Raw genomic sequence first — 70321 nt, 5'->3', positions numbered from 1 at the left:
CTCCAGCCCGGGCAACAGAATGAGACCTTATCTCTAAAAAAAATTAAGTAAAATAAATTTAATTAATTAATTAAAATACATGAACCTAAACTGTCTCCATCCTCATCATCTGCAGCTTCTAAACTATTGTCTTATGTCTTAACCCTGTTTCTGGGTAAGAAGCCCCCGCAGCCTGACAGAACCAGGCTGAAACTGAGCCCGGCACCTCCCAGACACGGGGCTACAGCACAGCCCCTGCTGAGTGTGCCAAAGGTGTAACGGAAGGCAGCTGTGCGAAAAGACCATCACACAGGTGTGCGCTGGGTTATGGGAACCAGCAGAGGGTAGTGAAACATTTAGGGCCGGCAACGCTGGGAAGATGTCATCACCCCTGGGCCTGAGGGGGTCAGGGAAGGGAGCAGTCTTTCTGGAGTCCTGCGAGGACTGGGGTTGTGGGAGAGGGACCCCTCAACGCGAGCTGTGGCCTTAAGCAGAAGGAGGCTTCCAGGTGCAGAAGCAGGCTCTGGAGTTTACAATCCTGCCTGGACAGGCTCCCTGCTTTGGTGTCCTCATCTATAAAGAGTGGGTAATAATACTACCAGTGTCACGGGGCTAAGGATTAAAATTTATGTGGTCCCTGACTTACAATGGTTTGACTTACAATTTTTGACTTTATAATGCTGTGAAAGAGATAGGCCTTCAGCAGAAACCGTACTTTGAGTACCCGTACAACCATTCTGTTTCTCACTTTCAGTACAGTATTCGGTAGATTACATAAGATAGTCAACACTTTATTACGAAATAGGCTTTGTGTTAAATGATTTTGCCCAACTGTGCGCTCACGTAAGTGTTGTGAGCGTGTTTAAGGTAAGCTACCTGAGCTGTGACGCTCAGCAGGTTAGGTGTATTAAATGCATTTAGTCCCCAGGTCACACAAGGCAGGAATGAAGAGTGGGGTGTGGGGGAGAGAGAGCATGAGAGAGTGGCAACTATCAGTATCTATAAGGGAATAAGTAGGGTATGGGTCACTTTAAGTTCGCAGGCAAAGGCCTGAACGGCCCATTTGGAGGAAGCAAGGAAAGAAAGCGGGTGCCCAGTCTGCTAGACGGGAGCTTTGCCTCTAACATCTTGTGTCTGGCCAGTGGCTTGCATGTGGTGTTCTAGCACCCAGGCAGCACCCTTTGCTGTGTTGCTCGCACTACAGGGCGTCAGTCTGTAACATCTATGGAATAGACATACAAGGATAGTAATTACAGTTGCAGACATAAACATTAGAAAAACTAGGAAACGGCATAAAGTGACTGAGAGGGGAAGATCAAGAGGCAGGGGACTGTTTCCATTATAAGCAATTTTCTATTGTTTTTAACCATGTGCACAAATGGATAAAACAACTTTAATTTTTCACTGAAGATCATTTCACAACATCTCAACATATCTTTGCTAATATTCAACAGGTGGGTTTGCCACTTTAAAAAGGCCTGATGAGCACAAGGGAGAGGGTGACAGAGAGATTGAGAGACTCGCATCTCTGTCCGTCACAGTGCACGGACCGTACCCAGAAACCGATGACAACACACAAGCTACAAAGCACTCAGGTCGTCTGAGCACTCACGGATTAGATGTTTCATAATAAGGAATTGCAGGGAGAAGGAGGCTGATAGCATAATGATTCTGTGGATTTTTTTTACTATTAACAGTTCTTATTTTTTAGAAATGCATACTGAAATATTTACAGATGAGATGGTACGATGTCTGGGATTGCTTCCAGATCTGCCGGTGGGAGGAGGGTATGGATGAAACCAAACTGGCTGTAAGTTGATAAAGTGGAGTTCATCATGCTGTTTGCTCAACTGGCATGTGTGTGTGAAACTCCCTATATTAAAGACAGAGAAGAGGAATGTGTATACCAAGTGGCAACAGCATACATTTTGACATCTCATTTTTAAAAATTAAATATACACTGTTCAGTTTTAAAATATAAAGTCCTAATTTGGGCAGGTCGTCCCCTTCGAAGGGATTTGAACATAAATTTCCGAACCACAGGACCGGAGTGTGGGTGCTGCTGGTGATGCTCCAGCTCTCAAGCGATGGAGAACAGAGAGAAACCGGCAGTGCTTGAAAGGGAGGCATTCATCATGCTCCCCAAAGTCTGAGGACCCACTGAAATAGCCCTGCGTCCCTCTCACTCCAGTGTAGCACCCGATTCACTTGGCGCGCTGGTTTGCCGTGCCAGGCCAAGGTGCCACTTTGGCGGCGAGGCGGGAGACGATGAAGTAGGAGGGGAAGGTGTGGGCCAAGGTTTGAGAGAGAAAACCAGACTGCTGGAACAGTGCATACAGTAGGTACCTGATAAACGTTTGCCTGGATGGATGGAAACCAAAGCACAAGCACTGAAGAAAGGGGGGAGAGAAGAGGTCTGTTGATAAAGGCTGTAATATTATACAAATCTACATGATTTTTGCTATGGTCTGAATGTTTGTGTCCCCTTCCAAATTCATAAATTGAAATCCTAATCCCCAAAGTGATGGTATTCAAAGGAGGGCTTTGGAGAGTAAGTATTTTTTTTTTTTTTAAGATTTGGGTTTTTTTTATTTCAGCGTATTACAAATGTTTAGGTAACATATATTGCCTTTGCCCCAACCGAGTCAGAGCTTTAAGCATGCCCATCTTTCAGATAGTGCGCACCACACCCATTAGGGGTGAATATACCCATCCCCTCCCCCCACCTGCCCAGCACTCGATGAATGTTATTACTATATGTGCACATAAGTGTTGATCAGTTAATACCAGTTTGATGGTGAGTACATGTGGAGCTTGTTTTTCCATTCTTTGGATACTTCACTTAGTAGAATGGGCTCCAGCTCCATCCAGGATAATACAGGAGGTGCTAGATCACCATTTTTTTTTGTGGCTGAGTAGTACTCCATGGTATACATATACCACCCATTTTATTAATCCACTCACGTATTGATGGGCACTTGGGTTGTTTCCACATCTTTGTAATTGTGAATTGTGCTGCTATAAACATTCTAGTGCAGATGTCTTTATTATAGAATGTCTTTTTTTCCTTTGGGTAGATGCCCAGTAATGGAATTGCTGGATCAAATGGTATTAGATCATGAGTGCAGAGGCTGCTTGAAATGGGGCTCTGAACAGTAAGTTTTTCAGAGTTGGGGTTAGTGTCCTTAGACAAGAGACCACAGAGGTCTAGCAAGCCTCTTCCACAACTCGAGGCATAGCAGGAAGGCGCCACCTCTGAGGAAGCAGGCACTCACCAGACACTGAGTCTGCTAGCGCCGTGGTCTTTGACTTCCCAGCCTCCCAAACTCTGAGAAATTTCAGTTGTTTATGGTGTCCAGTGTATGGTATTTTTTTATAACAGCCTGAATAGACTAAGACAGTTTTCAACAAAAAGTCAAGAATTTCCTAACAGGAAGGAGTACCAATGCTCCAAATATTCCAGTGCTCCTCTGAGGGTCATTCTTGTCAAAGAAGCCCGAGGAGGTTCTTGTGATTCTTGACTAAGCTCATTTCGAACCCTCCATTGTTTACCTTCTTGGATTTTCATACTCATTTTCTACTGTGTTTATTTATTGACTTGCATAGTGTGGCCACAGCAACCTACCCAGTGTCGTAAATATGCAAAAGGCAGCCATAGGCCTAAATCAAATTTCGAATTTATGAAACAAAACATTTTTCAAACGTGACTTAGAAGTAAGTGGAAAAGGCATTGCAGACCTGGCAAGATTCCATATAAATTGCTTCAGCTGAATTTAGACACTCAATTAGGCACTTAATTATCCTGAAGTCTTATTGATGCCCTATTAGAAGTGGCCCCACCCCCGAGAATCCAATGGAGATACAGGTCGGCTCCCTGGAGGGGCCTGGAGGCAAGTCTGATGCAGGAAGCCTTCAATCCACAGTGCCCCAGCCCCCTCCCTTCCTGTTGTCCTGGTCCCTCCACTCAGGGCACAAGCATTTTCCTCCCGAGATCCTCTCAAATCTGAAATTTAAATGTGGGTTTTCCTTCAGGACTGCAAGCAGACAGCCACGTCGCCTGGCCCTACTGTAAGGATGTCAACCTCTAGCGACAGCTCAGACCTTCAAGGGGTCATCATCCGAGCCACTCTGATAAGCTGCCTGGAGTTGGGCTCTGACTGATGGAGTCAGTTAATGGTCCCTGGCCCTCTCATTAATAACTTACCTCCACAGGCGGCCAGCTCCAGGTCCCTGCCCCTGGTATCACATTATATGGTAATTATACTCAGATTAGTTTTTCATACCCTTTGGACAGAGACATGCTAATTTGGATTAGTAGACATTAAAATCTTATAAAGTTCTCTAGTGATTTTAGGTCCAGTTTCTTCAATTGGGTACTCTATTGGAGAGAAAAGATACGGTACTTCCTGGGTAGGTAGGCAAGTGAAGCCCCTCTGCAGGCGGGGAAGTTACATCTCATGCCAGACTCGACACCTGATTTTAAAGTGGCTGTCAGAGAAAGACAAATACTGTATGATCTCAGTTATATGTGGAATCTAAAAAAGTCAAACTCATAGAAACAGGGAGTAGAATGGTGGTTTCCAAGGGCTGGGGGTGGGGGAAACGGGGAGATGTCAAGGGTGCAAACTTTTGCAGTTATAAGAAGACATTCTGGAGATCTGTTGTGCAGCGTGGTGACTATAGTTCACAAAAATGTATACTTGAAATTTGCTAAGAGTGTAGATCTTGGATGTCCTCATCACGAAAGAAAAGATAACTAGGTAAGGTTATAGATGCGTTAACTAACTTGATTGCGGTAATCACTTCACAGTATGGTTGATGCTGGAACAACATGGGTTTGAACTACCCGGATCCACTCATAAACAGGTTTTCCTCTGCCTCTGCCACCTCTGGGACAGCAAGACCAACCCCTCGCCTTCCTCCTCCTCAGCCTTTCCAACGTGAAGACAACAAAAATGAAGACCCTTATACGATCCACTTCCACCTAGTGAAAGGTAAATACATTTTCTCTGCCTTACAACTTTCTTAATAACATTTTCTTTTCTCTACCTTACTGTATTGGAAGAATACAAGATATAATACATATATAAAATATGTGTTCGTCAATGGTTTATGTTACCAGTAAGGCTTCTGGGCAACAGTAGGATATTAGTAGTTACATTTTTGGGGATTCAAAAGTTATACGTGAATTCTCAATTGCACGGAGGGTCAGTGCCCCTCGCTCCCATGTTGTTCAAGGGTCAGCTGCATATATGCATATCAAATCATCACACTGTACACCTGCAATTGACACGATGTCATGTGTCCATCATACCTCAATAAAACTGGAAGGGAAATGTCTGTGACCTCTTCACTGGCCTCCTTACCACTTGCCCAACAGTCCTCATCTTCCCCACCCCAGACACCCACAACATGGGCAGCAACAGGAACCAGAGATGTGGACCGGGAAGAGCTATAAATGAACATAGACTCTTGATGACAAGCCGGACCTTCGGGCCTCTCAGAATGTAAAAACTTTATAATCGTCATCCTCTGAATCAACCGGAGGGACCCTGTAGCTCTGTCCATGGTGTTGTTACGAGTTTGGCTCCTGTGAGACACAAGGCTGTTGACCAAGAATAAATCCCTGATAAAAATATATTTTATTTTCTTGTATCTGAATTGTCCCCTGAGGGACTGAAGAAAAGAGTCTCCTGCTGTTGGGTGGAGTATCACCTGGACTGCTACAGAGGGACAGTTGACGGACGCTGCCAGGCTTCTGCCCCACGCCCTTCTGAGTAGACGAATGCCGTATGGCCATGAGTCCAGATGTTCCGTTGGGTTTAAGAAGAGCCCCCTTGTGTGTGTCCCTCCCCGCCAGGGTGTGCTGTGCTCTCAATAGATGACAATATGTGGCGCTGGGTAGCAGGTGCTGTTTATGCCCCTCCGGGATCCCCTTCCTGGGCTGCTGGGAGTGTTGACTGCAAATGGCTCCCCGCTGCCCCTTCTCCAAAGAATGGCCTCAACCCGGCAGGCTCTTCCTCACCTAGGAGGTCATATCTGGCTCTCCCAACACCCCTGCTCCAGGGGCAGCCAGTGGCCAATGACTCAGTGACGCAGGGGTACAAGAGGCTGGCCTCCTTGCCTCTAAGTATGTCCGACTCTGCGGTACACTTTGAGCTCCTGAGCATCCTGTGCAGCCAGACTGAAGACAGATACCACACTCAACCTTCGCTTTCTTCCCTGCCCTGGGCCCTCATTCCCATAGCCCTGGAGTCAAGGGTTCCTCTCGCCATTACTCCTAGGCTCTGCTATCACATTATTTGCTCCTGTCTCTGCCACTGTGCCTCGGCTGGTTTGGAGGTCTCGGGCCCCAGGGGAGGAGTGCTTCCACCAGGGGTCACAGCAACGGTTCCCTTGACCTGGACACCGAGACTGCCCCTCACCCTTTTGGGATCCTCATGGCACTGAACCAACAGGAAAAGAAGAGGGCTGCTCTCCTGACCGCAGTGGTTGAGCCCGACGGTCAACAGGAAGCGGGTTGCTACCACACGGTAGACACGGGGAGGAGTAAGTCTGGCACCCAGGCAAATCTCCAAAGTACCTCTTGGTGTGCCAGCGTTCGTGGTAAAGTTAATGAGAACTACACGATCTATTAAAATGAGGAAAACTACAAAACTTGAATGAATGACATCAAAGAACTAAATAAATGTCCATGGATGGCAAGACTCAGAATTATCAAGATGTCAGTTCTTCCCTGCTCGACCTATAAACTTTATGCAATCCTGGTCAAAACCCCAGCAAGTTATTTTGGGGTGGTCAATAAACTAACCCTAAAGTTTATATGAAGAGGCAAAAGACTGAGAGTAGCCAACACAATACTGAAGGAGAAGAACAGAGGTAGAGGACTGACACCACTCGACCTCAAGGCTCGCTGTAAAGCTGCCGTGCGGGATGTGCAAATAGATGAAGGGAACATGACAGGGAGCCCAGAGAGAGACTCACGCGAATACAGTCACTGATCTTTGGCAAAGGAGCAAAGGCGAAGAGAGTCTTTCCAACAAACAGCACTGGAGCAACTGCACAGCCACATTCAGAACATTAATCTAGACGCAGACCTTACCCCCTTCACAAAAATGTGTGCAGAATGGATCCTACACCAAAATATAAAACACAAAGCAATGAAACTCCTGGAAGAGAACAGAAGAAAACCTAGATGACCTTGAGTATGGAGGTGACTTTTTAGAGACACCAAAGCCACATTCCATGAAAGGAATAAATGAAAAGCTGGACTTCATTAAAATTAAAACCTGCTCTGTGAAAGACAATGTTACAAGAATGAGAAGACAAGCCGGAGACTGGGAGAAAATATTTGCCAAAAACACGTCTGACAAAGGAGTGTTCCCCACATTATACAGAGAACTCTTGAAATGCAACACTAAGAACATAAAAACATGATGAAATAATAGGCCCAACACCCTAACATACTCCTCACCAAAGAAGTCAGAGAGATGGCAAAAAGTATATGAAGAGATATTTTATGTCATCGGTCATCAGTGAAATGCGACTTAAAACAACGAGGTACCACTACACACCTGTTAGAAGGGCCAAAATCCAGAACCCGGCCCCTCAGGACTCTGCAGCTGCAGGGAGCAGGGGATGCCCAGTCCTCGCCGCTTCCAGCAGGGCTGAGCAGGGCTTCGGGCGAGGGTCCCAGGGGGAGCACGTGAATACTTTATAACCCACATTTTAACTGACACAGTTAAGCCTCTAAAGGAGTTGGGTGGGGCCGTCTGGGCTGTGACCGTCCCGCCCGGCCTGTGCCTGGCCCCACGGCAGGAGCAGCCAGGCGGAGGGCAGGGAAGGCCCAGGAAGCAACCTAGAAGTGAGGGTTTGTCTGGAAGGATGTCAGCTCCGTGCGTCCGGGTCCCCAGCCCTGTCCCTGCCCAGAGCCGGGGCTGCCGCGCCGGGACGGATCGGGGTAGCACCCACAGAGCCCAGCCCCGGACTTGGGGGGCTGGGGGTTCCCGCCGCAGGGAGGGGCGGTGGCCGAGCTCCCTCATCTGCCCGCACCGGGCCAGGAGGGGGCCGAGCTGAGCAGGGCGCGTCTCCACGTCCCCTGCAGAGAGCGCGGGAGGCGAGCGGCCTCCTTTAGCCGCCCAGCCGTCGGTCGGGCACTGAGAGCGGACGGTGCCGCGTAAAACCCAACGCGGTCTCTGTTCTGCCAATGTCTCTGATGCAAAATTAATCCCATAAATGGTAAAGGGAAGTCAGCGCTGGGCACGTTCCGCGTTAAGTGGCGACCGCGAGGACCCGCGACCGCCCGTGCCCAGCCCGCATCCCGGCCTCCCTTCATCGGGGCGCATCAGGGGCCTGGACTGTGGCGAGCAGAGCCACCTGCGCTGGGAGTGACCATCGTGCGTGACGTGTCACTGCTGAGGGGTGAGGAGAGGGACCTTGCCACAAAGGGAAAGGCTGACCCCCAGCGCAGTCTCGAGCCCGCACACTCTGGGCTCTGCTGTCCAGTGCCTGAAACCGAGGAAGAGCCATGGATCTGAGAACTTCTGTTTCTCATCCAGCCCATCCATGCCCTAAGGGGGTGGGGGGGGGGAAGAGGGGGGGTCTTCAGCCAGAGGGAAAGACCACCCTTGGGAGTCTGGCTGTGCAGCCCACTTCCTCCCTCTGTGACCCCCCCAGGCGTCTCCCCCTGACCCTGGAGAGGGGGCAGGCAGAGGACGCATACCAGAGGCCCCCACTGCAGGGCCAGACCAAGTACAGGGGCACCTGGACAGGGCTGATAAGTAAGCACCGCTCCAAACTGATACTCTTTGATTTTCAAATAAAAAATAAAATAAAAATATTAAAATACAGAAATAAGTTCATGCCTATTTCTAAACCACATAACTCCTTCAGAGGCTTAATTGTATCAGTTAAAATGTAGATTATAAATTATTCATTTGTTTCCAGGGAAGCAGGCACAGGACCCGGCAGAATCCCAGCTGAGCGTAAACACAGCTGGCCTCAGTGGGCTGCTTGTATTATGCCCGAGACACCCCTGAGATGGGTCAGCAAAGAGAGGGTTTTATATTTTTACTCCCGCTCCCGTCTACCCCACTTTCTACCCAACTTTTGGGTGGGCATTTACCCTGATGCAACGACAGGCTCCCAGTTCACTGCCTGGCAGCCTATCCCGGAGGTGATGGGAGAGAAAGGCTCCCAGACCAGATTAAGATGCTCCAATCATACTGTTTATTGAAACACCGGAAAACAGAGCTAGCGGCAGGGGAAAGTCAGCACACTTAGAACAGGGTACAGAAGGTGAGTGGAAGGGCCACGCTCCCTGAACCCAGGGTTATGCCACCTTCAAGTGTCTTGCCCCACTCGGTAGCATCGGCCTTCCCCGCTGAGGAGGACCAGAGTTGAGAGTGAGCAAGCAGGTGGACAGCAGGTGCCTGGGGGCCTGTGCACACTTGCTCCATCTGGAGTTACGGCGGTGGGGACGCCTGGCCCGAACTGCAGCTAGCCAAGAACCCACTGAGCAGCTGCGGCTTTTACTGCATGTCATGAGCAGAGGACTTCTGTGGCCAGAATGAGTGTCACCAAGATGGGGAAGTGGGAAGATGAACCCAATTTACAGAAACATCGTGTCTCTAAGAAAAGACAATGCATCCAACACAAACCACAGGAGATCATTAAACCCGCTGGCACCAAAGAGGAACTTTGGCTTGAAAAGAAAGTTAGCACCAAAGGAAAAGAAACACGATGCCTGGAACCACACAGTCTTGTGGCTGAAGATACCAAACACAAGTCTCACCAGGGACTGAAGGGACCCCTGCTTTGTGCGTTGACTGTGAACCGTAATCAGAATGACTGACAGCCTTCAACTTATCTGGAAGATGCGTTACAGCCAGAGCATTGAATACCGTGAGTGGATTGTAATGGGTGTGGCTATATCATTGAGAATGCTCAGTTCTGACGTGTAGAACAAGACAACCAAACAGTGGAGCAGTAGGAAAACTCGTAAGGTGTATTCAGTGTAGAAAGTGACCCGTGAGATGTGGCACAGGAATGAACAGAGCATGTGTGCAGGGAACGTCAGGGGAAAGGATGGAACAGACCAAAGCGGTACCTTGAGATAGGGATGGAAGGTCCAGGTGAACCGTACTTATTCATGAGGCACAGATTACGTCAGGAATCTGGGTCCTGATATTATGACGTCATGCCTAGCCTTAATAGTGAGCCCAAAAGGATTTGGAAAAAATGCCATTCTGTGTATTGCGTGCAACTGTATGTAAAACAGGCTTGCTCTGAGCAAAGAAGCATCAATATCTATTACTTAGAAATAGATGAGAAGGCAAATCGGCAGCTGCTAGACAACAATCAGACACAACCCCACTCCGTTGTGTGTTGTGCCTCCAGAATTTTTTTTAATGGGCCAAACTCTCCTCCTGCCTCTTGTATCTCGTAATTGTCAGTGAGTGTAACGGTACCTTTCCATGGCATAACGACTGACTGACTGCAGAATCATGGCTAATAAACTGATATAAAACAACTTATGAAGACTTAACCTTTAAGTGTGTGAGGGAACACTCCGCAATTCAACATGCAGCACAAACAGCTATGAAGCCCAAGCTCACGGCCAAGCTCACTGTGGCTTTCTCCGAGTGAATCGGGCATATGGTGCCAGGATGGAGCATAAATTCACAGCAACAGAGATGTACGAGGGAGATTAAAGCTTCATCTGTAAGGACATACTGCGTGGCAAAAAACAACAATTATTGTATTTTCTGCTTTATATTATAATGAGAAACTCAGTCCCTTTCGGTAGAGTGTGGGCTCCCTCTGCTGCTGGCAGGAGACACCAGAACTCCAGGCATTTGAGGCTCCTTGGAGACCTGAGTAGAGAAGGTGGCCTGTCCTGGGGCCGAACGTGGCAGAGGGACCGACTTATTCTGTAGGCCCTGCCCTGCGGGCTTCTGAGACTATTTGTGCTGCTGCTTCACTAGGAAGCAAGAAGTGGAAGTGATGGAAAATGCAGAGAAACCATAAGATGTATCGTCCAGACCACCTGTGTTCATACTTAGGTGCATCGCAGAGGTGAGGCTGAAAAGCTTCCCACCCAAAGTGGCTTCTCTTTCCTCCCTTTCTTCTTTCCTTCCTTTCCTCCCTCCCTCTTTCCTTCCTTCTTTCCTTCCTTTCCTTCCCCGTCCCTCCCTCCCTTCCTTCTCTTCCTTCCACGCAGCCACTGGAGAAGCTCCTTTGGCTCCATTTCAGAAGGCTGCCAACAGTTTGCTAGTGCTCTGGGCTCTGCCTTGTCCAGGGACTCCCTGCTGGCTCGTGTGGTGCATCCCCCAGGTCTATCACCTTCCCCACATCAGAAGGCAATGCCTCTCAAACCCGGCCGCACCCCACCCACCACCAGTTCCACTTCGAAGTTGCTTCTTCTCCGCAGCAGGACGTTTTACTATAGCCATCCTGAGAGCAGAAACATTTTAATGCCACAACTTTGATGTTGCATTTCAGCCAAACCAAAAACTAAACCCTTAAACTCCAGCTGTTTCTATTCCCAAGATGTAGATGAGAGATCATAAACTCCAACCCCTGGAGATGGGCTGGGGCTTGGGGAGTGCACGAGGTTCAGGGTTGGGTCAGACACCATAGTCTTTGAAACTAGGACCACACTTGCTCCTCTCGGAGGGCACCATCATCCATCATCCTAAGCAAAACATGCAGCTCACTCACTGATAATTTTGTTCTTTCTATGATCAGTATCTTAAATTCTCTGATTTCTCTCTTAAAGTTCTCAGGGCCATACTTTCAATTAATCAGTAGAGATTGTGTGTGTGTGTGTGTGTGTGAGAGAGAGAGAGACAGAGAGAGAGAGAGAGACTTCCTGGTGATGCCAGCTAGCCTTATTTTACTGGGCATACATGAGATACTAAGAGGGAGCAGGGTTACTTGCCAGCTCTCTAGTAATGTTATATATGCTGATGTGTGATCACCTATTCTTACCTGCAGCGTGCTTAGAAAAATGTTCAGTTGCATCTCCGATGGTGCTCTTGGTAATATGCACAAGACTATTCAATAGGAAAAGGACAATCTTTTCAACAAACAGTGCTTGGAAAATTGGATACCCACATACAAAAAAATGAAGCTGGACCCTTGCCTGACACCATATACCAAAATTAACTCAAAATGGACCAAAGACCTGAATATAAAGAGCTAAAACTATGGAACCTCTAGAAGAAAATATAGGAAAAATCTTCATGACGTTGGATTTGGCAATTATTTCTTGGATATGACACCAAAAGCACAGGCAACAAAAGAAAAAGACACATTGGACCTCATGAGAATTTAAACATTTTGTGCAGCAAAGGGCACAGTCAGCAGACTGAAAAGGCAACCCATGGAACGGGAGAAAATATTTGCAAATCACATATCTGATAAGGGATTGCTGTCTAGAATATGTAAAGAACTCCTACAACTCAACAACAAAAAAGAAAAGCAAATTTTAAAATGAGCAAAGGACTTGAGTAGACATTTTTTCCAAAGAAGATAAGCAAACAGCCAACAATCATATGAAACAATGCTCAGCATCACTAATCACTAGAGAAATGCAAATCAAAACCACTATCAAAAACTATCAAAAACAAAAACAGAAAATAACAAGTGTTGGTGAGGAGATGGTAAAATTGGAAACTTTGTGCACTGCTGTCAGAAATGTAAAATAGTGCAGCCTCTGTGGAAAGTGGTATGGCCATTCCTCAAAAATTAAACGTAGAATTACCATATGATAGTCAGCAATTTCTCTTCTGGGTATAGACCCAAAAGTGAAAACTCAGAGCTGGACAGGCATTTGCACACCCATGTTCACAGCTGCTTTATTCACAGTAGCCACAAGGTAGCAACAACCCACATGTTCACGACTGACGGATGGATTTTAAAAATGTTGCACAAGGATGGATGCAGTGGCTCACTCCCGTCATCTCAGCACTTTTGGGAGGCCAAGGCAGGAGGATTACTTGAGCCCAGGAGTTCAAGACAAGCCTGGGCCACATACCGAGATCCCGTCTCTACAAAAAACTTTTTTAATAAAAAATTAGGTAGGCATGGTGCCACACACTTGTAGTCCCAGCTACTCAGGAGGCTGAAGTAGGAGGATAACTTGAGCTCACAAGTTCAAGGCTATAGTGAGCTATGATCATGCCACTCCACTCCAGCTTGGGCAACACAGCAAGACCTTTACTTTTAAAAATATGTGGCCTCAGGCCGGGCGCGGTGGCTCACGCCTGTAATCCTAGCACTGTGGGAGGCTGAGGCGGGTGGATGGTTTGAGCTCAGGAGTTCCAGACCAGCCTGAGCAAGAGCAAGACCCCGTCTCTACCAAAACTAGAAAGAAATTAACTGGACAGCTAAAAATATATAGAAAAAAAAAAATTGGCCAGGTATGGTGGCACATGCCTGTAGTCCCAGCTACCCTGGAGGCTGAGGCAGTAGGATTGCTCGAGCCCAGGAGTTTGAGGTTGCTGTGAGCTAGGACGCCATGGTACTCTAGCCCAGGCAACAAAGTGAGACTCGGTCTCAAAAAAAAAAAAAAAAAAAAAAATGTGGCCTCTATACCCAGTGGAATACATCCAGGCTTAAAAAGGAAGGAAATTCTGACACGTGCTACAGCATGGATGAACCCTGAAGACGCTGAAGTGAAATAAACCAGTCACAAAAGGACAGATACTGTATAATTCCACTTACACGAGGTGCCTAGAATAGGCAAATTCATAGAAAGTAGAATGGTGCTTACTAGGGAATAGGGGGAGAGGCGCAGGGGAATTATTAGTAATATTTTTAGTGGGTAGAGTGTCAGTTTGGGATGAAAGGTGGTAGGTAGACGGTGGTGTCGGCTGCACAACAATGTGAATGTGTTTAATGCCACCGAACTATCCAGTTGAGAATGGTAAATTTTATGCTATCTATATTTTGCCACAATTACAACCTCCCACCCCGCCAGGCGGAGGGCGTGTGCACATTTAAGAGCTGTGCAATCATCGCCACGATCCAGCTTTTGGGCATTCCATCACCCTACTCTCCTCTATAAAGAGCAATAATGTGAGCCTAGCACGTTATAGGCCGGCAACACACTGTACTCGTAATTATTACACTTGTCGGTGCCCTATTCGTGCGTCGTTCTTTGCTAAAACGCAGCCCAGTCCTCGCACAGCCGCGTCTACACGCGCAGGGCGCGGATTGCGGGCGCCGCGGCGAATCCCGACGGCCCCTCCCCACCAGCCCGCCCGGAGACCGCCCACGCCCCTGCGATCGGGGAATCGGCCCTCTCCCCGACGCCCTGGCAGCACAGGGGGCGTGGCTCCGGGCTGGATTGGTGACGCCTGGGCGCGGCGGGCGCCTGCGCAGTGCCGAGGGCTGGGGGAGAGCCCCCTGAGAGACGGCGGCCGCTCGACCCCTCACGGCCGCGCCATGGCGGACGAGGAGCTGGAGGCGCTGAGGAAGCAGAGGCTGGCCGAGCTGCAGGCGAAGCACGGGGTGAGCGCGCCCACCCCTCCCGGGCCCGTCCCCTGCGGGCCCCGCCTTCGCCCGGGCGCCTCCCCGCGGGCCGAGGACCCGCCGACGCCCCGTCGGCCTCGTGGCCGGGCCCGGCCTGACCGCGGCCCTTCCCCGTCGCGAGGGGCCTGGGCGGCCCGGCCGGGGGCGCCGACCACGCGCGGGACCTGCCCCGGGGCGTCTGCGGGCGGCGGGGTCGCCTCGCCCCGCGCCGGGCGCTCGTCTGAGGCGGAATCTCAGCGCGCCGCTCCGCACCCTTGGCGTTCGCCGCTGGCCGCCGTCCACTGCGGCTCCGGCCGTGCAGAATCCGGGTTTTCTAGGGCTCAGGTGTCCTGACCCAAGTAGAGACGGCGTTTGCGGGTCCGCTGCGTTCCAGGTGCGGGGGCACAGCGGGGACAGGTGCGCGCACGCCCCGACGGGTTGGCAGGGGAGGGGCCGGACGGTGAGCGCTGCTCCGTGGGTGAAATGCTCAAGTCGTGCCCGCACCGTGAAAGAATAAATAACGGGGCAGGGGCGGCCTGGGGCAAGCGCCCTTTGAGTCACCAGCGTCCCTGATACCGAGGCCCCTTTCCTTTTCCAGAAATTATGTTTATACATAAAACACGGTTTCGTAGTACAGGGATTGCCCTCCCAAGGGTGGTTTGTATTCTAAAACGTTCTATCAGAGTGTGGCTTTAGAAGCTCGTGGAAACATTGTGCTAAGTGGAAACTGTCGCCCTGATTTCTGCGAGGCCAGTTTTTGATTATTTGGTAAGTGGTGTCTTCCACTGCAGGACAGTGTTAGGCTTGAGAAACAAAATAGAGTAGTTCCTTCCTCCCCCCCTTGTGAAATGAGGCTATTAAAAGGTTTAATTGTTTTTTTCAGGATCCTGGCGATGCAGCGCAACAGGAAGCAAAGCACAGGTATGGGCTGGAAACCTGAACTTTTTGAACGGTGGTTTCACCAAATGGATTTTTTTTTTTTTTTTTTTTTTTTGAGACAGAGTCTCACTGTGTTGCCTGGGCTAGAGTGCCCTGGAGTCATCATAATCTTTGTTATTGTTAGTTAAATACATCCATGCAGAGCCCCACTTAATACCCGTATTTCAATTACTGGTTGTTTGTCTGCTGAACTGTGATTACCTTAAAATGAGCATCATAATAGAAATACCTCATAGGGATATTGTAGGGATAATGTAAGTATAGTGCCTGGCACTTAGTAAGTGCTCAATAAATACTAGCTTATACTATTGTGTTATTTCATCCCAGCATATGGCAGAGCACCTCACATAGTTGCAGATATTCATTCAATGGCAGGCTTATTGAATATCTGATTACCCCATTACGCTACCATTTTTTAAATTGTGGTAAAAAAAATATATATATATATAAAATTTACCATCTTGACCATTTTTAAGTGTACCGCTGTTCACTATATTCATATTGTTGTGCAACAGCCCTAGAATTTTTTCATTTTGCAAAATGAAATCCTGTGCCTATTGAACAATTCCCCATTTCCCCTTCCTCCTCTCATGCTACCTTTTGTTGTTGTTTTTTTTAATAGAGACAGGGTCTTACTCTGTCACCCAGGCTGGGGTGCAGTGGTGCAATCACAGCTCACTGCAGCCTCAGACTCCTGGGCTCAAGGAATCCTCCTGCTTTAGCCTTCTCGGTATCTAGGACTACAGGTGTGCGCCACCATGCTCAGCTGAGTTTTACATTTTTTGTAGAGACGGGGCCTCACTGTGTTGCCTGCCCAGGCTGGTCTCAAACTCCTGGCCTCAAGCAATCCTTCTGCCTTGGCCTGCCAAAGTGCTGGGATTACAGGCCTGAGCCACCGTGCCCAGCCCCCTTATGCTGCCTTCTAACGCCTTCATTCCTTCAGCAAATATTTATTGAGCATCTGCTCTGGATCAGGCACTGTGCTGGGTCTACAGAAATAGGCAAGGCAGAGAAGGTTCAGGAGAAGATGGTAAGCACCTAGGGTAGTGATGCAAAGAAAGTAAAGCTACATAAATTTCATTGATTCTAAGATGTGCACTTTTTCATATTTTAACATATCTGAAATTGGGACGCATTTAGTAATGGATCACTCTTACCCTGGATTCTTCCAGAGAGGAGTTACTTTTATTTCTGCCATCACTTGGGTACATTCCTAATCCAAGACCACTTAAATTCTCTGCTTGAGGGTTTCCCCTTCCTCCTCCCTGGTAGTGTGAATTCAGACAGCAACCCTGCAAGACTAAAGCTTGCAGTTCATATTCTCAGAGGAATTTTTTTTCTTTTACCTTCTTCCAATCAGGGCCAGATGCATGCAGGCTTCTTGGCTTTGCTGTCCTTTTCTGCACAGTAGGTTTATTTCTTGTTTACCTGGTACTGAGGATGTTGCTCTTTGATACCCCAGCTTTGAGTGGAAGTCTCTTATTAGAACTCTTATCTAGGGTGTTTTTTCATTCTTAGAGAAACATAAAACTATGGTGCATATTACAATTGATGACATCTTACATTCAGTGAAATATAATGGAGTTTTTGGCAGGGTTGAAGTATTCAGGCGCTTTAAGAAAACGGCCTATGGAAGTGAGGTTTAAGCTATATTCCGTGAACCCTGGGGCTGAGCTAGGGGCAGATGGCAGGTACAACCAGCCGGCTCTCTCCCTCTAATTCAGCGAGAACATCTCTGCTTTTGTTTGTTTTGTGTATTGGGTTCCTTGAAGGATTTCATTTGAAAAAAACAAAACTTATGCCACTTAAGAAAAAAGTTTATAGGACCACTGTCTTATTAACATGAATTAGTTTCTACTTGGGCAGGTTGGAAGAAGTGAGGAGAGTTGCAAAGTTTTAATTTCACTCACAAATCTGGTTCTAGCTTGACCATGGTACCTGTGTCCCCTTAACATAGCCTCCCTGGGTCTTAGCTTCATCATGAAGGAAATTATGCATACTAGTCACTTGGTCCTTTTAATTGCCTGAAATCCTACTACTAAACTCTAGCACCTGTCACACAATAGGTATTTATAAATGTTGGTAACGGTGGTTGAACTGAAACTCCACCCTGAATTATGAAACTGTAAAGCTTACCTGCCAACCTGGTAGGTTTATACCAACATAAAGCTGGCTCCTTGAGGACTAAAGTGGATTCTTCTACTTTTAACATAGCTGCTGCCATCTGCATAGCACCTCCCGTGGCGCTATCTTGAGAAACATACTGAATGAGTTACCTTTTTGTATGTTCCATAGAAATGTTGACAGCTTAGTTCTAATTTTGCTTGACCTGTGTTTTTGTTGTAGGGAAGCAGAAATGAGAAACAGTATCTTGGCCCAAGTTCTGGATCAGTCAGCCCGGGCCAGGTGTAAGCATCTTTGATTTCCTTTCTTTCCATAAAATTGGCTTGAGTTAGTTGAATGGGGATATATATGTGAAGTCGTTGCTGTCTCCAGATTAAATATTTAGCCAAAAAACATTTGAGATTTGTAAATAGTGTGAAGTTTATAAACCTAGAGAACTGTACTTTAATCACTATTAAAAGTACTAGCTCACTTCTCTCTTATCAAGATGTTCTCCAAGTGCAACGAGGTAAAATTTATAGTGAACAACTCTTAGTCACAAAATGTTGTTGGTAGTTGATGTGGGTGATGGGGATTTAGGGATCTATTGTATGTATTCTCGGTTTTAGTGTTTGTATGGAGTTTCATAAAAACCAAAGAGAAAACCATGTAGAAAGAAAAAATGAGCCAATCAGAACGAACCAGTATCTTCTGTATATAATTCGAAGTGTCTACTTTTGAGTTTAGAAGAGGCAGCCATAGATGGATCACCACTATTATGTATGTACAATAAATTCCTTTTTAGGGGGCAAATATTTTAAAAACCGGGAAAGCGTGGGGTTTAGAATCTGAGAACCCAAGTTTAATATTGGCTCTACCACTACCTGTGTGTGGCCTTGACTGAGATTGACGTGGCTGAACTTTAGTTTTCTCAGTTTTAACAATACCATCCTGTATATTTCACTGGTTGAGAGACATAAACAAGCTTGTGAAGTGCTTTGGAAATGTCAGTGCATAGTTCTAAGGTCTAATATTTACAAGTGGCATTTAGTTTTGACACCTTTTTGTGTATGTATTTTTTCTTTTTAGTAAGTAACTTAGCACTTGTAAAGCCTGAAAAAACTAAAGCAGTAGAGAATTACCTCATACAGATGGCAAGATACGGACAACTAAGTGGGAAGGTAAGCTTGGACTGTACTGAGGGAACTTTACCTACTGTTACCTGCTTTATCAAAACACGGCTTCCAAAGGTCATTTTCATCTTCATCTGATTATGGAATTCTTGACTCTTTCTATGAGGAAATTTTTAAAGGAGAGAATAGTTGTGCCTACTATAAAAGATAATTGCCTTCTCTCCTTTCCTGACATTGCCATGGAACCTTGTTGGTATCTGTGTGACCCAGTGACTTAGAGTCAGCTAGCTTAAATTGCTTCTGTGCTGCAGACAAGGTTTGTCAGTAATACCAGTTGAAATACTACCAATGTAGACAGAAATTAGGCTTGTTTTACAAATGAGAAGGTGCTAAAATCCCTAAGTTACTATGTATGTTGCCATAACACCATGAGGGGTATATTCTGGCAGGCCTGACATTTAAGAGACAGATGAGACCAGGCTTTGACTCATGCCTATAATCCCAGCACTTTGGGAGGCCAAGGCAGGAGGATCACTTGAGGCCAGGAGTTTGAGACCAGCCTGGGCAACATGGTGAGACTCCATCTCTATAAATTTTTTTTTTTAAAGCCAGGCATGGTGGTGAGCACCTGTAGGCCTAGGTGCTTGGGAGGCTAAGGCAAGAGGATCGCTTGAGCCCAGGAGTTAGAGGTTGTAGTGAGCTATGATTAAGTCACTGCACTCTAGCCTGGGTGAGAGAGACTTCGTCTCTTTTTTTTTTTTTTTTTGAGACAGAGTCTCACTTTGTTGCCCGGGCTAGAGTGAGTGCCATGGCGTCACCCTAGCTCACAGCAACCTCACACTCCTGGGCTCAAGCAATCCTTCTGCCTCAGCCTCCCGAGTAGCTGGGATTACAGGCATGCGCTACCATGCCTGGCTAATTTTTCTATATATTTTTAGTTGTCTGATTAATTTCTTTCTATTTTTAGTAGAGACGGGGTCTCGCTCTTGCTCAGGCTGGTCTCGAACTCCTGAGCTCAAACAATCCGCCCGCCTCGGCCTCCCAGAGTGCTAGGATTACAGGCATGAGCCACTGCGCCCGGCTGAGACTTCGTCTCTTTAAAAAAAAAAAAAAAATTTAGACACAGCCATCTGCCGCTACTGCATCCTATCCAGACCAGTCCTCTCCCCTAAGTCCCTCATATTAAGAACCACTTATGTGTGGGAGAGAGAACCAGTTGATGTTTCCTGAGTGTGACTTATCTCTTTCAGAGTGGTGTTTAAGGTTCTCAACGGCAGAAGTGGAGTGTCTGTATCCCTGATGCTTATTAACACAGTGGTGTATGTTGTTAACATTGCCTGCTAATTCCCCCACCCCCCAGAATGATTGTAAAATGATTGAGTCTGCTGAAGTAAATCCTTTGTCTGAAAACGTACTGTTTTTCTTTCTGGTTATCCTAGGTGTCAGAACAAGGTTTAATAGAAATCCTTGAAAAAGTAAGCCAACAAACAGAAAAGAAAACAACAGTTAAAGTAAGTGTTCCCAAATGCACATGGCAACAAAAAGATTGACACTTTAAATGTCAGGTGTGGAATATATATCTACCTTATCAAAATAGCTTTTAGCCCATAGACATTTTTGTTTTGTAAAGTTGAAGTTCGGGGAGAAAGGCCAAATATATTGAGAGGGATCTAATTTTTAAAGTTCTTGCCCCCCTACCCTTTTAGATCACTAAGTTGTTTTAAATATACACAAAAATATCTTGCTAAAATAGGAAGAAATTTTTCTTCCTAGGAAGTCTGAGTTATGCTTTATTAAAAATGTTAACTCCTTTAATTTTCCCCCCAGTTTAACAGAAGAAAAGTAATGGATTCTGATGAAGATGATGATTATTGAACAAAAATGTTTAGAGACTAGAACTTAATGGAACAATTCTAGGACAGAAGTTAAGATTTGTTTAAATGTTTACTTTGTTTATTGTCTATATGCCTTTTAAAAGAAAATAAACTTGTTATGCAAAACAAAACAATTTGGGCGAGTTGTTTTAGTACCATAGCCAAGTGACCGGAAGATCTGCATTTTTTAATTTTTTCCCTTCTACCAAAAGCTTTTAAACATGCAGCAGCATGAATGTATCCTTTGCAATTGTGACATTAGTACTAGGTAGGGAAAATGTCCTTAGCAGAAACAGCTGTTCCAGCACTCTTCAGTAAGAAGAAAATAGCAGTAGCAGCAACATTGTGGGAATTAAAATCGATATATTAAACTCAATCAGCTTTAACATCTGAGCACATCTTAAATTTCTAAGACATAGTTTCTAAAAGCAGGTAAACTGTTTCTCTTCCTGCAGGTAGTACTTCCATTTAATGTAAGAAAAGTCTGAGCTTTGATTTCAAAGGTGTTGAGATTAAATTATCTAACAAATATCATTCCCATTGAAAAAAACTAGAGCGATAATGCCATTGGAAAAAAATGACCAAAATAATTAGGACATACTGATAGTGATACTTCAACAATAATAAACATGATTGTAAGAGAAATTTGTGATTAAAATCCAGTTGGGACAGTTCAGTAGTTAAATGTTTTGGTAGAAATGTTCTAGGTTCTTCACTGATAAAGTTGCAGGTGAGTTAAAGCAAATGTTATCTTTTATATTGTGTTTTACTTCCCCTAGGTTATGAAACCTTCACTGGTACATTTTTTTTTTTTTTTTAAAGACAGAGTCTCACTATGTTGCCCAGGCTGGCCTCAAACTCCTGAGTGCAAGTGATTCTCCCGCCTCAGCTCCCAAGTAGCTGAGACTACAGGCATGTGCCACAGTGTCCAATGCTTAAATTTAAATCATAAACCTAACCGTCAAGTAAGTTGTTTATTGTAACCTTTTTAATAAGTCCTGTGAGACCCAGCTGAGGAGTAAGATTGTAACATTTAGTAGGATGGATGGGATTAATAGCAGAAAAGTGATGGGAAATGTTACAAATCTGTCTCTGCTCTAGCCAGCATACTGCTGATACATATCGAAACTATATTTGAGATTTATAACTATGGCCAGTGAAGAAAGTCAGTGTTGGAGTAAGTGTCTAACATTCTGAATAAACGAATGAGTAGAACCATTAAGAACATCGAAATGTTTTTAAAGGAACATAATGATTATAAATAGTCAAAATAAAATTTAGAAGTTTTGGAAAAAAAATCCTAATTATAGGGAAATTTTGCTTTTGGCCTCACATAAAAAAAATCTGAGGGGACATTGGACAATTCTCAGTAAATTTTGTTACATGCTTTCTCTTGCAGAATAACCACTATCCTAATTGCAACTACTGATAAGAATGTGTTTAAAGATTGTCAAACTCCTGTCTTCCAAAGACAAGAGTGAAAAATGGTTCTGTATGCAAGGATAGGGGAATGCGCTTTAGTCGAGTGGGGAGTGGTTATTCTGAACTTTCTAACTTAAATCAGTGAATTGGCACTACTTTGATTCAAAAACTTTTTTTCACAAAATGGGAATTCAGGCACTACCAATTTCTAAATTGTCAAATCAAGTTTGGTTTTTCAAGTAGGGAAAGAAATTATTTATAATCGAGGTAATCCCTTACAACGGCTGGTACTGAATACCAGACTAGCTCACAAGGAAACTTTTCCCCATCTGATAGTCCCATTTACGACATTTATTATCTCCTGATGAAGGGCACGCCAAGCCTGAAACTGCCAGTTGGATGCCACTGCCCAGCTGGGCCTTGACCCTCGCTCTAAGATCTCCAGCAAATTAAACTCCTTAGTTTTCCTATCCTATCTTATTTGAGCGTTCTACCATCCAGGGCAATTGTTGGAATTAAACAGGAGTATATATGAAAATTTTCAAAATTATATTGCAGCACTCAAAAAATTAGGTATCAAATGTACATATTTGTATCTCGAGAATACCTGTGCTGATAAACTTTATAGGATATAGTTTCTTAATTAGGATGGTAGAGAATCACAGCAACTTAAGTCCATAAAGCTATGTTGTTTAAAAGTGGAGAAAAGGGGGAAAAATAAACCAGAACAAAGAAATCAGCAGAGCCAACAGTGCTTATTTCCACTTTTAGACTAGAAAACTATTCATTTTATTCTGATTTTAAAAGACATTAAAATATGTTTGTGGGCCCTGAGCACTGTGCCTACTGGCTGAAGTCAGCCCTCATTAGGTAGATGCATGATGATCTGAACAATCAAGTTTGGCCGGGCACGGTGGCTCACGCCTGTAATCCTAGCACTCTGGGAGGCCGAGGCGGGTGGATTGCTCAAGGTCAGGAGTTTGAGACCAGCCTGAGCAAGAGCGAGACCCCTGTCTCTACTAAAAATAGAAAGAAATTAGCTGGACAATTAAAAATACATAGAAAAAATTAGCCGGGCATGGTGGCGCATGCCTGTAGTCCCAGCTACTCAGGAGGCTGAGGCAGAAGGATTCCTTGAGCCTTGGAGTTTGAGGTTGCTGTGAGCTAGGCTGACACCATGGCACTCTACTCAGGGCAGTAGAGTGAGACTCTCGTCTCAAAAACAAAACAGAAGATGTAAAAAAAAGGAATGAAGGATCAAGTTTACATGTTTCAATCACACACCCATAACTAAAACAGAAAATGTACATCCATCCAGTGGGGCCACTGTTCCACACACAAAGCCTGTGTTTGTAGCTGAGAGGCTCAGAAACGGGTATCTCCATAGCGAAATAACTAAAAAAGCATGACACAGTCAAGAATCAAAGTTTACTGTTTCTTTTCCATCATTTGGCACAAATCCAAGGCACATTAGAAAATTAGAAATCATAAATTACTTTGTAGAAAAATAATTGATCCCTCCCTTCTATACATACACAATATTTCCAGGAACATGCACAAAACCACTTCCCTATTACAAAGTTATTTGAAAATGTACTCAGGACAAATTCATATTTGCGGCTCTAGACCAGTAACATAAAAAAATAACAGTATAATTTATAGAAATTTATAAAAAGGAATAAATGGCAATAAATTCTAACTCAAAGTAATTTTGACCTGGTTTGTGCTGTAAGTGTGAATCTGAATCAAAAGACTAAGAAAAGATGTGCCAAATCTACTCTAGTCCAGTAACCATCCATCAGATGTGACATTTAAGGGAGGTTCTTAACAGAAAGGGATGTTTCTAGAAACACTGCTACAGGTGCATATGTAGTAACCAAATATCTGTACTTAATTTGTTAGAAGGAAAATTATACCCAACTTTTCCCATATGCATGGTATAGAACAGGTCTAATATGTCCTTTGACTAAAATGAACATCAAAATGGCATTTAGGCATCTTTTGGTTCGAGTGTTGCTTTGCAAAGAAACATCATCCAGGTTCTGCTTGCTTCATTCAGAACTGACGCTTCTGCCTGGCCTCCACGGTACCATGAAACCTAACTAGCTTCTCTTCACCTTATCCCCGATGGAGGAATTCTTTTAGCTTGTGGTTTGCTAATTTATACACATGGCAGAGGTTTAGCACCTTTCAGTAGGAGGAGGTCAGAATCTGGTGGTAAAACCTCTGCCTATAGCCAAGGAACGCTAATACGTAGAAACAGTATCTTGGACTTAAGGATCCGGACACTAGGAATTTTGTCCGTTCCTTTTCAAGTGTATTCAGTAGCTTTGAAGAGGAGAGAAATCGTGATAAGTTTTTTGTTGCATTCTTTGCCTCAGCCACAGAAAAGCTCTCAGGAACTTTCTACCAATGACTTTTCTTTTCTCAAGCTAGTTATCTGAAAGTACATTTAGTTCTAAGATGTATTCATGCTCAGCATCTTCTTGCATATGTACTTCTTGGCAGCAAATTTAACAATTCCTTATTACTGTTAAGACTGGGAAAGGCTAGCCTCTTGGGCAGTGGTTAGGTTGCCAGCAGTCTCTTGGCCCTTGGATACAGCCGCATCCTCCACCGTGTGTCTGCGCAGCATCCGCCTGTGTCCAGGGGCAGCTGCTTTCAGTCCGGGCCTCTCCGGCCGATCACTGTTTGCTTTGTCAGCAGTATGCGATCTGCTCTGGTCTGGTGGGTCATTCTGTTTCAGTGTGACACTCTGCCTCACTGGCTGAAGAAAAAGTACATTTCAAATAGTTTACGTCTGTACGCTAAACAGCCACCACGACAACGGCAGCTACGTTGAGTGCTTACTGTGTCAGACAGTGTGCTCAGTACTTTACGATTTCAATTCTAACATGCTTGTGGACGACATGTGCATACTCCACATGTGCCAGACATGAAGAAAACGCTTTACATATATTCACATTTAATCTTTATGATGCCCAGGAGTACGTACTATTGTCATCCCCCATTTTATACCTGAGGAAATGGGATCAGCAAAGCTAAGCAATCTGCCTAAAGTCCCACAGCTAGCAAGGGAAAAGCTAGCACCTGACTGAACTCAGGCAGATTTCAGAGTTTGTGGGTTTCCCACCAAGCAGCAGGTCTATTAGCAAAGCTATGGAAGATTAAATATGAAGTCAAAATTAGTCACATTAACAAAAATCATTTTAATTCTCTAAAACAACGATTTAGAATTTCTATGCCACATACACTATAAATTCCTTCTCATCAGCAATAAATGTCATGTTTCCAAGAAAAGTCACTTTGTAGTATCACAGATTGTAAATCAGGCTTTTTTTTAATAACTGAGTGATTTAAAATGCAGTAGGAAGATGGCCACAGAAAGAATTATCCATATGAATTTTATATCATATTTGGAAACACTGTGAACCCATCTATAGTCATCGTCTACCTACTTTAGTGACTGAAACCATAATGAAATTTGACATGTCACCTACTATGCACACTGTGAACTACAGCTTCCCACGCACGCAACTAGTTTCCACTTTCCTTTCTCTGCTCAAAATGTATTTTTAAATACAACAGTCAATGAAGTGTGTACTCCTGACTGTCCCACTAAAGAGTTCCAGTTTTAACTGTGGCTAACTGTCACAGAGAAGGCAATAATGACATGAAGATGACTATCCAGGAGGGATGTGTTTGCCATCGATTACTTCCGAAAAGGCCGGGCTTTAAAAAATACGATCATATGCCAGTGTTTAATAACTTACCTCACGTGCAGAACCTTCAGTAAGATTAGGGACACTTCTATCTCTTGGCATAATCTCCCTTGAAGTCTTTCCTCTGAAACTCAAAATAAACTAAATATTAAAGTGAACCAAGATAAATAGCTGGGACATTGGCATGAAATACTCTGGCCACAAGGAGGCAGCACTTGATGGCATCCGTGCAGGTTTGTTGGTAACCAGTTAGAGGTAAACACAACCTGCTTCGGTTGTGAGTAAAGTGCAGGGTCAGAAGCAGATATCAACTCGAATTTTATACTCACTTAAACTGACCAACTGAGTTGACAAAGTAAAACTGTCTTGTAAAAGGTTCATCTGGTAGATCATACATTTTTGAGTTCCCTGTAGATAAAAGGATAAACGTCGGAACACTTCAAAAGTAGTTTAAAGACCGTTTTAAAATTACAACATCGATGCAATTTTTCAATTATCTTAGTTTTACAAAATTTAGAAAACTAAGCCCTGAATTTGCTTAAAGAAACGTCGCATATGCCTATTTATTACAGGTTGAGTATCCCTAATCCAAAAATGTGAAATCCAAAATGCTCCAAAATCTGAAACTTTCTGATCTCTTTGACATGATGCTCAAAGGATATCTCACTGGAGCATTTCTCATTTCCTGATTAGGGATGCTCAGCTGGTAAGGATAATGCAAACATTCCAACATCTGAAAAAGTCCAAAATCCGAAACCTTTCTGGTCCCAAGTGTTTCTGATAAGGAACACCCAACCCGTACTCTGCGAACCCCCATGAAACAGAAAGATCAATCCTCAATACACTGATGGTCCCCAGCTACAGCCAATTACGTGAGACAGTCTCAGGATTATCCAGATGTGTGAGTGGGTTTATTCACATTATTGCATTGCAATATCATAATTTTTTTAAAAAAAGTACAACTCCTAAACCTTTAAAAAAGAAGAAAATACTTCAGTCTCACTGCTGTTCTAATTACCATCAACATCTGTACACCTGCAAATTAAAAAAAAATCTTTTAAGGTAGCATTTACCCTCGATGTCCAGGAAATGCTCGGAAGAACACCTGTCTTTGGAACATGAAGCATGAAAGAAACCACCAGAGGTTGCTCCTCTCCAGTTCTAAGCGGAGGCCTGAACCTTCAAGGTAATGTTGAGAGCTTCTACCTTACTTGCTTAGGAAACATCATTACCATCAACCAGAAAACTAGGATCAAAAAAAAGCTCACCCCTAATCTGATAAATTAGGATGTAACATGTATTTCTTTGGTGCCTGTATCCCCCCCCCATCATGATTATATTTTACATTTATAATTACATGAAAACCAACAACTGCCCATGAATTTCTAATGAACCCAAGTTCAGAGTGATAAAAAGAATGTGAGTTCTTACATTTTTTCCTGATCTCAACAGTGACGCAATCCTTGTGGTCTGTTCCGGCAACGTCATCTAATGAGGCAACACAGCTCGGTACTACCTGAAGTAATTCCATTATTTTCGAATTCTGCAATTTGAAAGGGAAAAGGTAACAGTAATAGTTTTTATTCTTTCTTTGCAGGTTTTTACTTGTTTTCGATCTAAATGTCAATATTGGTGTGGCTGGGCAGAAAGACTCAGAAACAACTATTGACACAACTTTGAGGCCACAAAGCGTGGTGGCGAAAGCGTATCTGCATTTGCAGCCTGTCTCTGCCTTCGACTCCGGGCTGGGTATTCAACCACTGTCTGCAGTTGGGTTGACGCTACGATCTATTACTGTAGGGTTATCATGAGGTTGTCAAGGGCTCACCACATAATAAGTTCTCAATAAAACACATTGATCATCATCTGAAATAATACTAAAATGAAAGTTTATAATGTTTCAATTCTGTCACTGAAAATTAAAAATTAATATAATAAAGCTATGAGTAGGGTGGATTGATGGTGAGTGTAATTTAACAGCCTGTTAGCTATCCCTCCTGAGTAGAAAACTAGATAAAGATTCACCATGAAAATGCGACCAGAAAACAGGTATTTTATCCCCAGGAGAAAAGGACTTTTTCCTCCCCGTTCTCCACAGCAAACATCCACAGCACTGGAGAAGGTGGTTAAACTGGTTGTCACCATTCTTACAGAACTCAAGGAGTTTTAAATCCGCAAACTAAACGAACTTTCTACATTGTGCTGCTCAAGCAACACAGGGCTTTCACACGCAGGGCTGGCGAAGCCGGAACAACGTCTGAACTTGCTCCTTGCCCTGGGTACCTGACGGCACGCAAGCGTGCCAGACGGGGAGGAGCGCTCCGCTCGCGCCTCTGAAAACCACCTGTGAAAGAGCGATCCCTCCTGGCTTGCCGAGCAGGCCCCCTGTGACCGGGTGACCAAGAGGCAGGTATCCAGCCAGGCACACTGGCAGACTTCTGGCACACCACCTCAGCCAGCACAGCGATCCAAGGTCTGGCAGTTGCTAGTTCAGATCGACCTTAGACACGAGGCATCCAGGGAGAGCTGTAAGGGAGCCTGGGATTCCCCGGGCTCTGCGGCTCTCTCCACTCGCCTGCTCGGCACAGTCGACGGCCGTGCGCTGCCTCTTGTTCAGCACGTGCACCGACGCTCCGTGGAGCAGGAGCAGCTCCACCACGAAGACGCGCTTTCCTGCCACAGCCTCGTGCAGGGCTGTGTTGCCCTTGTTGTTGGAAGCGTTGATGGAGGCCCCGTGCTGGAAGAGGAACGAAGAGGAACAGCTGTGTCAGGAGCGCTGGGAATGTTAACATGGAGCCCCGGTGCTGGGCGTGTGGCGCTCACTGTGACATGCATTCTGGAGGTCTGAATTTCTCAAAATGCTGGGGGTAAAAGTCATATTCAGAAAAAAGATTTATGGGCAAAGATATTCACTGCAGCACTTGTCATTACAGCAGGAGAAAACAGAAGCCACTTAACTGTACGGAGCAAAAACAGTTTAAAAATTATGGTTTTTAAAAACCATTAAAAATTATGGTTTTAAGAAACGATTTTCTACATTAAATGAAAAACGGCAAGATAGAAAACAACTGATCAAAACTATACACATTTTTTAAAAGTCCACCAAAATGAGTTGCCTTTGTGTTAGGGAGGGGTTGGTTTTTCCCTGCTGCTTTAAATTCTCTTCTACAGTCAATTCGTATAACCTTTATCAAGATGGAAAAAAGCAACAGTGACACAGAAGGCCACTCAGTTCATGCTCAGGTAACAGCTCAACATACCCCTAAGTGAGGTGAGATCCCACACCTCAGCAAAAGTGGCGCCCTGGTCCTTGTCACCACATCCTGGCTGTAGGACAGATGCTGAGGCACCACCCCACACCCATGAGAGTACCCCGTGTGGGAATGTGGGTGCCAAGCTCCTTGCCCCAGAGGCCTATGTATGACTGACGGGTGGGCCAGCTTACGGCACAGGGGGAGAAGTCTTCTCCGTCTCCGGCGCCAGGGGTTTCACTGGGTAAAGGTGCCGCACTGACTAGAGCAGGTGTGACAGCCGGCAGGGCTACGAAGGACCCTCACCTGGAGCAACAGAGCTGCAACTTCGTGATGGCCACCGGAACAGGCGTAAATGAGGGGTGTGTTTCCACTTACATCCTTCTTATTGGGCTTTGCATTACAATCTAACAGATACTTCACCACCTAGTCCAGAGAAGAAAAATTTTCGACCTTGAACTTTGCAGGGAGAAATCCTCTAATTTGATATTCTTTAGACTTTGCTCTAAGCGCACTGAGAAGACTCTTCAGACACATGTCTGACCCCAGGAGGAAGGAGACCAGCTGAAGAGGGGAGGAGTTAACATTTGCCGAGGGTCTGCCTCTGTGCCAGGCGTGTGCTAGGCACTCGTGTGTTCATTTACTCTTTACACGTATCCTCGGGAGAGTCGGAATCATTACCCAATTTTATAGATTAGGAAACCAACGCTTGAAGCACTATACTAGGCATTTAGGAGAGAGCCGGAAGACCTGGAATATGCTGACTGTAGAACTGATAAAGAAAAGTGAAAAAATATGCACATAAATAATTTTCCAAAAGAAAAAAAGGATTTTTACGAAGTTAATTATTCTAGAATTATCTCCTGAACCCCTTCTATAGGGCCATGACTGCACTTTATAAAGTACTGAACTATTTAGCACAGACCGAAGGCTTTGGGAACATGCAGGTGGCAAGATGACGAATAAATACCCACGCACAAGAGACGGCTCCTGCTGGGGTCAGAACCAGAACAGCCTCGGCAGCACCCAGATGTGAATGGCCGGGGGTGCGGGGTGGGGAGGAGCCGGCTCCCCCAAGGAGCGCCAGCATTCTACGTTCCGAGGCTGAGTGGTCCTGCCGTGTGCACGGCAGAACCTCTGGGCTGGGGGAGGGCAGTGGCCCCTGCTAGCCACCAAACCCTTCCCTTCTGCAACGTTCCCACCAGGGGGGGCTCTAGCCAAAGGCGGGCCCCCGCTACACTGCCCAAGAGACGCAGCCTGTACCTGAAAGTGGCCCTGCTGGCAGGCCAGGTGGAGCGGGACAGCTTGGTTTGCATTCCTGGCACCTGCGTTGGCACCATGCTTCAGCAGGAGAGGGACGAGGTCCGCCCGGCCATGCAGGGCAGCCACATGCAGAGGGGAGGAGCCATCCTGGCTGGTCACATTCACACCGAGCCCATTGGCAGGAATCTTTGCTAGCTTCTGTTGAGTGTAGAAGACGGAAGCAAAGTCATTAGTATTCAAGAAATCAGGCCAAAGAAACTGAAGCCATCTGCCCCCAACAGCTCCTGTGCAAATTTGGGATTACAGGAGGATTCAGAATCACATCGCCCACAGGGGAATCCCTATTACACTAGCAAGGTATGATAGACCAAAAGATTAACTTCTGTTTATAATAAATGAAGCCCCCTAAAATGATGCCCTGTTTTGCCAGGCAATTCAGTGGGGAAAGGAAAGTCTAAATGGTGCTGGAACAATTGGATATCTACATACAGAAACACTGCACATCAACCTTCATTTCACACCTGACACAAAAACTAAAATGCATCACAGCCTTCAGTGTAAAAGCTACAACTATAAAACTTCTTGAGGGAACACTGAAGAAAATCTTTGCAACACTGAGATAAACAAGGATTTCTTAGATAAGACACAAAAAGGAAAAAACATAAAAAAGTTTCATAAACTGGGCTTAATAATTTTAAATGTTTGCTCTTTGAAAGACACAATTAAGAAAATGAAAAGGCAAATCACAGGATGGGAAAAAATGTTTGCAATACATATATCTCAAAGGACTTGTATCAACAAGAATTTAAAATTTCTTGAATTTTTTTTATTTTATCTCCCCACCATGGCTCAGGGGATACCTATTCGTAGCCACTGAGCACGGAAATTATCCGGCTGAGAAGCAGAGAACTTTCCTAAGGGGAAGAAGAATTGCCCCCCTACCCCCGCCCCACCAACAGAAGCAGGGCCAAACCTTTTGAGCTGGAGCACATCTGGGGCACTGGCACAAGGGGTGACAGAATTCGAGGTCCGCTGCACTGACAGTATCCTCCACTTCATCCAGGTCCTCTTCTGTCCACTCCAAGAGGTAACGCACCTGGTGATGGAAAGTAGGAGAAACCGGAGCTCGAGACTCATCCTGTGCCAGCTACAGAATCTTGCACACACTCACCATTAACTGTTCCCAAATCCATAAATGCCCGCTGCTCCCTCAGGAAGGCGCCAGGGTCACCTGTGCCTCTAAATCCCTCCAGTGGTGACAGAGGGAGGTTAAGCTACCGTTTGCAGGTATATCAGAGAGACTTTTCTTCTGTCCTAAGAGGGGGCAGCCTGGCGCTGCCTCAGGGTGACAGCTTTGAAACCCTGGTCCGAGGGCCTCGGGGAGCACCTCCTCCTCCATCATCTAATCGTACCCGTTCATCGACCCGCCAGGCAGCGCCAGACACCTCCTTTCTCGCTCGACAGAAAACTCATCCTGAGGAGTCAACAGCTTGTTCAAAGGCACACACCTCAGCCTCCCCGGCTGCAAGCCAGCGTTCCGTTCTTGCAACTAGAATGCACCAGCCCCCAGGAGGAAGTCGTTAGTATTTTTAAGACACGGTCTCCCTAAGTTGCCTGGGCTGGATGGAGGCAGTGGCTGCTCACAGGTCCCAGTGCACTGCAGCCTCGAACCCTCGGCTCAAGGAATCCTCCTGCCTCAGGCTCCCAGTGAAAGTATTGAAAAGACCCCCAAACAGGTCAAATCTACGTTCCAATAAAGACTAGTTTCCAGTATACCAAACGTGAGAAAAGAAAATGACGTAAGTACATCTCTAGGCCCGCTTCTAAGCGCTAAGGAAGTCGGCACGTGCCTGCAAGGAGGGGCAGAGGGCTCCAGGAAGACCCCTCCGGCTCCAACCTCCTCTCCTTCAGGTCCCTCCCAGACCCCGAGCACAGACACTTTGGGGCTGGAAACACCACAGGCTCTGTTCAGGGGCCTCACCCGACAGCCCAGCTGGGGCAGACCACGCGGTTCCTCTTGGTGGGAAGAGGGGACCAAGGTGGGAGTGGGGACTGCTGAGCAGGTGGGCTCAGATGGGGCTTGGGAGGCTCTGCAGATTCGTTCGGATGGTGACCCCACTGGGCACGGGGCAGTCTGTCTCTGCTCACCCATCTCAGCCCCTGCCCGCCCACAGCAGGAGGAAGAGCAGGCATGTGACACGGGGTGGTCATTGCTGTGTCTCCACAGGCTGTGCTGCTGGCTCACACCACGGTGCTAGGGTACCCCAAGATGCCTCCTTTGCTTCCTCCAAAGAATGCTGGGCCCCCAGGGCTGGTCTCAGGAGAGGAGAGCTGTGGTTCGGATGTGTGTGCCCCTGAGCCTCAGGTTGAAATCTGATCCCCAGTGCTGGAGGTGGGGCCTAGTGGGAGGTGCAGACTCCTAATGAACAGCTGGGACCATCCTCACTGCAGTGAGTGGCTCTGGCTCTCTCAGTTCCCCTGAGAGCTGGTGGTTAGAAAGAGCCCGACACGTTCCCCCTCCCCACGCCCCACCTTCTCTCTAGCCAGGTGATCTCTGCACATGCTGGTTCCACCTCGCCTTCCCACACGAGCGGACGAAGCCCGCAGCCCTCGGCAGAGGCAGATGCCGGTGCCACGCTTCTTGTACAGCCCGTAGAACCGGGAGCCAAGGAAGCCTCTTTTCTTCATAAACTACCGCGTCTCAGGTATTCTTTTATAGCAGCACAAACACACTAAGACGAGGAGCGACCCAACATCAGCCAGACACAGACACCCCTGTCCCGCTCAGAACCGCGTGTCACTCTGATGGATCAACAGCGGCCTCTGGGCAAAGGCTAAAGGCGAACACACCGATAACGCCGTTCAGACTCTTAGTGTCCCAGAGGCTGTTACAATCAGATCCCAGCAGTTTGTGTTCACCACCTCAAACTCAATCATCAGCAGAGAGCACTTTAGAAACACACATCGCTGTAAAGCTCTCTCGTGGTGTGATTCATTCAGAGCTGCTAATTTGGTAAGCGCCTAATTTACTACTCCATTAACAGCAGAAGACACATTCCTTTCAGGAACTGAAGACAAACCAGGGAAACTGCTCACAGGAACCTAACGAAGGCTGCTCTGCCGTCCACTGATCTCACTGTCGGAGGTGCCCTGTCACCCGACGGTGACTTCCTTTGAGCCACGATACCCTCCCCAGGTGCCAGTCCAGGGAGCCCACACCATCTCCTGACTCCCTGGAGCCCCCGGCCTCAGACCTCAGCCTCCTGGCCCAGGAGTCACGGCGTCCACAGCGTCTACAGAGCCTCACGAACACCTCTGGGCTCTGCCCTCACCGCTGCCACCGCCTCCTCTCCCCATGACCCTGCACTCTCTTAAAACCAAGTTGGCCGGGCGCGGTAGCTCACGCCTGTAATCCTAGCACTCTGGGAGGCCGAGGCGGGCGGATTGTTTGAGCTCAGGAGTTCGAGACCAGCCTGAGCAAGAGCGAGACCCCATCTCTACTAAAAATAGAAAGAAATTAGTTGGACAACTAAAAATATATAGAAAAAATTAGCCGGGCATGGTGGCGCATGCCTGTAGTCCCAGCTACTCGGGAGGCTGAGGCAGAAGGATTGCTTGAGCCTAGGAGTTTGAGGTTGCTGTGAGCTAGACCGATGCCACGGCACTCTAGCCCGGGCAACAGAGTGAGACTCTGTCTCAAAAAAAAAAGAAAAAAAAAACAAGCCCAAGCTTTGCTCTGAGCCCACACGCTGTGCCCTGGACATGGTCTGCTCTCCTTGCAAACGTCTCGCCGCAATCCTGGAATGTGAATGTCCAAAAGGCAGGGACCAGCCTCACTGTGTGCCCGTATGCCAGCCTGCCTCATCGCTTGTTGGAAAAACACATCACTGTTATCAAATACTCATTAATATACCACCTTCTATGTGGAACTGAACGAAGGAGCCACGCGGCTTGAAAATGAACCGGAGACAAGAAACACAGGTGGGTAGCTGTCTTAAACCAAGAGCAGGCTTTTTAAAATGCACTTCTAAAAACTCACCATTTCTAGATCTCCATCAGCAACTGCTCTTAAAAGTTTTTCTACCTTAATAAAAGGAAAAAGAAAGTTAGAAAAATGATTTTAATAATAAGATGATGATAGAAATAATATAAACATTCTAAAAGCTAGTAGCTTTCATTTGTCTCTTAATCTGTGGAGTTTTAACGACTCATTTAGTATCTTTCAAACGTATCCCTAGAACTGTTCAGATAGGACATCCTAGGAAGTTGCTGGTGTGCACAGAACCCACTGCCATTTAAGGTATATAAAATGTAACTGTCATTTATGTGGAAAGGTGAGATGATAGTCACCTTGAATCACAGGTGCTTCCTAAGAAGCTGCCACTCCTGTGATTTAGAACTACACGTACTGAACTCAGCTCTGTCTGCTAGCTGAGGATACCATGAGGGTGGACACCCCCTCCCAGGAGAGACTGCAGGTCTCTGTTAGTTTTGACCACGTATCTTGGCTTTCTCTGCTGTGGTCTGCATTGAGCTGACAGCCCTCCAAGAGCAGGTCATATCTTGGGGGTGGTGGGCACTAGGGTAGCATCAGTGAGGGGGCCCCCATCCATGGGGAGCTGTCAGCGGAACTGTGGTACGTCCATACAGTGGTCCCCCTTCAGTTAGAGTGAGGCAGATCCACTGGGCTGACACTGAACAAGCTCTAAGATAAATTAAACAGAAAAAAATATATAAATCAGCTTTTCCAAAACGCAGTGTGTGTGTGCAGGTGTCTATGTAAACTTTTTTGTTTTGTTTTTTTTTGTTTTTTTTTTTGAGACACAGTCTCACTGTGTTGCCCGGGCTAGAGTGCCGTGGCGTCAGCCTAGCTCACAGCAACCTCAAACTCCTGAGCTCAAGCGATCTTCCTGCCTCAGCCTCCCGAGTAGCTGGGACTACAGGCATGTGCCACCATGCCCGGCTAATTTTTTCTATATATTTTTAGTTGTCCAGCTAATTTCTTTCTATTTTTAGTAGAGACGCGGTCTCGCTCTTGCTCAGGCTGGTTTCGAACTCCTGAGCTCAAACGATCCGCCTGCCTCGGCCTCCCAGAGTGCTAGGATTACAGGCGTGAGCTGCCACACCCAGCCTGGGCTATGGGTCTTTAACTGGCCACCATAACCTCAGGGCCGCCATGTCCTCTTCTCTGCCACCCAGTCTGGAAGCCTCACCTCTCTATAGTCCTTGGTGGTGTCCTCTGGCTTGGAGCTCGCTGACACGGAGGAGAAGCTGGAGGTGGAGGAGCCCTGGCTGATGGAATCCACAGAGCGCTGAGGGGACTTCACGGGGACCTGCAGCCAGGGAGCCCAGATGAGAGAAAAGACGTGGGCATGTGGACAGCTGAGGGCCGGGGAGAGGCCCCTGGTCTCTACTGCAAACAGCTGGCACAGCGCTGACTTACCTCAGAGGACTTCTGCCTCCTTTCGAAGGACAGATGGCAGGTTTCCATGACAGAGAGAATCTAGGAGGACGAGGGGGGTGAACAGTACCAATCGAGATGAGTATCACCTCAACAAAGGGCCATCACCTACACGCCCGCTGCCTGCCTTTCTCCTTGGAACGTGGCGCAGCAGAGTCTTGGGTCTTGCAGCCCAGCCACACCCTTGCACAGACAGAACCAAGACCCAAAGCAGGTGGGAACTTATGCAAGATCACGCCCAGCAAAGCCTGGACGTCCTCCCATACCGTGCTCCTCCTGTCCGACGGGAGCGGTCAGTGCTTCCCACAAACAGGCTCCAAGGATGAGAGGCGCCCAGACACAGGAGGGGCCTCGAAGGCTACCTCGCCCAGCCCCCAGGCCTGTCTGTGCACAGGCACAAAGCGTGGCCTTTCCGTCGGCACCCACGGGTCTCAAGCAGGAACGGCTCAGAGCCACGCCTGGGCGGCAGCCTGCCCCTCTGCTCTGCAGATCCCCCCCTGAAGGGCCTCGGGTAGAGCTCCAGTGGCAGAAGCACCCCCCTCGCGAGGCGTCTCGGCACCTCCGGCCCAGGCAGCACCGCCCAGTCCCGTCCGCTCTGGCTGCTACCAAGCTGCCGCCTTGTGAGTGGGTGGGCAGTCCGGCTAAGGACCCCGGAGCCGGGAGCAGGGATTTAACCTTCAAAACCTGCGCTACTTACATCTTATGCCGCGTGCTCTTGCCACTCACAGAAACGATAATAATGAGGAGGGTGTGAGGAAACCTTGGAGGGGATGGGTGTGTCATGGCACAGATTGTGGAGATGGTTTCACGGGTGCAGCTTTTTGCACACCAGTCATACTGCAATACAGTGGTTCCCAAAAAAACAAAAACGGTGCTACTCCCAGGATGAGATGCGAACACGCTGAAAGAGCCCCCAAGAAGGGAGCTGGAAGCCGTGAGAGGGAGCCGGTAACACACCAAAAGGCAGAAAGTCGGGCCGTGCAAAGGGGGCCACGCGCAGACCTGCCTGAAAACATAATCATTTACGGGAGCCGCAGCCCGAGGGTGTCCTGGACGCCCCCCGGAGCCTCATGTCACAGGGCCCGCTCCCTCAGGGGCGTCTGCCTACACGCTTCCCTCCAGGCGTCCCTCACCAACGCTGCCGCCCCCACGGGCACCCGCACCCCCCTTCACTCACGACAGCGGAGAACTTTCCCAGCGTGTTGCCAAAGCTTTGTTTCCAGAAATTACTACCAGCAAGAGGCAAGTGAGCCCAATTATCAAATCATTTATGAAAGAAAAGTGACGGTCAACACCGGCCAAATGAGAATGTGGTTTCCAGGCACTGAAGGGAAAGTAGCGGGAAAACGGCCCCGCCCCGGCCTGCTCTGCCTTCGTCCCGTTTTCACCCACTGTGCTCACACATACATCAGCCACTCTGCTGGGAGCAGCTCTTGGAACAACACTGAGGAAAAACTGCTAGTAAAACTGAAAATCATATGAATAAGTAAAATCCATTAACAGCGAGGTCCCAAATGCAGCAGAGAGCATACAGCCAAGTCCTGCCCTCAGGACTAATGCACAATTCGTCCACCAAGGCCAAGACCTAATCTATGGACATCGATTTTGTTTTAAGTCACACTGCCACTCGGAGAGGAAAAGAGCTACCTTGGAGTTTAATGCACACTTGAGTGGCGTCTCTTTCAGCCTGTTCTGGATCTCAGTGGACGCCCCGTTTTGCAGCAACGTCTCTATGATGCCTTGGTACCCCCAGCGTGCAGCGATGTGCAGGGGGGTGTCTCCCTTCTCGTTGCCAATATCTAGTCTGCACGACTGCACGTCATAGTAGACCAGAGCCTTCACACACTGCGGAGAAATGAGAAAGGACACCATTAACTAAACGCCAGGCCTCGGGCACCATCCGTGCTCTCCTTAACTCCAGCCCACGTCCCAGTTCGACGGAGGCTCCGCTCACCAAGCAAGTGCACAGCCACAGACAGAACCCCAGGTTCCACGGTACCTGATCAGGACACCGCACGCCTTCACGAGGACGCAACGGCCAATCAGTAAGAAAAGGCGGGATAAACGTGTGATGTCCCCATGTGCAGAACAGAGTTAGCACGGCAGGCCTGAGACTGCGACCCCTTGGAGGCCTGCCAGCAAGACTGTCCCCGGGCTCCAGCATCCCATGGCACTTGGATTTGGGGAGTGTTCCCGCAGTTCCCTGGCTGATAAGGTAGCTCACTGGACCTAACCTCTTTTGGACAACATTGTGGTTTATGCTGAACACCAGCTCTCCTTCTAGGAGTCTGGGATTTTGTTCTGTGCTTGCCGGAGGCTGCTTCGTGACCAGCCTTCAGTAAAAATCCCAGGCCCTGAGTCCCTGATGCGCTTGCCTGGTAGATGACACCTCACGTATGTTACACTTCCTGCGACTCGATGGAGAGAGAACCATGTGAGGCTCACCCCAGTTTCCTCTGGATTCATCCAGGTGCCTTTTCCCTTTGCCGCCTGTGCTGTGTCCCTTCACTGTGACGAAAGGACACTGTATGCTGAGTTCCCTGAGTCCCCCTAGCAAAGCACCGAACCAGGGGTGGTCTTGGAGATCTCTGACACGACACATGACAGATCATCGTGCAGCTAGTAAGGAATGGCCTAGACCTACACTGAGTGACCTAGAGGATCTCCGTAGCGTAGTGTTAAGTTAGGAAAGCAAGTTGCACAAAACATACAGAGTGTGACGCCATTTTTGTACATCAACGACCTGACCCAGCCTAGACCCTACCTGAGTATAAATCTAGCTGTATATCCCTATGGAGAGAAGGGGAAGGAGCGTAGGAAGGGGGAGGGGGGTAGAAAAATTAATACACTCATAGCAAATAGTAAGTGAAAATGGAAATTATAAAATTCCTCGATGTCACTGTAAAAACTGAATATGAATAAAAGTAAGAACCAGATGGTAGCAGGGACAGATGAAAATGATTTAATTTCAGGATAAGATAATGGGAAATTAAGTTTTAGATTTCTCTTACTTCAATATAGCATCTGTAATGCATTGAAAATTCTTTTAAATTAAAAAAAGTACACACTCAATGTTCCAGTCATTATCAACACAAAATGCAACAACGAACTAATCAGAAATTCACATGCGCAAGAGTGAGGACCAGCAAGCGGCACTCACGTCTTCGTGGCCGTAGGTGCAGGCCAGGTGGAGCGCGGTGTTGCCGTTGTTGTCCTGCACGTCGGTGCTGGCCTTGTAGTGCAGCAGCAGCAGCTTCGGGGAGAAAAGGAAGCGGATGAACACAGGAGAAAGCCCCCCTCTGGCCCCACCGGCGCAGCGGCCTCGGGAAGCTCGGCCTGCAGTCTTGGAAGGGGGAGGTCACCTGTTCCCGTCTTAAATCTCATTTCCGTACACCACTGTTAAAATCATACCATTGCGCTCATCCTTCCTGACGGAGTTTAGCGGTTGAAGAAACAAGTCTACAACCCCACCCCTTCTTCTCTCAGAAGATCGAGAAGTTTCAAATCTAAGCCTAACGATTTTGTCCAGTGGACCCGGGAAGGTGCCTCGGATTCCCCATCCTCACTGCTGCTGCCGCAGAGCCGGTGCAGGACAGAGTGGGTACAACACAGGGAGCCAGGGACACAACCACCACCATACAGTGGACACACAGAGCCCGGCTCGTCCGAGCACCGGACAGCACCGCCACTCACCGTCACGCTCTGATAGCCCTTCTGACACGCCAGGTGAAGCGGAGTGGACCCGTGATAGTCCATGGCGTTCACCACAGCACCCTTGGACACCAGGAGGTCGATGAGGGATGCCTGCCCTGCAGAACAGACAACTTCACGACGGGGAAGGAGGGGGCTCTCCATCCCCAGCTGCGAAACAGCCATTTCGCCCTCTCGGTCGCTGGCATGAAACACGCCAGGAGGTGTTTTTTTCTCCTCGAGAGGAACCAGGGCTACCATCAAGTCAGGCTCTGCAGACTCAGAGCACACTGGGGGGGGCCTTGGAGGGGACCCGGGTGAAGTCCCCTCTCAGCAATAAAAGGTAACGGGAAAGAGCCTTAGACATCCACAGAAGAGCGCGTGGTTTGTCGATTCACAGGATGGATTATGCAGCCGTTTAAAAAACAGTGACAAGGAGAGATGTTCTCACATATCGCCGAGAGAAAAACAGCCCAGCACGAACAGCGCGAGCCCTTCAATATTACATATTTATACACACACACGTACACACAAGCGTGCAGACACTCCAGACACTCATAAATCAAAGTCATCGCTGGGAGACGGGAGGATGGCCAGTGACTCTGGAGGAGTTTGCGTTTCCTACCTTCAATGTTCATTTTTCAAGACAATAAAATTATCTTTCAGGGGCAGAGCACCAAGAACCCCAAGCTGATGATTCGGAGACTATTCTTGCCACCGGGACCCAGGCCTCCCTTGCTGCGGAGTCACGCGGTGTCTCCACACGGTGAGAACCACCTCTGTGTGCTCGGCCAGCCCAGGGACAGCACGTTGGCCGTCAAGGCCTGTGGGACATTTGCTTCTCTTCCCTTTCCAGCCCTTGGGCGGGGAGCCCATGACGTAGGCCCTTCCACCACCCCAACCGCCCTTGCTCTAGCAGCCAGGCCTCTGCTGGCCGCCCTGGGCCATCCCTTTGCCCTGATGACCGCAGAGGCCAGCCCGAGACCACCTACCACAGAGAGCAGCCACGTGGAGAGGTGTATGACCTCTGTCATCTCTGGAGAACGGAGTGACAACTGAGGGATCATTCAACCTCCTAAAGTGGAAGAGACAGGAGGATACACTGTGAGGACGGCACGGCACGGCCTCTCCCTGACCAGGCTGGACAAGCAGGCACCCTGAGGCTAGGAGACAGGTCACAGGCTGTGATCCCACACGTGTCTCTTCTGCCCTGTCCCAGGAATCCCAGCCCCTGCTCAGCGTCCTGCACCGTGAGGGCTGAGGCATCTCGCCCGCCACCCCTTTAGCCCTCAATACCCAGCCAAACAGCCCGACGAGGGTAACGGGAAACCAGAAATGTTCCTGGGAGAAACTGACGCTCCTCTGTCCTAAACCCACTTTCTGAGGCTGGGGCAGGCCTGGCGTGCAGCCCACCAGCGTGCGAAGTGTTTTACAGCCTCCGTTCCGCCCGAGTCTCTAAAGAGCAAGATGCTGTCGTCTCCACTTGACAGCAGAGGCGACTGAGGCGTGGTGAGGTGTGTCCTTATTCACAGCCACACAGCAAGTGCTGGAAAGTTCCACCAGACCTCGCGCTCCCGCTTCCTGGTACACGCGGCCCCCACGACACCCTCTTACCCAGAGACGAGTTTCTCGCAGTCATCGCAGAAGCACAGCGGGTGACACATCTTCTGGACGGCATCTTTGTCACGGTCGTCTTGGCTCAGAAGTCTCTCCACTTCTTTCTGGTCACCTGACGCGATGTGCTAAAAAGTGGCATCCCAGATACTATCAATATTAAGGAAAGATTCGTTTTTGAAGGTGTGAAAGTTTTGAGAGTGCTTGCAGAAACACATCTCTATGTGTTTAGGGATGAAATACTTTGCTCTCTGCGATTTCCTTCAAAGTAATCTGGCAGTAGGTAAAGTGGCTGGGGGCACAGATGAAACTAGACTGCATAATGGCTATCCTATTTATATAAATGTTAAAAATTTCCCATAATTAAAAAAAACAGGAGCTTCTAGACAGCTGAACACGGGGAGGTCTGTGGAGGTTCCTGGTGGGTGGTGCACCCTAGAGACATGGAAGCTCTGTAGCTCTTCCCTCTGTATCCTTTGCAATGTCCTTTGTAATAAGCCGTAAACAGTCTTGACAGCACAGATCGCCACAGATGGTGCGAATGCTTTGTGTATCGAGGGCCGATCAGGTTGGGTTATGTGAAAATCTGCCGTGTTGAACTGGGCGATTCTGAAATTCATTTTTTTTTTTCTATTTTTTTTTCTACTGCTGGTGATTCTGGAATTCAGATGGCCAAATTGAGGATCCCTGGTGACCCCACTAATTATAGACACAACCAGAAAGTGGTCAGAAACCACAGAAAAGTTCCCCAGAAAATTCATTTCAACCCCAGATTTGGATCCTACAAAAGAAGAACATAATTATGAAAACAACCATCATTTTCATATGAATACTACCAAGCACTTTTTATGAAATATTTAAAACAAGAAGTTACTGACTGGGCAAATCTAAGGAAAAAAGTACATAAGATAAAAAAGGAGATTAACGAAAGTGGAAAATGCACACGAAGAACCTCAATTTTTAAAAAGCGTGGTATGTACGCAGTGGGACGTTTCGTAATTCACCAGTCTATAAAAACGTTGCTTAATAAAAGCATTTCTCAAAAAAAAACAAAAACAAAAACAAAAACAAGAACAGCAACATGACAACATCCCCAAAGCAAGAGGAATGCGGGGAGGAGCAACTCCTCTCTGAACTCCGTGTGGATTTTGACACCTCACTGGAAAAAGCCTCAGCCCTCCCCTTCTTGATTCTACCATAACAGGGCTTCCTCTTGGGGAGAGGAGAATGGCTGGGATTAGCAAGAGACCCTATCAGTGCACAAACCCACAGGGCTCACCCCCAAGATTCCTGGATGTGCTCCTGCCATAGAACCCCCCTGGTTCCAGGTAGCCTAGAGGCACCAGCAGGCTCCCCCAGGAGGCCGCGCTCACGGGCTGCCTAGCGGGGGCCCCACCAGCCTCCCAGCGGTCGGTCAGTATCTGGGCGGGGAGCTGCCCCACGTGCCAGGTGATCACACCACACAGCCAGGCGCTGCACGCCCAGCCCGGCGCACACGCTCACAAACGCAACAGGGGCTCCTGGAGCCCAGAGAGGCATCGACTCTATCGGGGCTACCAGTGGAGGTGCCACTGACCCAGCCTTGAGGAACCTGTATATTCTGCTAAACTGAGAAAGGAGGACAGCCTAGGTGGAGGGTTCCGAGGCCCAGCGCCTGCCGTGTGCCACCCAGCGCAGCACACGTCGGGGGAGAAAGGGAGATGAGCTGATTCCAAATTTCAAACCTGGGCATGTCTACCACCCCTCTGACTGAGCACAAAATGAGCTTCAGTATTTATGCAGACGACCCTGATGCCCAGAGACAAAGAGACAAAGCATTCCTCACACATCTCTCTCCATGAAGACATCCCGGAGTCTTACCTTAAACAGGCAGTCGATGGGAGTGGAAGTCATCTGAGACAGTAAGCTCATTCTCTGCTTAAGAAACAGTCTGTCACCGAAGCCCTCAGACTCCTGCAGGAAAAACCAAACCACCTGTTTTATCACACATCACGAGATGCTGGTGCAAGATTCTCACAATGTAATCGCCTCCCCTGGCCAGAGCTCAACCAACCAAGGGAACAATGACGAAGCCACTGAGTCCTAAAATTACACGTTAATAATCTCATTTCTTGCCTGTGAAGGTCAAGAAATCCAAATGCACCATTTCTGTCTTCCTTTTGCACCCACACGCCTTTGAAGATGACAGGGATTAATGAAGCACGATATGAACACCGTGAGTCCCAATGATAGCCCGTCAACTGTCACCACCGACTGGGGCTTAGTGCTCTGTCTGAGTGGTTCCAAGACTCACAGTCCTCAAACAGCTGAGACCCCGTTCTTGGGAGATGACTTAAGAATCCCCCTCCCTACACGCCAACCCCAGAACCCTATCAAGGGTACCGTGGTGCCCGCAAAGAAAGGCGAGGGCAGGAGCGAGACCTTACAGGTGGTTTGACGGAGAGGCTTCCTTGCCGAATGTATTCAATCGCAGCTTCGACTGAGGTCAGGCAGTATCCCAGCTCATCTTTCGCCGAGCTGCTAAATCTGAAGTTTTTGATATAACTCAAATTTGCCATCCTAACAAAAGGAAAAAAAAAAAGTTTTAGCATTTTTATGCCCCATTAACACCTCTGCAAAAACAATGCTATTGGCTTGGGTGACTCATCAAATAGCTAAAGTCAAGTGGGACAGTGCAGGAAGCTACAGCCACTGTCCCCTTGATCTCTCTGTAGAGTGTGTGCCATTAGAAAAACAAGTAAAGCTACTTGTTACTTCCCTGAAATAGGGTAGTGTTTGGAAAGCTGATTATCATCAAGTGAGCTGTGGGTTCTAGCAGCAAGAAGACGAGCTCTGGGGCCAGAAAGAACCAGAATCGGCTTCCTGCCCAGCCACTGACTAGCCACGTGTTCCAGAACAAGAAACACAAGCTCTCTGGGCCTCAGTTTCCTCAACTGTAAGTGGAAGGACAGCCACCCCCTGCAGGAGGAAGGGAGCGGAGCCCGGCACCTGGCTCACAGGAGGTGAGCGAAGAAAGGCGCCGTTTCCCAGAGTTACACAGAAACCAGCGCAGTGCCGCGCTGCCATTTTCCACAGTATCGTAACAAAAACTGTTACCAGTTGGGGATCTCCGTTTTCACAAGCAGATACAACAGGACTGATAGCAGGTCGTCAGCACACATGGTCTCCAAGTTGACTGCAAGTGGGAAATACAAACGGACAGACGCGTGCATCAGCTCCCCACCGCCCTCCAACCGCGAAACGCACCCCAGTGAGATTCCGCGTCAGGGAGAAACGTAACCGCACAATCTCCTCTGCAGTGGCCTCAACAGATGGCAGAGTTGGGGGGGGAAAGAACACCCCTCGTTTTCAGAACACGCACGAAAGGCGGTAACTGCAAGCAGACCACACGCTGACGCCCTCCTGGACGGCTGAAGAGCCCGGCAGCAGTGGCGGCGGACACTGAGGACGTGCCCGGGGCCGTCCCCACAGCCTCGTTCTCCTCCCGAGGTGATTCCCATTTTACACGCGTGGAGTCTAACGCCCACGTGTAGCTTCGCTTTATTTTTTTCATTTTGAAATTTTAAGTCATCCATCCACATTTAAAAATTCACAGTATGGAAGAGCAAACCGCGACTGTCCCTCCCGTGCCTGCTGCCACCCAGGACACTGTTGCTGCTGCCTGCGCACCCCCCAGAGACGGTCTACGAAGGCACCGCCACACGCAGGGACGCGCGGCCGTCCCGCCCTTCCTTCGCTGCTGTTGCAAGCGCACCGCGTACGCTCTGCCGTTCCACGCAGCACGCTCTGAAGAGCAGCCCCTGTCTGCGCAAAGATCTCCCTCCTCCTCCTTATTCGTTTCTTCTTAGCTTGCTTTTACTTTCCATACCGTAGATGTTCAAACATATATAAAGTCAGGGAGAACACTCTAACAAACTGCTGAACCCCCACGCGACCATCGCCGGCTCAGCTCACTGCTGAGGACACTGCTTCTCCATCCCTGTTTTCTCGCCCTGTGTCTAACCTACTCTCCACACGAAGCACCCACCCTCAGAACAGACTCCGAGACGCTCACGCCGCTGAGCGTCAGCCCCATCCGTGTGACCCCGTGGCGCAGCGCCACCTCTTAGCAGACCTTCTTGTCTGGATGGGTGCGCCGACCCCTCGCCAGGCCCCTCCTCAAGCACGAACCTCTCTGGCTAGGAGACTGCGTGATGAGCTGCACCACCTTTCGCAAGCAGACCAGTTTCTGCTGCGGGGAGGTGCATTTGTTCAGCCGCGCCAGCTCTCTCTTCGCACGAGGTATGTTGAAGCTGTGAAGTAATTTGGCAAGCGACAACCTCAGCCCTTCTTCCTTGATCCAGTAATATGGCTCAGGTTGTGCATGTCTCCCAGCAAACATAAGTGATGGGGAAAAAAAGATAGTGAGAAGTAATCTGACTCAAGTTGGTGGCAAAACACAATGGCTTTAAATGCCACTGAGGCTGTCAGGTGACAGAGAGCTGGGGAGCTCACCGGGAAAAAAAAAGAGAGAGCTACAGCAGAAATTTGGGGAAAAGATAAAAACTCTTAGCCCCAGAAGGAAATAGCCCAAAGGTAGGGGGAGTTTAAACACAAACACTTTAGACATTTTTGTACCCCGATGAAACTTAAATTAACTCAAAAGGGAGTGCCTCTACGGCCGGGTTCCCTCAGGTGGGCAGGGGAGGAGGGGCACGCAGCACGCAGAACACACCTGGGCAAGTCGTGTGCCCACCTGGAGCCAGGTGCACAGAACCCCGTCCCTGGTAGCTCCTGTCCGGCCCGCACGCTAGTGCGTAGGTGAGGGCGGGGGCCGGGGGTGAGCGTGAAGGGGGTTACTGAACAGTCACCTGCCAACTTCAGCCCTGTTAGGTCGCAAGTAACTTCACTGCTCCTCAACCCGCCAAATCAGTGTGCCCCTCTACCGCCGAGAGGCCCCGCTTCAGGGAGAAAGCAGCACCCCGGCCGCCGAGGACGCGGCACAAACCCTTACCTGAACTCGGGTTTCACACCGATATCCTTCTGCTGAAGATCCTGAAGGCTTCTTGTGATTTTGTTAAAGGCAGCATCCTAACAACAGACGTTAACGAAGCTTCGAATTTCTTAAAAAGCACGAAACAGGGCTTCCATGCTGGGTGACGAGGGCGGAGAACCTACCTCACTGGCCTCCACGGTCCCCACGTATTTAAAGATCAGGTCGTAAACTTCGTGGTGGACGTACATCTGCGAAATCAACGGACCCCAGTTCAGGGTGTGCGCCGGGCGACAGGGAGAGCCCCCCAGCCACTGCCCCGCCCTAACCTCCACTGCCTGCTTCATCAGGCTCATCTGGGCCTCCTGCTTGGCGAGAATTTTCTGGAGGACGGAGGAGGACAGTTAAAGAGCTTGGATCTGCACGTGGCAAGCTGCAATCCTCCCTCTCGGAAGTCCTGCTGCTTACCAGGTGCGAGTCCCGCAGAAGCTGCTGGAGGCATTTGGTGTAGAGCGCGTTCACCGAGTCCTGCAGAGACAGACGTGGGGCTCTCACCGCCGGAGGCTGCGACACACGACCCTGAACGCGGGGGCAGCCCAGAGCTTCACGAGCTAACGCAAGCTTTACCAAAGCAATTAGAGGATGGACTTTTCCAACTTTTTTTTAGGTGTATATGCGTTAAAAGTAGGAAAAACTTCCCTTTGGGGTTAACATAGATGATAACAATACCCGTTTTTATACTTTATCATGATTGCCAAGTTCTCTACAGTAGCTTATATTATGCTTTTTTTTTTTTTTAAGAGAGACAAGTGTCTTGCCATATTCCCAGGCTGGCCTCGAACTCCTGGGCTCAATGGATCCTCCCACCTCAGCCTCCCACGTAGCTGGGACTACAGGTGTGCGCCACCGCACCGGCTATACTACTTTCATAGTTAGAAACAACTACACAGATCTTGCAGCAGCGGCCAAAGTTCCAGGGTCGACAGAGGGACCCGGTGCCCTGGGTGGGCTGAGACGGGGCACGCCGGGCAGGACACCAATGGCTACTGACTATGTGCTGGCGGAGGCTCTTCCTTTCGCATTCTCGGAACGTTCGGTGGAAAGAGGCAATGCTCCTGTCGAATCTCTCGGAGTGTCTCCCCAGAAATTCCCTCACATCCTCGATGGTTTTCAGGGAAAAGGGATCTGAGGGTGCCGAAGGCTCTTCTGGAAAAGAGACAGGGGTCAGGCTGGCTGAAGCCTCGGCTGTTTCCCGAGGGGAGAAGTTCCACATCCTCTTCCCTACTCCGACGGGCCCAGGGCCCCGACTTCCAGGGCACGGGGACGGACGTGCAGGGGGAATGTCCTTGTTTCAAAATATTGCAGAAGAACCACCCAGCTCCAGAACAGCCTGGGGTTCAAAAGCCTGCTCCTCTCACAGCCTCTTCCTGGGGCCAGACCCAGACTCGCCGGGGCTGCGGGCAGGACAGTGAGACTCGGCCCATTCCTGACGGGAGCCTCAGAGTGCCTTTGGCACATTGTTATCTCAATCTCCTGGGGCAAATGAAGAATTATTATTCATTACAAATAACGAGATCTCGAAGAGGCACGATGGCCGGGCTGGCTGGGTAATAATGCTGTAAGAGCAAACCCTAAAGCTGAGACCCAGAGACAAAGCCAGGACTACTGCTTTGCACAACTTGGGGGGTGCGGGTGGGGACATTTGCATCACAGGCGTACCACAGTACACTGAGGTCTGCGTGAATGGTGCCTCCTGGAATTGTGCAGTATCCAACCTGTGCAACCATACACGGCCGCGCCAATCCACATCTCCTGAGCTCGAGATGACCGATTAAATTCTAGGGAGAATTACTGCAAACAGTTATGCTGGTTTCTAGTGGGCTCTTGAATATTTTCTGGGATATTTAACCTTTACACAGCTGTGTCAGGAAGAAGTTCAACAAACATATTTCTCCAAATCAGGAGAAAAGGGTTTTTTTCCCAGAATACCTGAACTCTCTCTCTTTTCCAAAGGATGGGCTATACACAGGATGCTGAAACTTTCTTCTTTTTCATTGTAGAAAGTTTCTTCAAACAAAATGGGCACTGAGAGAAGACAGGCAAAACCAGCTCCTAATTTAATCCTGTTTCCTTGAATAAAGACATCCTGGAACAAGAAAGCCATCACTGCACCAGCGGCCGGTGGCAACCACTGTCCCGCTCTCAGCGGACCCCCCAATATGGCACTTAACCAGACCCTGCCTACCTTCACCCCAATTTGGGTTTGCTGGGACATAAACACTCTTGCTTTGGTCTTTTTAAAAAATATGCATATTTTTAGAGATGGGGGTCTCACTATGTTGCCCAGGCTGGAGTGCAATGGCTATTCACAGGCACGATCATAGCTCACCACAGCCCCAAACTCCCAAGCCCCCTGTCCCAGCTTCCTGAGTAGCTGGGACTACAGGTGCACCATGCCCAACCGTTTTGTTCTATTTGATACTAAAATTTTTTCTTTCCTCTTGGCTCACTTCAGTAGCTGTGGCTACAAAGTGCCCAGATCCTTTTTAAATGGTGCAACAGCACAGTGAGACCCTGTCTCTAAAAAAAATAAAGTAAAAGTTGCAATACAAAAAGTATTAAGCTACTTCTTGAGGAGAAGAAATCCTGTATCCTCTGAGAAAAGCAGAAGTAAAAGGGCTCTCCTGCCTAAGAGACCACAGCGATCCGGCACCGCAACGGGCACGGGCTGAAGAACGCACGGTACTGTCCCTCCACGGCCCACTCTGCCGTGGCCAGGTGCACGGGGAAGACCCGCCAAGATAAGCCCGGCTCCTCTGTCCTCTTTGTAGACTTGGGTACCAAAGAGAACAAATAAATTAACAAGGGACTGACAGCTACAGCGAGGAGAACCTTGGCAGGAAAACAGCAGTGTGTCTCGTGAGCACCAGGCTGCTGGCCCGGAGCAGACCTGCTGCAACCCTGTCCCTCCTGTCACCGTCACAGTGCCCTCGAGCCTCGGCTGCCCTGACCGTGGCAGGGCTGGGAAACACAGCCAGTCCTGGCTGGGATTAAAACTTCCCCCTCTCAGAACCTACCTGCTTCCACTTAAGAAAAAGCCAAACAAAACCCGCACAGCCCAAAGTTAACATCCACAGTGAGCCTAACTGACATCACGCGCCTCCTGACAGGAAACGCCGAGAGAGATAAAACGCCCTTTTGCGGCATCCCCTCCGAAAACGCGTGACTGTGATCTAACCCTGGGGACGCGTCAGACAAACCCACACCCAGAACAGTTTGCACGAGAAAACAAAAATGTGAATGTCATGAAAGACAAAGAAATAGTGAGGATCTGTTCCAAATTAAGGAAACTAAAAAAGATTAATGACCGAATGCATTGTGTGACCCTAGATCTAAAAAGAAAAAAGAGTATTTTTTGTTATAAAAAGATACTATTAGTGTAACTAGCACAACTTGCATAAGGACAGTATGTTGGAGAACATTCTATCGGTGCTGAATTCACGGAATGTGATCATTGCATCATAGTTACGTAAGAGAACACCTGTTTTTAGGAAACACAAGCTGACCCGTCTTGGGGTAAAGGGCACAGAGTCTGCGCCTCACTCTCGAACAGTTTAGAAAAGTACTAATAATGTGTGTGGAGAGGGTAAGTGATTAAACAAATGTGGCAAAGACGTTAACAGTTAACCAGCCTTGGGGCAACGCTGTAGGAGAGTTCTTTGTACTTTACTGCAACTCTCCGTAGGTTTGAAACTATTTAAAAAAAAAAATTTTCAAAAAAATAAAATACTCATCCCTGAAGTCCAATCTGTGGCCAAGAACCTACGTGCTTTCAAGGGCACTGGGATAAAATGCTCCCCCGACGCGGAGGAGGGGGCGTGCCGGCGACTCACCCACTCCTGGCGGAGACCCCGACCCCGCTGTGGGCGGAGGGAGAGATGCCCGGCCCCGCCCCGCCCCGCCTCCCAGACAGCTGCCGGTTCCCACCTCCTCTTTCCTCCCCCACGAAGGGCTGCTGTGCGTGGGTCACGTGCCACCGTCTCCCGCAGATGTGAGAGGCTGAGAAACAGGATCCCCTTCCTCCCCCTGCCCCCAAGCGCTGAGTGAGCAACCCTGGGTGACCCACCAAGAAATGAGTACCTTTCCACTTAAGGTCTGAAAATGCTCTTCCACTGGTATCAAAATGTAGGACTCAAACTGACAAGTGGACTGAACGCTGCTCGACAGGCTTCCTCTGCAGGGGACTAAGACCTGAAAAACACCAGCGGGTGAACATTAGGGAGACGCGTCGTTGACAACGTCAGCAGAACAGGATGTGTCCAGAGACGCTCCAGCTGGGCTGGCGGGGACCTGCTGGCAGGAGAACTGGAAGCAGACGCTCCCCACCACAGGCAGAGGGAGGACGGGGACAGCACAAGTCCTTTTCCGTCTTCGGACATGAAGACTGACAGGCCCACACTTGCTGGGTCCCCCACAGCGAAGCCCGGGCACCCCCTCTGTCTCCACTGCCCACTCACAAGTCAACGGGCTCAGGAGCAAGTCTAGGCGAAGACAGGAGCATTCGGCAAGTACAGAAAAGGGATACTAAAAAATCACACATGCTCCCACCACCCAAAAGAGAAACATGTCACACTGAAGATGGCTTTCTTCTCATCTTTTTCCTATTTTTTTTTTTTTTTTTGAATAGAGACAGGGTCTTGTTCTGTTGCCCAGGCTGGTCTTGAACGCCTGGGCTCAACTGATCCTCCCAGCTCAGTCTCCCAAGTAGCTGGGACTACGGATGCATGACACTGCGCCCCTCACCCCATGGTTTTTTTTTCACTAAAGCCTAGCTGTGATCGTAGATTGCAAGGATGCAAAGAAGGCCAAAGAAACACGGCTTCCTGTCGCAGGCTGCAGCCTCCACCAGAGATGTCTCAGGGTGCCAGGCGCCCGCTTTGGAGCAGGTTCAACCTAAAACGTGCAGGATGGTTCGAGACATCACCGCCAAGCTGGGCGCGGGGAACCAAGTGTGACCCTGAGACCACGCCGGATCTGACCTTGGTGGTGCTGAGGCTCCTGCGACAGATGTGAGATAAATTCACACCACGTCCGACCAGACAATTGGAAGAATTGGTGATGTGGGCATCGCCCGGATGGTCTGCAGAGAAACATCACAGACCTCGTGACACAGGCCGAGGGGAAAGAATTGGAGCGTGGAAACAAGGTACCTGCCTCACGAGAGAGCTGAAGGTCGCAATAATTTGCACTGAATGTGGAATACGGCCGCACACAGGGTAAGAGAAGCGGACGTGCCAGTATGAGAAGAAGGGAACGGCACACAGAAAGAAGACAGAAGACTGAGCGGAGGCCGCAGGTCGTCCCGAAGTGCTCTCTGAGTAAGACGCCCGCGAAGTTCACTGACTTGAGACCTGGGAGGATCCGAAAGGCGGGGCCTGCCCTCCCTCCAGGCAGGTGCCCGCATCAAGACAGGCTACGGATTCTCCTACCTGCTTCTCTTGTTCCTGTCACCCGGCTGCCCCTGTAGCCTTCTGAGGTTGTGGCCTCTGCTACGGAAGTTCTTTCGTTACGGCTCTCGCCCTTTGGGAAGTGCCTTTCGAAGCTGAGTGTGAATGTGTTCCCGTGCTCCCTTACTCTACGGGAGTGAGCACCGCCCCCCCAGACGCAGGTGAGGGCTCCTGAGGCTCAGGGGAAGAACTGATTTCTGCCCTGGAGAAGCCCCCTCAGTCGACGGAGAAGCAAGAGACAAAGGTGAACACCACCGTGTGAGATGCCAGTGTCATGGGGGTACTCCACGAAAGGGCATGATTAGTCACAGACAGGGGCTGAGAGTTCAGAGAAAGGATCACACCCTGGGCTGCAGTTCCAGGAGGCTTCCTGGAGGAAGCAATTCATGCTGACCCCTTGTTGCTCATTTGCACAGCAAGCATGCTTCTGGGGGCTTGCTGAACTGAGCAGGTTTGTATCGGACTTCCTCTCAACGTAACCTCAGTCTGCCATGTTTCTGGCATCATCCACAGCTAAGGACACCCTCAGGCTCAATGCACTTACAATGCCGTGGACTTGGGCCACCTTGCTGCACAAGTCGGGACGCCACTTCTGGAGAGCCAGATAGAAGGGATTTTTCAGGAGATCTTCGTCATATAGAGCCATATGGACTTCAGATGGGTCCAAGTGAGTTTCCTGGGACAAGAGAGGAAAAAACCATGAACGGCCATTTTCAGGTTTATATAACACACAAAGTCTTCATCTGGCAATTTCCAAAAAGCATCTTCGACGCGTATTATTCTCCTCCACAGACTCCATCAGGAAATATCAAATATAATCCACAATTCCAAGATGACCTGTGTATCGGTTACATGAGTAAATCAAGCTCAGAAAACCTTGTTAAACTCCAACTCATGGCAAAAGCATAAATGGCTATTCTTAGAACAGCCTACATGACCAAAATTATGACATTCTACATTCTAAAGATACTCATGTATTTTTAATGCAATATTTTAAGCACACGGAAAAGTACTGAGTAATAATGCAAATCTACCACCAGAATTAAGGAAGCTTAACATTTTGCCATGTTTGACTCAGATTTTCTTTTGAGAGATACAGTATATCCTCCGGCATGCCCCCTTACAAAGTGACTTCATCATTCTTCCCCCCATCAGAAGGTAGAGTCTACTTCCCCACCCCCTGCATCTGAGCCAGCCCCGTGACTTGCTTCGACCAATAGGCAGAACTGACCCTGTTCAATTTCTGAGTGTTAGCCTCAAGAGGCCTTGCAGAGTCCACTCTCATTCTCTCGGGCCCCCAAGATCACGATGCTGTGGAGAAGCCCACAGGACCAAAGGCCACGAGGGAAGAGGGAGGCCCAGGTGTTCCAGTGAGCACAGCCAACCCACCAGTGGAACACAGCCCCCATGGCTGAGCCCAGGTAAGACCAGCAGAACTACCTGGCCAACCCACGTAATAGTAGGAAGTAACAAACTGCAACTATTTTAAGCCACCAAGTTTTGGGCTGGTTTGTTACGCAGCAAACGCTACCTGAAACCACATCCTTTCCAATTCCAAAGCCATATAGTCCCGGCCAAGAACCTACGTGCTTTCAAGGGTACTGGGATAAAATGCTCCCCCGACACGGAGGAGGGGGCGTGCCGGCGACTCACCCACTCCTGGCGGAGACCCCGACCCCGCTGTGGGCGGAGGGAGAGATGCCCGGCCCCGCCCCGCCCCTTTGCACTGGTTGATGATGCTACCTTCATACTACTCCAAGATCCCATGTATGTTTTGCCTGTTTTTGGCCTAGATTAGTGCTGTCACACAGAAATACGTAGGAAATACGTAATTACATAGAATTACATATGTGATTTTGAATTTCCACACTAAAAAAGAAACAAGTGCAACTAATTTTAGTATTTTATTATCTTAATATATCCAAAATATATTTTCAACGTGTGATCATTATTTTAAAATTATTCATGATATGTTTTACATTCTTTTTATTCCTGCTAAGTCTTCGAAATCTGGTGTGTATTTACATTTACAGCAACTCAATTCATAGTAGCCAAGTGCTTGATAGTCACTGTGGCTAGTGGCTATTCTGCTGGACAGAGCAGGGCTAGACCACATGATTTTACATGATTACAGCTTCATAAAAGCCTTGACATCTCATAAAGAAATGTCTACCTCCTCCCTTTGCTCTCCAAAGGTTATTGCTAGTTCTTTATAATATCACATAAATTAGAATCAGCTTTGTCAATTTCATGAACAATCCTGATCTTCATTGGAAATACACTCAATTCATGAACTAGAGAGTCAGTATCTTTACAATATTGAATCTTATCATTCATAAACATGGTATATCTCTCTATGAATGTCTTCTTCCATGTCTTCCAACTAAATTTTTCCATAAATATTATACACTTTTATTAGAGTGATTATTTATATATTCTGCCTAGATTTTGCTGCTATTGTAAATGAGATTTTTAAAACGAGATTGGTTGTGGCAGGTGAGGTTCTAAAAGCAAAAGCCAAAGGACTTACATCAGAGTCGCACTGTACAGGTAAAATAAGAACACACCTACCACCACCATCAAACTGATTTCCAAAGCCAGAGTCTGCCCAGCTGTGATTTAAGACTGAAAGGTCTGCGAACAGAGGACTGCAAGCCAATCTTCCACTCACTTGCTGTTTTAAGGGTGTTGCCATCTACAAACTGCCTCACACTGCTGACCAATGTGAGCAGGTGCTTTGCACGTTTTAAGAACCATCCCCAGCTGGTCCTCCGTCTCCCTGGGCTGCCCCCCTTAGCACAGATCAGTCTGGCTGTACCAGCCTATCAGAGAGGAAGTCTACAAAATGGGCACAGAAAAGATCATATTTCTTTCTAACCACGTCATTCCAACTCCCCAAGCCTCCACCTTGGTCTGTGCAACAGAAGATACTAATACCTGCCTGCAGGGTTCCCACAAGGATCGTTTATGTGCCACCTTCACTGTTTCTGACAGACAGTACTGCACATCAATGTGCCACCAGTTACGACAAGCTCACATGGTGCCATCGTAAGAATTAGAAAAAGGTACCCCCCCCTTCCCAGTGGACACAGTTCACAGGCTGCACAGTGGCCCGTCTGACACCCCTGCTGGCCGGCACCCTGTGCAATGCATGACCTGGAAATTATACACAATGGCTCTGTTGTTAGTGTTTGACATTTTCTTTTAAACATTTACTGTCTTTTTTAAAATTTATCTTAAAAAGAAATCTTTGTTTACCCTGAACAAAAAAAATCTTATTACTACTTTAAATAGAAAAACAGTATCACTTCCCACAAAGAGAAGATACTCTTAAAGTTAAAAATTATAAAGCCAATTAATGTCATTTAAAATCTCACTAGATACTACTGCCTGCCAAAGGTGCTAAACTTAATCCTGTGGCCTTCTCTCTTCATCAAAAAGAGAAAACCAGCAGCTTTTAAAAGCACCAAGCGAATTTATCCTTGAAACAATCAGCTCAATGAAATCTGAATGAAAAACCGAATTACTTTCTCACTATGTAGCAATGTTCCATAATGCATTCTTGCACAAACACCACGCGTAACTGCATTATGAATTCTGTCCCTTACAACTAATGACAAAAACAGACACCATTTGGGAGCATCCTTGTTCTGGGCACTGCAATAACTTCTATACATCCTAATCCTATTCTAATGCTTATACTAACTCTCAATAAGTAGGTATCATTAGCCCCAGGTCATAGATGAAGAAACAGATTCAGCTGGCTGACTCAAGATTACACAGATGCCAGAATTTATTCTAAAACTCATCCCATTCACCACCACACCCACCATGTGAAATAAACACACCTGGAAATGGGTTCATTTCAGGAGCCACAGGTGGCCAGGAGCCAGCTGTCTTGGCTGCGGGCCCCCTGGGGTCTGCCTGAAAGAGGCCCCAGAGCTCCCGAAAGTCCTCTTAGGAACAAGAGCTTCGCATGAAAATGTCTGCGTATAATCCCTTCCTGGGCCCCTGGGATGGCTCTGCGACAATTCAGGTATTTGAATTGCTGAATTCAATTATTATCGGGGTCCAGATTAATCCTTTTATGAGTCCTCACCAGAACAACTGGATAATGCAATTTTGCTGGCACAGTCACAAGAAAAAATTCTTGGTTTCTGACACAGTTGGTTCTACGTGGCAGACTGCAAAAGCAAAGACGCTTTGGACAAAAATCATGCAAGAAGCAGGAAGTGATATGGTCAGACTAAAGCTGGGAAAAGCCCTTCTGCTCCTCAGAAAAGATGCTGGCAGAACACAGACACCTCTACCCCCAAGACGGAGGTGACAGGGACAAGCTTCAGCAGAGGCATCGACAACCTAGCTGGAAGGTAAGAAGAACAAGAGCAAGAAGGGAACAGCAGAGGGGAGAGGACGGGGGGAGGGGTGGCGGGGGATGGGAGGGACATTCCCAGCAGGGCCAAGAGCAGGGAGGAAGGTTCAGTGCAGGTACAGGAAACCCAAGACGACATGGGAAGTTGAGCAGAGGGAAGTAAAGTAATAAGACTCCAAGCAGAGTAGGTCAGAGAGGGGAAGAACAGCAAAAGAAGGGAAGGCCGCCGAATGCCACATACAACATGCAGGTCACATGCATGAACACACAGGCTCCTAACAAGCATTGCCGCCGAGTGGACAGAGCTTGCTGTTTCTAGCCTCCAGCCATCCGTTTTATCCTGAACATCAGGCCTCTTGGTCACCGATGACTGAACCCTCTGTCCAGGAGCAGGGATTCAAAGAGCTCTGTCCAACACTGTTCTCAACCTTTCTGTCCTAGTGTTAAAAATATGTAATAATCTCATACAATCTGGTGCTTAGTGCCAGAGTTGAATTCTTATACAGGGGTAAATGCTTAAAAATAATGTAATACCCTGTTAAGTTTACTTGCAAGAATTAGTTTTCTACTTTAAAATATAAAACTGGAAAGACAAGTGAAACTTACAAAACTTGTTAAAATAAATTCCATCCCTGCCGGGGCCCAAATGATGGGAAAATGTATAGAAAATCCAGTGGAGTTCATTGGAGATGCTGAAGATCTGATGTTAATCTATGTGCAGGAGAGCCATGTGAGGCCTCAAACTAGTATCCGGCATTTCAGGAGGCAACGTGTGCACTCGTGGTTTTGTGGTCTTCAACCGTCCTGCCAGCCCAGATAAGTCTGGGTGGTCAGGAACCATCTGGTGACAGCGTGCAGCCCAGCTCAGCAGAATTCGGCAAGGGAAGCCAACACCTCCCAGAGATGCACTCCCTGCTGAAATCTCACAGCTGTGGCTGCTCCCGTCCTTCAGGGCCCTGACCAAAGAGCATGACCCAAGCAAGTGAGGAGAAATAGCCTCTAGTTGGTCTAATTTGTGAGTCAGAAGGAAAGGGCAAAAAGGGAAAACTTTCTATTCATCTACTTTTAACACCAGTGGGAGCAATTTGGTGATGTAATATACGTTGTTATCGTCACTTGTGTCCTTCTCGCCTGTGACATTTATGGATCCTGTCCACACTTTTCTCAAAGCTCCTCGGTAAAGCACCCAGCAAGCCTGCATCTGGCTCGCTGCAGGCACACAGCTGCTCACCCACTCGAACACATGACAGCAGGGTGTTGAGAGGAAGCTCAGGCTTCCAGGGAGAGATCATCTCTCACAGGGGCTGGAAATCCACTGCCCATAGCCAGGGTAGGAGAGGGGCTAGCCCCAGGCACAGCCAAGTAGGCACAAAAGCAAAAAGCTGAAAACAAACAGAGTGCTCAGAGCCAGCCCAACACGGTGACAGCTGGAACGTGCAGGGTTAGAGAAGGAGAGGAGGCCCCAGGACCAGAGCAGGGTGGGACCAGGGAGGAAACGGAAGAGTTTGGAGGGGCTATTGTGCTCCAAACGCGGCCCCATCGCCCTGCTCCTGGAGCTTCAGGTGGAACCACCAAGCACCCACTCTCTGCCAGCATCTTGGGTGGAAGGACACTTCTCAGTGTCCCTCAGATGGAGAAGCAACCTCAGGACAAATCAGGTTCACACTCTTCTGGGCTGGATCCTTTCTAGGCCTGGTGTCTGCCATTACGTGGTCACGTTCCTCTGCTCCTCTGTGAGAGGATGAAGTTTTTGGACACCAGCCTAATACTGGCAACTGATAACAGCGAGAGCCCCAAGAGAGCAGATGCCACAGAAACACTAACCAGCACACGGAAACGTCGATAACAGACCCAGCAGCGGCGCCCATGAGGACAACATGGGCCAACGGCCACAGGTAAAACCCTGACCCCAGGCCCTGGGCAGACACTTCTGCTGCCCTCCCAGTAATGCTGCCAGGCAAGGCCATTTCAGGGGGCAAGTCAAGGCTGGGAGAGCTCCCCCAAGGTGAAAGGTGGGAATGTCCAACTTCAGGGCCCCTACTGCTTTCCCGCCACTAGGGCTGGTCAGCAGAAGTCTCTGCTCCTGCCCCCATCCTGCATCCCCTCCCCACCTGTCCACCCGAGACACAACAAAGTGATCTTTCCAACAGTGGGCTTCCCCTCCGCTCCCTATCGGATGAACTCTCAACTTCTCTGTTTGGTACCGGCCAATATCTGGCCTCTGTCCACCTTTGCGGCCTCATCACCCTCTACTGTCCCCAAAGCCCCGCAAAAAGATTGGTTCTCCCTCTTTCCACCCATTTTGTCCTGAAAACTACTATTCCCCTGTCAAGACCCCGGTGTGGCCTGTGGGTGGCTGAGACGCTCCTCCCCAGAGAATGGTCAAGGCCTGGAGTGCCCGGGCCCCGGCAGCGAACAGCCAGCCGCAGACTCCACCAAACGACAGGCCCCTGGGCGAGCGGACCCAGTACTGCGGACCCCAGGCTGCCTCAACACCAGGCCTACAGGAGACAAAACGTTAATATCCACCGCTCTACTCTAGGACTGGTGGGGAGGAGGCATTATTTGGTTAAAACAAGGGCCTGTCTCCGAGAAATCCCAAAACTTGGAAACTCCCAGCTCTCATGCAACTTTATGGTCCCTCTAGTCTCGCCCCCCTTGTTCCCGGAACGTCCTAAACCTTGAATGAAGACGCATCACTTGCTCCGCAGCCCAGCACCGGCCACGGGTGCCCACGTACCCCGCGCCTCGAGGGGCGGCCGGGGGGAGGGGACGGCCGGGTCGCGCGCCGCTGGGCAGTCCAGTTCCCGTGAAGAACGGAACAGACCCGAGTCCGGAACATCTCTCAGTGCTTGAGAAGTGATGTTTCGGGGGACGAAGGCCCCGCCGGGAAAGGCGGGCAGGCAGGGATCCCCTCCGCCTGACCACCCGGGAAGGCCACCAGCCCGGCGCGGGGCGCAGACCCCTCCCCGGAGCCCCTCCACCGGCCCCGCAGGCGGCCGGGAAGCGGCGGAGGCGACCCCGCGGGAGCGACGGCCCCGCCCGCTGTCCCCAAGTCCGAGCTGCTGGGACCCGGCCCCGCCCGCCCGCCTCGGAGCCGCGGGGGCCAGGGACGCCTTCCTCGCGCCGCCCCTTCCTCCGAACCAGGGCAGGTGGGCGCGCGGGGCCGGAGCGGGCGGGCGGCCACCGGCGGGGGCCGGGGCTCGGGGACAGCCCGGGAGGCCACCAGCGGGGACCGGGGCCCCAGCGGCGAGGGAAGGGCCCCTCCCCCTGCCCCCAGGCGCCGCCCGGACTCCGGCCCGACGCCCAGGGAGGCGCGCGGACACCGGCGGAAGAACACTTACGGGAAAGGCTACATGGCTTCATCCCAGCCTTCCCCGGCGCAGGCGGCACCTCCCGGCGCGCCGCTCGGACCTCGGCGCCCACCACCCTAGCGCAGCGGCTGGCTCCACGGCCCAGCCCTTACCCACCGTTGGGCGGAGCCGCGCCCCCGCACGGCCCAATGAGTGGCCGTGCTGATCCGGAGAGACGTGGACACGGAGCAATCACGGAGCCCGGCCCGGCTGGGGGTGGGACTCAGGCGGCTCGCAGCGCTTCCTACTCAGGCAGCCCCGCCCAGAGCCCACGACTGCGCGTGCCCAGACGGGGGCGGGGCCGAGGGCCGGTCTGGCCCAGGGGTGGGGTCCGCCTGGGCGGCCGGGAACCTGCGGGACCGCAGTGGGAGGAGAGTCCAAGCTGGACAGTGCGGCCGGGGCTCGCTCTTCACCGCGCGCCTTGGGGGCACGAAGTGCCCAGGCCTGCAGGCACCCCACGTCCTGTCCAGCAGGGTTTGGGAGTCAGCGTCCCTGGGCTCTAGTCCGCTCGCTTGCAGGGACTCTGCGTGAACTAACCCCTTTGACCCGGCCTCAGTTTCCCCGTCTGTGAAATAGGGAAGGGTTGGCTCTCCCGCGTGCTAATCTTGCAGAACTGTAATGGGATGCAGGGAGGGAGCGACGAGGGACCCACACGTGACCTCCCCGCGCGGGGCCCCGCCTCCCCTGATCCGGGGGTGGGAGCTCCGGGCCGGGCCGGCGGGAGTGGGCGGATCCAGGACCGGACACCGCCCTCTGCAGCGGCTGGCGGAGCGCGCGGCTGGCGCCCGAGGAGGATGGGGTCCGTGCCCTCGGCATCCCGGGCAGCCGCCGTGCGGGCGAGGGCAGTGCGCAGACCCGGAGTGTGAGCCGCGTGCGCCCGGGGAGCATGGACCAGGGCCCGGGACGCAGCTCCTAGGCTCCCCCCGGCGCCTGGTCTGCTGGGGCGCACGTCGCGGGTCGCGGGCGGGCGCCGTCGCTCACGGGCCATGAGGAGTGCTCCGGCCACCTGGCCCGGGGCTGGCGTCGGGGCTGGCCGCGTCCTGCCGCGCTGACGGCGAGGCCGCACCGGAGCGCAGCGCCATGGCGAGGGAAGAGTGCAAGGCGCTGCTGGACGCGCTCAACAGGACGACCGCGTGCTACCACCACTTGGTGTTGACCGTCGGCGGCTCGGCGGACTCGCAGAACCTGCGGGGGGAGCTGCAGAAGACGCGCCAAAAGGCGCAGGAGCTGGCGGGGGCCGCCTGCGCCCGGCTGACGGTCGCGCTGCGCGACCGGGGCTTGGTCGCCGAGGAGCGCTCCGAGTTCGAGCGCCTGTGGGTGGCGTTCTCCGGCTGCCTAGACCTGCTGGAGGCCGACATGCGACGCGCGCTGGAGCTGGGCACCGCCTTCCCGCTGCACGCGCCGCGGCGGCCGCTGGTGCGCACCGGGGTGGCCGGCGGCTCTGCGGGCGTGGCGGCGCGCGCCCTGAGTGCCCGCAGCCTCCGGCACGAGGCACAGGGCGACTTCGACGTCGCGGACCTGCGCGAGCTGGAGCGCGAGATCCTTCAGGTGGGCGAGATGATCCACAACATGGAGATGAAGGTCAACGTGCCCCGCTGGACCGTGCAGGCCCGGCAGGCGGCGGGCGCCGAGCTGCTGTCCAGCGCCAGCGCAGGTGCCTCCTCGGCCGGGGTCGTGTCTGTGGAGGAGCGCGCGGGGCCCTGCGACCCCAGCAAGGCCCTGGCCGCCACCGTTTTCAGCGCCGTGCTGTTGGCGGCGGTGGCCCTAGCCGTGTGCGTGGCGAAGCTGAGCTGACGGACGCCCAACGCCCGCCCGCCACCCCCGCTCCCTCCCGGGAGACCAGACTCCGGATGGGCTTGGGGTCTGGTTTGTTGAAGGGGATTGGTTCTAAAACCCCGTGTGTGCATGTGTGCACGCGCGTTTCAAGCACACACCTGCCTGGGCAGGACCTGGTTTCCTCTCGCCGGCCTGGGAGGAGTTAAGTTTGTGCGGGCGGCAGGGCATTACCGCTGATGTCTGCAGGAGCTTTGCGCCCTATTAATAGAAAACCGTCACAGTGACCCCAGATCTCTCCGAGTTAATGAGTCAACACGTATGCTGCTGGGCGCCTTGACAGGGAGTCCAAGTTCGGGGCCCATCCCTGCCAGCGTCGCCCCCCTCCGCGTGGGACAGCTTGAAAAAGGGGTTGGGCAGAACGAAGTTCGGAGAGGGGTACTTGCTATGTGCGGATTGTGGTTTTGTTTCCTGCACAAGAAACAGTTTGCAATAAGTCGTAAGCAGTTTTTATTACCTTAATCCTTGGGGGCCTGAATTTAGGAGAGTGTGCAGATGTAAGTTCATACAAAGAGCTTTCTCTGCGGCGCGCTGTTGCGCTTCTTGGCAGAGTTTATCCATTAGTCACCAAAAGCAGCTAGAAGAGATTTGAGGTCGTGACCTCCCACTGCTGCTCCTCAGGGTCTGACTCTGCTTAGGAAACGAAAGGAGGCTGTCGCGGGGCTGGATCCACTACACACACTTAGCTGCGGAAAGGGGCTCTCCCCAGCATGCCCCGGTGGGGTACGGTGGGGAGCGGAAGCTTTGGGAAGGGCCACATGCTGTTTAAACAGGCACTTTCTCCTCCTCTGGGGCTTATTTTTGTTCCCCAGAACTAGACCAGAGTGTTTGATCCTCCTCTGGGGGAGGGCTGGGGAATCCTCTTTGGAGCACTTAATCCTATCTGTCCCCCGAGCTTTGCTTGCTGGCCAGTAGGAGAACTGGCTTTGGAGGGAGCTGCCCAGCTCCCTGACCCCAGGCGGCCCCCACCCCAGAGGGTAATGTGGCATTACTGGCCCTGGGAGGTTCTGAGCCAATCAGCTGTGACACTGGGTTAGAATGTAACAGTTTTAACTTGGACTTTAAGAAGCTTTGTAAGAAGCTTTTAAAAAATGATAATCTTTGGAGAGAAAAATGACGTGACCACATCGTGTACCGTCAAAGCTATTTTTCTATAAAGAACACTGGCCCGTGAATTCATACCTGCCAACGACTCAAACACGGCACTCTTTACATATATACTTAGGTTACCAAATATACATCTGCATCTGTTTTTTAAATATTCTCTTTTTTCCCCACGTTTCACTTCAAAATAAATCCACACTCTTGAGTAGCATAAACTCCTGGAACCACAGGTTTAGAGGACAGAACTGAAGTGGCCCCTAATTCTTTTGATCAGTAAATAAGGAAAACAACCTGGGTCCCAGGAGGGCGTTTGCTAAGCAGTGTTGCCACCGCCCACTTGTGGTCCAGAGAGGGGTCCCCATTGCATTCTTGGGGACAACAGATGGATTTAACTTTCTAAAGGTAACTTGGAATAAAATCCAGAAACTTTGGTTTGGCTGAAAACTGACAAGGATTTTTTTTTTTTTCTTTTCTTACCCCAGAAGTGGGAAAGGGGACCAGGAAGAAGAGATTGACAATTTTTCACAAGAACAGCTGGGAGGGCCCAGAGGCAGAGGCACATAGCGTCAGGAGTGCTGTCTGGACACCCAGTTCCAAGGGTCACTCCCCACTTTGTACCTAGTCCTCGCCCTCTCCTCCTCAGCACACAGATTCCGATATCTCAGGAAAAACGTGGGATCTGCTTTTATGTGTCTCCGATCATGCTTTTCAAAGGTCCAGAAGGTCTTGAGCCGATTAAATGTTTTATGACAATAACTAATAAGAGGTCCTTCTGCCTCACCCAGTCTGGCTGAGTCTCAGTAGGAGCCACTTTAAATTCTTTTGCACCTGCCTGCCTGGGGTGCCTTTGGAGATGACATAGAAAGTTTTAAGGCCAGCTGTGGTGGCTCTAGCCTGTAATCCCAGAACTTTGGGAGGCTGAAGCAGGAGGATCACTTGAGGCCAGAAGTTTAAGACCAGCCTGAACAACATAGCAAGACCCTTGTCTCTACAAAAAAAATAGGAAAAATTAGCCGGGCATGGTGGCGAGTGCCTGTAGTCCCAGCTACTCGGGAGGCTGAGATGGGAGGATCACTTGAGCCCAAGAGTTTGAGGTTGCAGTGAGCTGTGATGACACCACTGCACTCTGGCCTGGGCAACAGAATGAGACCTGTCTCTTAAAAAAAAAAATTTTTTTTTCAAAAGAAAAGAGAAAGTTTTTAAACATGAAATCTTTATCACCTTCCCCAAAGTCTCATGTCTCTCAGGCAAGAGAAGGCTGGGCCATTTCGTAACCCAGTGTTGGAAAATATCCCTAAAAAACAAGCTCTAAAGGTATTCTGCTATTTCTAAGACTGTGACCCTCTGTTCTTATCAAGGTATTTTGGTTCATGAATATTAAAAAATAGTTCAGCACAACCTATTAAAGGAACAACCCATCAGATGTGTAATCCATTGGGAGCAATGGGACAAACGAGTCTTTTTGTTGTCACTGTTTCCACCCTCTTTGCAGATCCTTGGGTATTTCACGTGCATCAGATGTATGCCTGATTCTGAGGGTCCTCTGCTCACTAAAATTGTGATAAAATGTTGCAAAAAAATCTGAATGACAATAAACATTCATGCTGTGGACCTGTTAACCTAAATAACTCTTTGAGTTTGCAAATTTTAAGCATTAGAAACGTTTGGCCTTATTTGGAGTTGTAACATTGCCTAATAGGACTTCTGCTATATGACTCAAGCAAAATCATTTTCTGCCTTGTGCAATAGGCTGCTCTCTAACTAGTATCTCTGCTCTCATTTCTATGTATAATTCCGGAGATTGCTTTCTGATGGAAGCTTGATTCAATTTAGATGTTTGATGCTGAAGTCATTAATTTTTTATAAACATTTGGTATGATCTTATTTATACCATGATACAAGTACAGGGAAAAAAACCCCTGAAAATCCAAAATGTGTTAGCTGACAGTGAAGAGACAACAACTTGGAATGTCCAGGCATTTATCATGGTAACTTTGTTTTCAGAAGAATGAATTCTGAGCTATTGCCATTAGTAAAATAATAGTAATATTTGTAGGAGAAACAATGCCCAGCACATTCTTTTTTGGGTGTTCTAAGGACTTATGCTTTTAAGTCCCACAAAGGAAACTATTTTTGGTGAATAAAATTAGAGCGTAAACTTCATGATTTACCTAAGGTCTACGGTAAACTGCATACAAGATGTGTGATATAGACTAAAAAACGGTGTGTGATGCTGAATGACTAGAAAGTAGTTTTGGTTAAAGAGAGTTTGTATGAGGGCCTTGCTAATGCTGCATTTTCCTTTTGAATGTGCATGTTGGTACGTTTTCAGCTACTCCACGCTTTTTCAGAATGTACCTCTCTGCTCTGTAATGAATGCTTCTTAAGGGTGCGAGCCCCAAAGCGCGAGCCTGTGTGTCAGCCTGAGAAATAAAACGCTGTAGGACCGGCCTCGGCATTCCTCTGTGGTGCGCCTCCTCCGGCAAGGCCTGGCAGCCGTGACAGGCAGGGGACGCTACCTCTCTCTCCAAGTACCTCAACAAGTCGTGGACCTCCCTGTGCCTCACGTCCCTCATTTGTGAAATGGGGGTGATGACTGATTAACTCAAAAGAGTCCCTTGTAGAGCTTGAAACGTCTAACAGGACGCAGTTAAACAAAAAGCGTTCTGTTGTGTGTTGGTCTTGTTTTGTTTTGTTGGTTGGTTTGGGTGCATATTGGAACGGAATCTCATGGTTTGGTGGTTATTGTCTAAAATTCGTAAAAAAAATAATAAATTCTTTAAGATTTCATATTTTAAAAAGCGCTAAAGGTATTCTGCTATTTCTTAGCAGAATACTAATTCTTAGAATTAACTAAGCTTACTGTGATTTTAGTACACATCAGAATTAGTAGGTAGACTCAAAAGCTAATGTGTGTAAATGCAATTTATTTATAGTATTTAAATTAGATTAGGAATTTAAATTCAGGCTCTGAGTCTAAGAAAACCCACTGCTTCCTAAAATGGTTTTCCTCAGCAATCAGGCCACCTGAACGGATTCTGGGAAATTGCAGATACAAAACCCTGTCTCATTTGTCTTGGAAGCTGGGAGAATCGTATTCTGTAAGTAACTCGGTGGCCTCGGAACTCTAGCTGCAGAGCTGCCTGCTGTTGGGAACACGAACGCAGCCTGGTTTGTTTTTGTGTGCGGCATCAGATCTGAGGTGGAATTAAAGGCTCTGTGTCTACTTTCTGAATGATGGCTCTAACTAGAATATTTATTAACAAGTAAAAAACGTACAGGCAATATGCAGCATGTATAAGTTAGTGGGAAAAGGCACCCTCGAACGATTCAGCTATCAACTTATCATTTGAAAAAAAATCTTAATTTTCTTCACGTGCGTTTGAAGGGAAGTGAACGACTGGATCAACATCTTTGCCCTTCACGGATATGGTTACATAAGAAGATGTTCAGAAATATTCCAGGATTATAAATCTCCAAGTGCTTTTCTACACTAAGATTAAATTCTGCTTTTAATGCAGAATGGAAACCAAGAAGAATAGGCCTCCACAGGAGAGAACTTTGGCTGTGGCCAACACAGATCAAAGCCATGTTTCAAATATTATTTCTTCTGACTCTCAGGAACTGACCAAAGGTAGATGTTCCAGCCCCGTGTCCATGAGGACAAGATGGATTTCTGGAAGAACGTTCTTCTCACTTATCTTTTATCTCATTCAGTGGAGGATGCTGGTTGTTTTCATTGTAATATTGAGATCTTGGGCATACTCATTGTTTGGTGTTTAAGTTGAGAATTTTAAAAGGCTTGGATGATCAATATAAATAAGCCAAACGAGATTTCCTGTTGTCAAAATAATTTAAAGAATCCTTTTAACGTGCTGGTTCCAGAAAGCAAAGTTGAGTGTTCCCTGCTCGTACGTATGTATTAGACACATGGAGAAGATCTACCAAGAAATATACAGAAATTAAAATATTTGTTAAGGTGGTGGGATTATGAATGGTGTTTTTCAGTATTGTTCTTTAATGTTACATTGTTTTTAACAATAAAATTTCGAATGCTCTTGTCATCTAGAAAATATTCTGTTATTAAAGATGTAAATTTTAACAGTCAGGGTCTTGAGTATTATAAGAAATAATTTCAGAACTTTCTCCAGAAAAGCAAAGCAAAACACTTCAGAATCTTACCCCAGAGAATCAGAAACATTTTGAGATGTAGTATCGAGACAGAATACTATAGAATTAGGATTGACTGTGGGCTAAGGTGCACCTCGTTCAAATGGGATCTCATTGAGGAAGGTCCTTCATCTCTCTGATTTCATTTCCTTCTCTCCAGCGGGAACAGGAATAGGGTATACGTCACAGGGATATCGAGATAATACTATTTCTGGACACAGGGCTCAAGAAAGGTTAGCTGCCACTGCTGTTACTATTTATCATTCTACTTTAAAAGTACTAAAAATTGAGTGGTTGGGCAAAGGAAATAATATGCATGAAAACATTTAACTTTCTATAACTTAGATAAAATCTGCTAAAAACCAGTTTGAAGGTTAAAGCTAGATATACTTGTCAAAATGAGAGAAGGTCTGTATAAAGGAAAAAACGTAAGTCAACCCTATCCTCCCACCCCAGGCTCTGGCAACCACAGGTCTGATTTATTCCCCTATATGATGTCGTTTGGATGTTTGTCCCCTCCAAATCCCATGTTGAAATCTGATCCCCAGTGGTGGAGGTGGGGCCTGGGGGAGGTGTTTGGGTCATGGGGGCTGATCCTTCTTGAATGGCTTGGTGCTCTCCCTGAGGCGATGAGTGAGTGCTCACTTACTAGTTCATGGGAAAGCTGGTTATTTAAAAGAACCTGGCACCGCCTCCTCTCTCCTGCTCCCCCTCTTTCTATGTGACACACCTGCTTGCCCTTGGCCTTCTGCCGTGATCGGAAGCTCCCTGAAGCCCTCACTAGAAGCAGATGCTCGCACCATGCTTCTCCTACAGCCTGCAGAACCATAAGCCAAATAAACCATAAATTTTTCTTTATAAATTTCCCAGCATCAGATATTTTTTTTTAATAAATATAGAGAAAGTCTCACTCTGTCACCCAGGCTGAAGTACAGTGGTGCGATCATAGCTCACTGTAGCCTCGAACTGCTGGGCTCAAGTGATCCTCCTACCTTAGCCTCCCCGGTAGCTGGGACTACAGGCACCTGCCGCCACCCCCAGCTAATTTTTAAGTCTTTTGTGGACACAGGGTTCTCACTATGTTGCCCAGGCTGGTCTCAAACCCCTGGCCTCAAGTGATCCTCCTGCCTCGGCCTCCCAAGTGCTGGGATTATAGGTGTGAGCCATTGTGCTTTGCCAGGTATTCCTTTGTAGCAATGCAAATGGACTAAGATACTATAGTTCTGCCTTTTCTAGAATGTCGTATAAATGGAATCCACACATTTCAAACAATGTTGTGAACCTTTTAAAAAGACTTCTTAAAAAAACATTCTGAGTAATAATTTTTAGGTGGTGATTCTTGACGTACAGGACATTATTGGTCACGTACTGGTGAATTTTATTTATCCCCGGTGACACGCCTTGGTTTTCACGCAGGTTAAACCAACCCGCCTGAGACTAGCCAGTCCCCAAGCTGAAGCCCTCTCTCCATGGCTGGCTCTGTAGAGCACATTCTCTTCCTTTCCTTTTTTTTAAACTGAAAAACCTGATAAATAATAAGTAACAGAAATAAGTTTGGGCTTGCTGAACTAGTTAAAAGAAAATCCACTGGGAGCATAACATGTTTTGAAATTTTTTTTTTTTTTTTACTTTCAGGCTTATGCATGTTCTAATAAATCAAACAAAAGTATTTCTTATCGTAAAGATAGCTAGGGAAGACCACTGGAATAGAAGAATGAAGAGTGAAGTGAAGTGAAGTTAGTTATGAAATGAGCAACTGTTGTCATAAGCAAAGCTGCCTGCTCTCTTGTGGCTGAGTGGCACCGGGTAATTGCTGTCCTTGCGGGGGACGGATTATACTTTACCACCAGGCTTGGGGCAGCTGGCACCGAGCCACTGCAGAACAGGGCAGGGCGCTCTGAGCACACGCTGGTAGGTTTGGAGACAGATTCCTACACTTGCTGGCTGTGTGACCTCAGGTAAATCATTACGAACTGTCTTTGCACATCTCTTTCCCTTTTTCCTACGCAGTCATAGGTTTTTTCTTCTCCATTTTTCCTAAACTCTAATCCTTAGTGACAAGTATTACAGATAATTTTTCCAGCTTATTTTTCTTAGACTTCGCTTATGGAGTTTTTGTCATTATAAAGTTACATATATGGAGAGTCAAATGGATCAATCTTTTTCTTTATTGCTCCTTGATTTTGAGTCAAAGGTTATAGAGAAATTTATGTGTCTTCTTCTAGTGCTTAAATGGTTTTATTTTTTTATCCTCTGTGGTGGCCAGCCTCCAAGGTGACTGCCAACGATCCCCACCTTCTGGCGTTTTCTCCCTCTCACAGTGAACAGAGCTAACCAGTGTGAATATATGGTGCCGTGGAGGTGACAGAGTGTGGCTTTTGAAGCTAAGTCACAAAAGGCGTCATGGCTTCTTCCCTCTTCCTCATGGATCACTCTCTCTGGGGGAAGTTAACTACTCCCAAGTCCTGAAGATATTCAGGCAGCCCTATGGAAAGACCCGTGTTGGAAGGCACTGGCCTCCTCCCAGCAGCTATGTGAGTCGGCCATCGAGGAAACGGATCCTCCAACCCGGCAAGCCCTGGTTGGCGTGCTGACCACGCCTCGTGGGAGACACCGAGTCAGGACCACCACGCCAAGATGCTTTCAAATTCCTGATCTACAGAAACTGTGAGATAATGTTCATTGTTTTAAGCCAAGCTTTGGAGTAATTTGTTAACAGCAATAGGTAAGTAACGTATCTGCAAATTCATTTGCCCAGACAGCGGAGCACATGAGATTTGACTATGATATTTGGACGTCTTTTAATGCTCAGGGACTGTTTCTTTGCTTCCGTTCTGGTCCTGGGCTACCGTTTAGATAACTGAGGTTATATGAGGCGATTTCTGGGTCCATACATAAACTGGTATCGCTTCCTCACAGAGCCCCCCGAGTATGACAGACATAGCAGCGTGCAGGCTTTGGAGACCGTTCTGTGTGGGTTAAGACCCAGTTTCTGTTGCTTTGATAAGCACTCCAGGACTTGGCCATCTCACTCAGGCTCTGGGAAAACCAGCTGATGTCAAAACGAACCTTTGTACCTACACAATCGCGGTGTTATTTTACAGCGAAGGGAATAACGTGTTCTTTCTTAAAGAACTTAATCCCTCCATGAATTGTTAGCCACCTGTAAAATGGTGATAACTGTTTCCACTTTAGTAAGGATTATACAACTGATAACTGTACTTATAAAGTACCTAGTGCCTCACACACAGTAAGTGCTTAGTAAATATTAACGTTATTGCTTCTAGGATTGAAGAAGTGTTACTTCGACCAGCCAAGGTAGAATCTTAACTCCTTCCTCTCCCTTCCTCTGCATATTCAACCCATTACCACATTGGATCAAGTCTATCCCCCAAGTACTCTGAATCATTCCTTTCTCCCCACCCCATGGCCTCGCCACATTCAGGCCCTCATTATTTCTTGCTCTGCACGTTCTATGGGGCTCTAGTCCCATAGACGGGCTCTAGGCCCATCCAGTTGAGTCCCTATGCTGCTGTTCAGGTGACCTTTGAAGACAGCACCTTGATCATGTCACCACCTTTCGTGGCTTCCCATGGCACATAGTATTGGAATCACCTGAAGGGTGGGGGATTGTTAAAAATACAGGCTCATTAGTACCCCCCCTAACTCCATAATGAATTTAGCAATGATTGCTTCAGAGCAGAGCGTTTAATGTTTCAGAGCGGAGAGAAGCAGTTGAGGAAGAGGTCCCCAACGGTGGATTCTCCAGAGATGCAAGGCGGATGGAAGTTGGCAGATGCTCCCAGCAGGACACGTGTCCTCCCTTGACTTCTGCGTGTGCTTTTCTCAACATGTGGCCCCATTTTCTGTTTCTGGGGATGCAGTAAGTACACAAGCATTTGCACCTTTAGAAAATTATGCTAAAAAAAAGAAAGAAAGAAAGAAAAAATGTTGGTAACAAACATCAACCTAAGTCAGAGCAGTGGCAGGATCTTGTCATCCCAGCTACTTGGAAGGCTGAGGAAGGAGGATTGCTTGAGCC

General features: G+C 48.5%; 3 protein-coding genes across 5 annotated transcripts; 2 read left to right on the top strand and 1 right to left on the bottom strand.

The window, feature by feature from the left end:
• The first annotated feature begins 14297 nt into the window (after window positions 1-14297).
• Window positions 14298-20671, top strand: PDCD5 (programmed cell death 5). Its single transcript, XM_012647020.1, has 6 exons — window positions 14298-14496; window positions 15380-15417; window positions 17782-17843; window positions 18628-18719; window positions 20111-20182; window positions 20499-20671. Exons 1-6 carry the CDS (start codon window positions 14431-14433, stop codon window positions 20544-20546), a joined length of 378 nt encoding a protein of 125 aa, XP_012502474.1. The 5' UTR covers window positions 14298-14430; the 3' UTR covers window positions 20547-20671.
• A 2707-nt stretch (window positions 20672-23378) lies between these two features.
• Window positions 23379-59252, bottom strand: ANKRD27 (ankyrin repeat domain 27 (VPS9 domain)). Of its 3 annotated transcripts, none has more exons than XM_012647033.1 (29): window positions 59164-59252; window positions 51992-52123; window positions 50081-50191; window positions 47930-48086; window positions 46992-47146; window positions 46409-46468; window positions 46270-46323; window positions 46126-46191; window positions 45962-46038; window positions 45139-45260; window positions 44065-44143; window positions 43395-43527; window positions 42829-42921; window positions 40969-41096; window positions 40347-40429; window positions 39358-39473; window positions 38825-38917; window positions 37312-37509; window positions 35647-35706; window positions 35417-35536; window positions 34243-34287; window positions 31177-31299; window positions 30204-30401; window positions 29247-29366; window positions 28265-28426; window positions 27121-27232; window positions 26019-26097; window positions 25741-25819; window positions 23379-24734 (listed from the first exon to the last, which is right to left on the bottom strand). In XM_012647033.1, the coding sequence occupies exons 2-29, from the start codon at window positions 52091-52093 to the stop codon at window positions 24501-24503; spliced, it is 3159 nt and encodes a 1052-aa protein (XP_012502487.1). In that variant the 5' UTR covers window positions 52094-52123; window positions 59164-59252; the 3' UTR covers window positions 23379-24500. The 3 variants fall into 3 exon arrangements, with proteins under 3 accessions (XP_012502487.1, XP_012502488.1, XP_012502490.1); XM_012647034.1 differs by having other exon boundaries at window positions 25741-25813; XM_012647036.1 differs by lacking the exons at window positions 47930-48086; window positions 59164-59252 and having other exon boundaries at window positions 51992-52121.
• Window positions 59253-60209: 957 nt separating this feature from the next.
• RGS9BP (regulator of G protein signaling 9 binding protein) lies at window positions 60210-60966 on the top strand. Its single transcript, XM_012647032.1, has one exon. It carries the CDS (start codon window positions 60253-60255, stop codon window positions 60964-60966), a length of 714 nt encoding a protein of 237 aa, XP_012502486.1. The 5' UTR covers window positions 60210-60252.
• Window positions 60967-70321: the final 9355 nt, after the last annotated feature.

The sequence above is a fragment of the Propithecus coquereli genome, unplaced genomic scaffold (genome assembly GCF_000956105.1).
Source record: "Propithecus coquereli isolate 6110/MARCELLA unplaced genomic scaffold, Pcoq_1.0 Scaffold254, whole genome shotgun sequence".
Taxonomy (NCBI): Eukaryota; Metazoa; Chordata; class Mammalia; order Primates; family Indriidae; genus Propithecus; species Propithecus coquereli.
Note: the sequence above shows the minus strand (reverse complement) of the source record. Positions and strands in the feature narration are given on the sequence as shown.

What these genes read in the sequence shown, in the direction of transcription:
- RGS9BP (XM_012647032.1), top strand. Translation starts at nt 60,253, where the DNA reads ATGGCGAGGGAAGAGTGCAAGGCGCTGCTGGACGCGCTCAACAGGACG.
- PDCD5 (XM_012647020.1), top strand. Translation starts at nt 14,431, where the DNA reads ATGGCGGACGAGGAGCTGGAGGCGCTGAGGAAGCAGAGGCTGGCCGAG. An exon ending in TCAGTCAGCCCGGGCCAGGT is followed by an intron (nt 17,844 to 18,627) that starts GTAAGCATCTTT and finishes TTTTCTTTTTAG; the next exon opens with TAAGTAACTTAGCACTTGTA. An exon ending in AAAAGAAAACAACAGTTAAA is followed by an intron (nt 20,183 to 20,498) that starts GTAAGTGTTCCC and finishes TTTTCCCCCCAG; the next exon opens with TTTAACAGAAGAAAAGTAAT.
- ANKRD27 (XM_012647033.1), bottom strand. Translation starts at nt 52,093, where the DNA reads ATGGCTCTATATGACGAAGATCTCCTGAAAAATCCCTTCTATCTGGCT. An exon ending in GCCTCTCCGTCAAACCACCT is followed by an intron (nt 42,922 to 43,394) that starts GTAAGGTCTCGC and finishes TTTTTCCTGCAG; the next exon opens with GAGTCTGAGGGCTTCGGTGA. An exon ending in GCACCTACGGCCACGAAGAC is followed by an intron (nt 37,510 to 38,824) that starts GTGAGTGCCGCT and finishes ATTTCTCCGCAG; the next exon opens with TGTGTGAAGGCTCTGGTCTA.